This window comes from Lethenteron reissneri, unplaced genomic scaffold (genome assembly GCF_015708825.2).
Source record: "Lethenteron reissneri isolate LAM-NWPU_2019-01 unplaced genomic scaffold, ASM1570882v1 scaffold_115, whole genome shotgun sequence".
Taxonomy (NCBI): domain Eukaryota; kingdom Metazoa; phylum Chordata; class Hyperoartia; order Petromyzontiformes; family Petromyzontidae; genus Lethenteron; species Lethenteron reissneri.
Genome location: NW_026890838.1, coordinates 2,017 through 65,960, shown reverse-complemented (window position 1 = coordinate 65,960; position 63,944 = coordinate 2,017). Strand labels below are relative to the sequence as shown.

Below are 63,944 nucleotides of genomic sequence, written 5' to 3'. Positions count from 1 at the left end.
TGAAGACCAGCTAGGATAGGCCCCGGAACTCCCCTGGCTCGCTGTCCTTGTCAGGGCCGACCAGGGCAAGCCGGTGGCGTGGCCCCGAGAGCCCAGACTGACGTTCTTATAAGAGCCGGTCTGGAGACTCAGGGTGCCGGGATCCCAGCTTGACCAGGGCTGGGATAGGTAGCCTCCCCTAGCTCCATAGTGGAGGACTCGGGCGTAGGTTAGCGGGTTAGATGTTGTGTCTCCCTGGTAGACAAGTGAAGGGGACGATACCCCTTTAAGTACTGTGTGTACCCGTTACTGTGCACAAGTTGGTGAAATTAGCATGTTTATCAGTTATTCAGAGCCACCAGAGAACACACCGAAAAAATTGCCCTTCAAGTGCAGTGTGGCAAAGCATTTTCAGTTTCATCTTAGACGTGGTTTAGTTGTAATTTATTGAAGGTGGAGGAGTTACCAGCCCCTCACACCCATCCAGAGCCCCCATTTAGCTGATGTGGTAGCTACGAATGCCACGAGGGGAAAGGCTAATCGGAATTGGCCCTCCCCCCACAGCACTGTCCACAGTTACAAGAACAACAACCGCCATTCGCCACTAAGTGGCGGTGACGTCACCATGGCGTTTGTGCCAGGCCATGTGCACGGGATAGACCCAGGTGCCATGGGTCGACTGACTCCGTTGACTGGCCAATGCATCACCTGTACCCCCGACTGTGCCAACCCACAGTGTACACGCACACACACAGTTTGTACACACACAGTTCGTACACACACAGTTTGTACACACACAGTGTACACACAGTGTACACACAGTGTGTACACATACACATTGTATACACAGTGTACACACACACAGTGTACACACACACACAGTTTGTACACACAGTGTACACAAACACATAGTTTGTACACACAGTGTACACACACAGTGTACACACACACAGTTTGTACACACAGTGTACACACACACAGTTTGTACACACACCGTGTACACACACACAGTGTACACACACACACAGTTTGTACACACACAATTTGTACACACAGTGTACACACATAGTGTACACACACAATAATGTTCACGTTGTTGTTGAACTCACACACCCAAGGGGTCTCTGTTCAAGAGAGGTAACAATAGAAATGTAATCTAAATTAACTTAAACTCTAACCCTGATCTCGCTCTCTGACGTCACCACTCATTAACCTGTCGGCGTGAGACGCCAGGGAGAGCTGTACCCCGCTAGTGACGTCATGTCACCAAGGTATTCAACCCCCCAACCCCCCCCTCGACCGCGCTTTTGAGCGTGACGTCACGTCTAGTTGGTCACTGTCGATTTCCGTTCCAGTAAAAATCCTTTTTTGGGAAAAGCTACGCCCAGTCACTGGCGAGTTATTAACATAATTTATTCATGAAAACCGTCGCTCGTTCATTGCAACAGGTTTACCAGCCAAGCCCAAACTCCCCACACGGACCCGACTTATTAACATAATTTATTCAAAAACAGCTGCTCGTTGGGGGAGGGGATTGTGTAATGAACCCCGCTAGTGACGTCATGTCACCTCCTGCTGCCGCGTGACGTCACGACATATCCGAAAGCAGCTGCACCGCGCGCGCGCTCACTCAGATCCGAGGTGAGAAGTTCACATCGTGGTGGTTGTTGTTGTTGTGGTGGTTGTTGTGGTGGTTGTTGTTGTTTACCCAGGTAGAGCCTCGCTCCGTCTCTCGTAGGGATATCAATTGAGTAGCAGCGAGTCTGGAATCCATGTCCAGGTTGGAACATTACAACGCGGGGCCTAGCCATGCGGGGCCTTGCCTCCTGCCCTCGCCTGATTGCATTTGCTTTAATTCTCTGCTTAAGTTTAATTTGTCTTCATCTGGCTCACTACTTTGAAACTTTGTTTCTTTTAATTATTTCTACAGTTTATTTTTTATCCTACCAGGTCAAGCCCACTTCAGCTGCTATACCGCACTTGTTTTCAGAAGCGACCAGCTCACAAGAAAGTGGCTTATCCAAGGTTTCACTGTAATTTATATTCTTAGTCTTCTTGGTTCTTTCGGTAAAGTCACGTAGAAGGGAAGTAATAAAATAATAAAAATAAAACATAATAAAACAATTCTCACGACGTTTCGGCCACAACGCAAGCAGCCGTCCTCAGGTGAAAACCAGGTCCGTCGAGGCGACAGAGTCTGAATGAAACAGCACACGAGCTTGGAGCATATATATAAGCTGGGCGCATTGACAAAGTAATTTGCATATCAAAAGGAATTTAGCATATTTATGGGAAATGCAGGAATGTGATTAGTCCTGCATATGCATGTGCATTATGCAGGATTAACAGCATCAAAGGGAGCTGCAGTTACTGCTGCTGCTGAAATTACTGCTGCTGCTGCAGTTTCTGCTGCTGCTGCAGTTGCTGCTGCTGCTGCACTTGCTGCTGCTGCACTTGCTGCTGCTGCTGCACTTGCTGCTGCTGCTGCACTTGCTGCTGCTGCACTTGCTGCTGCTGCTGCACTTGCTGCTGCTGCTGCACTTGCTGCTGCTGCTGCTGCACTTGCTGCTGCTGCTGCACTTGCTGCTGCTGCTGCACTTGCTGCTGCTGCAGTTGCTGCCTTATCCATTTTAATATAACACTATGTATTATTCTACCCACCCTAATGTGTATCACACTGCTATATGTTTACTATACAATTACGACACCATACATTACTCTGCACACTGCACCATGCCAGTGAGTGGAACGCGGTCTGAAAGTCACCGTAAACGTGAACACAATCAGTTAAGATCCGAAATGGTTTATTACGTCCTTCCAATGATTGCTAAGCCAGAATCCATCTTCTCGGTTGAAATTGTCTCTGTGTTTGTATATGTGGATCGCCTCATGAACGAATCTCTCATGATAGCCAGATGGCTTGCAGAGAACCTCTGTCTTGGAGAAGTCAATGTCATGTGAGCCCACTGAATTGTAACAGTGATCTGCCACGGCTGAGGTGTTTGTCCTACCGTGTTTCAGGTCTGCCTTATGTTCACAGATGCGGTCCGAGACATGTCGTTTGGTTTCTCCAATGTAACTGCTACCACAGAGGCAACTTAGTTTGTAGACGCCAGGGTACTGTATGTCTGGAACCACATCTGTGGTGACTTTACCGAAATAACCAAAGAATATGAATTCCCGCTATCACAAAAGTTTTAAGTCAAGATTTTCCCAGGGAGGTGATCTTTTTGTAGAACATATGCAAGGCCCCATTTCGTCATGGAATTCAACAGGTACAGAACAAGATTTTATAAGAATGGAAACAGTCAGGAAATTAACAATGCACATATGCAGCTTAAGTTAGATCTGTTCATCCTCGCATTCAAGCTCATCTGAGCCTGGCTTCAGACCTTTAAGTTGCAAATGAACATTAATTTATACATTTCTGCATAATACAAATAGTATCAACAGTCTTTGCTATGTTAGCTAATTTTTCTTAAATAAATATTCCTGTCATAGCTAGACAACCGAAATTGTGTGCTTGGAGTTTTTGGTAAATATTCATTTTGAAGACACTTGGGTGTCGAGTCATATTTATAACCATTTGCCCTCTCATTGTGTGCCTTAGCAGCCCGTGTGATGAATTAGGGAATCTCTTTCACTATTTCATGAAAATATGAATATGTATAGATGTGTAAGTCATGTGTGACTGTATATATGCATTCCTCTGTGCCTCAATACTCACGGAGATGGTGTGGATATGTTTTTCTGTCTGCAGCTGATGCTCGCTCTGCAGAGTTGGTCTGATGGAGCAAAGGCACTCAGCGCAGCTCGGTACAAGAAGGAAACAATGCGACCAGAATGCAAACAGCATGGATCGTACTGGAAACTTGACACAGCACCAGAGAACACACACAGGAGAGAAACCCTTCAAGTGCACTGTGTGTGGGAAGGCGTTTGCACAGTCATCAACTCTTCAGACCCACCAGAGAACACACACAGGAGAGAAACCTTTTAAGTGCAGTGTGTGTAAAAAGGTGTTTGCACGGTCATCCATTCTTAAATCACACCAGAGAACACACACAAGAGAGAAATATTTTAAGTGCACTCTGTGTGGGAAGGCGTTTGCATTGTCATCAAATCTTAAGATCCACCAGAGAACACACACAGGAGAGAAACCTTTTAAGTGCACTGTGTGTGAGAAGGCGTTTGCACAGTCATCAAATCTTAAGACCCACCAGAGAACACACACAGGAGATAAGCCCTTCAAGTGCAGTGTGTGTGGGAAGGCATTTTTTTATTCATCTACTCTTAAACAACACCAGAGATCACACACAGGAAAGAAACCTTTCAAGTGCACTGTGTGTGAGAAGGCGTTTGCACAGTCACCACATCTTCAAAGACACCAGAGAACACACACAGGAGAGAAACATTTCAAGTGCATTGTGTGTGGGAAGGTGTTTGCAGAGTCATCAAATCTTCAAAGACACCAGAGAACACACACAGGAGAGAAACCCTTCAAGTGCACTGTGTGTGAGAAGGCATTTTCAAGGTCGTCATATCTTCAGACCCACCAGAGAACACACACAGGAGATAACCCCTTCAAGTGCAGTGTGTGTGGGAAGGCATTTTTTTATTCATCTACTCTTAAACAACACCAGAGAACACACACAGGAGAGAAACCTTTTAAGTGCACTTTGTGTGGGAAGGTGTTTGCAATGTCATCAAATCTTAAGACCCACCAGAAAACACACACAGGAGAGAAACCTTTTAAGTGCACTCTGTGTGGGAAGGCGTTTGCACAGTCATCAACTCTTCAGACCCACCAGAGAATACACACAGGAGATAAACCCTTCAAGTGCAGTGTGTGTGAGAAGGCGTTTTCAGATTCATCTGCTCTTCGACGACACCAGAGAACACACACAGGAGATAAACCCTTCAAGTGCAGTGTGTGTGAGAAGGCGATTTCAGATTCATCTGCTATTCGACGACACCAGAGAACACACACAGGAGATAAACCCTTCAAGTGCAGTGTGTGTGGGAAGACATTTTTAGATTCATCTACTCTTAAACAACACCAGAGAACACACACAGAAGAGAAACTCTTCAAGTGCAGTGTTTGTGGGAAAGCGTTTGCACAGTCATCAAATCTTAAAAAACACCAGAGAACACACAAGCATCAGAAAATCCACAAGAAGTGTAATCTGAAATCAGCTTGTGAAAGTCAAAGTGCTGCAATGACCCCATTGTTCATGAAACAAGAACCAGAAGACAATCCCAGCCTGGACACTTTGAAAGGTATCAAGGTGAAATATGAAGAGGCGAAAGTGAAATGTGAAGAAGTAACAGTGAAGAGCGTAGAAGTGAAGGTTAAATTTGAAGATTATTCAACTCCAAAATCGGACCTTCACATAGATGGAGGCAGTGTGAAACAGGAACTAAATTCTGACTGTGAGGCAGAGCGAGGCAACTCCCATGAATTTGTGGATGTGGAGGTGTGGGTGGACTTCTTAGACAATACAAAGTCAAATGGAGACCAGGTAGATGTGCAAGCTTCAGACAATTAAGCTCCAATGGATGCACCTTTGTCACAGGCCTTTCTAATGAATATAATGTGAAGTTGAACACTCAATTTCTAGGTTCAAACTGCAGTGTAAGCGTGGCCAGTATTTGTGAACCTGTGGGTTGGGGCGATCTCTAACCAGGAGTGACTCAAGTGTTTTGTATCATATCTCATCTTAGACACTCGATGGGTGCCCATTATGGGCATCTGCCCCTGTGTGCCACGTGGATATGAGTTTGTAAGTCGGGGGAGATGATTGATATGCCAGTCGGATTTGAACCTTGAACCTCTGCAATAAATAGAGAATGTACTACTACTTGGCTTCCCTCTGAGAGTGCTGCACATATAGGCCTCATCTCGGCAGAGATCAACTTGTAAATACGTTGCAACGTGACGCAGTACATTTCAGTATAGTAATAAAATGTTGCCAATGTGCCCTTTGATTATTTTGAATCATAATTGAAAGAATACCCGTCTGATTTTGTACGTACATACAACATTTTGTGTATTAATGTCAAACATGGAATATGTGCTGTCAGGACAAAGTATCTGTTTTGGTGGTAACCTGTACAAAAACTCACGTGAGAGCTGTTATTTTTGTGATACGAGTCAAAGGGTATTTTTGTGAATCAGGACGCATCTGACTGGGGCAACTCATTGTCTTTGAAATCGGGAGCATAGTCGGATCATTCATCAGTTAAGGTATGCCACTTATAAGTTACGTATAGGAGATACATTCTCCACAAGAACACTAATTATCATTTTGTGTTACGTATACATTTTGTCGAACTGAGACTTGAAATGGACCTTGCCGATGAACATCAGTTGAAGCAAGCCGGACTGTTGAGACATTGTACACCAAAACCAGTCCACAGGTGGCTTGTACTGAACACATATGTAGTGCCATAAGAAAGGGGGGGCTGCTGGGGGCTCTAGGATCCTAGGCAGATAAGCCCTCGGCGCGAGGCGCTAGGATCCCAGGCACCCCAAACAGTTGAGCCCTTTGGCGCCACCAACGGGGGGGCTGTGCGTGCTCTGTGGGATATCTGGGGGCGCACACAACCCCACCCCTCGTTCGTTGGGGACGAGGCATAAAAGGGCAGCTCCCTGGCCGATCGGGGCCAGTTGCAGCTCAAGACCCAAGATCAGCCAGCTTAGTACCCTGGACCCCCTCGTCCCGCTTGTCCTTGTATGGGCCGGGACGTTGTGAGGGCCAGTGGTGGGACTCTGGGACTCCCGGCTCTACGTCCTTGTAAGGGCGAGTTCCGAGGAAGCCAGAGTCCAGACCCGCACCTTGGCTGGGTCGGGTCAATTAGCCTCCCCTAGGGTAATTGCAGCCGGAGGACCCCAGAGCGTAGCCAGAGTAGTGTATCTAGGCTGTAACAGAGTATCAGGACTGTTGGAGTGTTGTATTGTAATAAAGAAGATACCTCTACAAGTGTCTCCGGAACCCATTACACATGCATTCCTAAAAGGCCGTGGTATTTATAGTTTGTGTAAAACATTCCTTTGTTTCGTGTAGAGAACGTTGAATGAAAGATGTCTGCCGATCTGTTTTTTCTCAAGGAGGTACTTTAAAGAGCACATTTGAAGGCATCGTGGATTTTTGTTACAGATTTGTATTCTAGCCTAGGTTTTATTGAATTTTAAATTCTATTCAAATAAAACTTTAGATATATCTGTCTGCATTGCTATCCCACCTTGTTTACCACATGTTTACCTAAATATGTAGACGCTCCCTCTGAAGACGTCACCTCAAATTAACGAGTGGGTTACGTCAGGGCCTCCCCCTCTCTCTGGCTTGTGATGTCACCAAGAGCAGAACTCGTCTCCACGGAATCTAACGACTGCACTGTCTTGGAATGCATTTACACAGTAATCAAATCTTCACAACTGCCAGGGAACACACATTAAAAACCACTTAATGTACAATTGGAAGGCCTTTTGAATTGTCTTGAAACTGAAACACGTGTAAGGAGGTCTTCAAGGAGCAGAGTCTGAGATTGACGTGTGAAATTTGAAGTTCCATAAGCCGATCGTTTGTGATGCAAGGACCCAATAAAGAGGGCAGCTGGGAAACGTCACCATTCGTGAAGGTGACCTGTGAAGGCTCTAGGGTTTGACTTCCAGGTCACTAATGGAGCCCGAGACAAATCACATCCATTTGTGGATGTGGAGTTTTGGGAGGACTTTTCGGACAAGGTCGAGTAGAAGCAGACAGCATGTGTGACCATAAGTGTTGGGTAGGCCTGTAACCAAAAGCATGAGACACGGTTTCCCAATGTTTATTTCAATAGTTTAATTTTTAGTTGATTTGGAATACAGTACGTATTTCAATTGTGATGTAAATTTTAGTTGACGTTTACCTAACGCCATTACTTGGGTAAGGGTTAAGTATTGAATATCGCGTTTTTAGCTGTCGCGTGGCATTTTCCAAGAACGTAACCTACGATATTCAAGGGGCGGCTGTATTTTCTGTCGATCGAGTACAGCAGGCCTATGGTACCCTAAATAGGCTTGGTGCTTTGGGTTCCTTGATTTCGATGTCTCTGCCTCTGCTCACATTCGTTGAGGATTTTTATGATTTTGGGCAGGCCCATTTTAAGCTGCGTGACCAGGAGTTGGAACCATTTCCTGTTCAACTCGGCTTGTGACAGAAATTCACTCTGGCCCAATGCATTACATTTGTAATGTGAGGTTACACCTGGATAATAATGATGGGCTCTGCCGGCCTCAGCCCGCAACTAATGGGGAGTCGAGTTAGGGGCGTGGCCCTGGAGCCGTACATTAGCTTCGGGAAAGTTCCAGGGGTGTGGCTGAGGATTGGCTGCGGGGCATCACGTGGGCCAGGGATTTAAAGGAGCGGAGAAGCCACGTGGCTGGTGCCGTGGTCCGGAGCCTGCGACGTGGCGGGCCGCCGCAGTCTCTCTCTCACGCTGTCAGCCAACAGCGTGAAGGAGCAAGGGAACTGGAGGAACGAATGTGGTGGAAGCTGTGAACGAAACTGAATAAAGAATTCTCAATTGACGACGTCTCAACGGGGTTTATTACACATTACATAGCATGTTCAATAATTATGTAGTTTGAGGAGCTCACAATGGCCGTATAAATAAATTGCATTCGTCGCGGTTAAAAATAATATGCTTATCGATGACTGGTTATAGTTAAGGGATTATACTGGTAGGAACGAAGTGAACCAGCCTACAATAGATTATATCGTCCCTCCGTCCGATTACGTGTAGCAACATCGCCCCCTACTGCAAACACTTGGCAGGACCCTACAAAAACCTTTAGACTCAGTGAGGCTTTCCTGGCTAAACAAGTGTAACATTCCCTTATAATTACCTGAGATAGTTTAAAATTAACTCACAGCGGCCTAAAGCCTACAGCTAGGCCTAAAGCCTAGAACTAGGCCTCAAACTCTCCCTTCGTATCGTACCCCCGCCATTTCATTTTATTATAGCCATTCATTTGTTCGTTCCTACCAGCCCACCCCGCAGGGACCTGTTTCCCTGCTGGTCAGCCCTGTTGCATCTGCTGATGATCTGGTAATGGCTACTCAATGAGATGGCTGGCTGAGGTGCCATCTCTTGTTTTGCCGGACACACAGTAACAATAACAACAACCGCCATTCGCCACTAAGTGGCGGTCACGTCACCATGGCGCTTGTGCCAGGCTATGTGCACGGGGTAGACCCAGGTGCCATGGGTCGACTGACTCAGTTGGCTGGCCGATGCACCATCTGTACCCCCGACTGTGCCAACACACAGTGTACACACACGCACACAGTTTGTACACACACAGTGTACACACAGTGTACACACACACACAGTTTGTACACACAGTGTACACAAACACACAGTTTGTACACACAGTGTACACGCACAGGGTACACGCACACAGTTTGTACACACAGTGTACACACACACAGTTTGTACACACAGTGTACACACACACAGTGTACACACACACAGTTTGTACACACAGTGTACACACAGTGTACACACACAGTGTACACGCACACAGTGTATACACAGCGTACACGCACACAGTGTACACGCACAGAGTACACACACAGTGTACACACACACACAGTTTGTACACACACAGTTTGTACACACAGTGCACACACACAGTTTATACACACACAGTCACGTCACCACTCATTAACTCGTCGGCGTGAGACGCCAAGGAAAGCTGTTCCACGCTAGTGACGTCATGTCACCAAGATATTCAATCCCACCCCCTCCACCGCGCGTTTGACTGGCGGTTCATTAACATAATTTATTTCATTGCGACGGGTTCAGCAACCAAGCCCAATCACCCCACGTGGGCCCGGCTTGTTAACATAATTTATTCAATTACACCGCTGCTTGTTGTGGGAGGGGAGTGTGTGATGAACCCCGCTAGGGACGTCATGTCACCTCCTGCTGCCGCGTGACGTCACGATATATCCGGAAGCTGCTGCACCGCGCGCGCGCTCACTGAGATCCGAGGGGAGAAGTTGACATCGTGGTGGTTGTTGTTGTGGTGGTTGTTGTTGTTGTGGTGGTTTTTGTTGTTTACCCAGGTAGAGCCTCGCTCCGTCTCTCGTAGGGATATCAATTGAGTAGCAGCGAGTATGGAATCCATGTCCAGGTTGGAACATTACAACGCGGGGCCTAGCCATGCGGGGCCTTGCCTCCTGCCCTCGCCTGATTGCATTTGCTTTAATTCTCTGCTTAAGTTTAATTTGTCTTCATTTGGCTCACTACTTTGAAACTTTGTTTCTTTTAATTATTTCTACAGTTTATTTTTTTATCCTACCAGGTCAAGCCCACTTCAGCTGCTATACCGCACTTGTTTTCAGAAGCGACCAGCTCACAAAAAAGTGGCTTATCCAAGGTTTCACTGTAATTTATATTCTTAGGTTTTTTCGGTAAAGTCACGTAGGTAAAACATCAAAATTAATGAAAATAAAACAAAAATCACGACGTTTCGGAGGCAACACAAGTCTCCGTCATCAGGTGGGACCGTCACAGCCGAATTAGCTACATCAAGTGAGGCAATGATTCAAGATGTAATCCCTTATAAGCAAGTTGAAGAGGGGGGGAGCTCATCAGAATGTGGTAGCCAATGAATGGAAACGTATTGGGAGAGAGGGGGGCGGGGCTCAAAGACAGCACGGAGTGCTCAACACATTGGGCAGAGAGGGGGAGGGGAGGCCTGTTACATATGATAGACAAAAGAACGAAAATGCCCATGTTTATACCAATGCTGGCTGAACAATGAAGAGAGTACTGTTAAAAAATAACTGGGAATGTTAACACTCGGTAAAGTAAAGTAAAATAGTGCCTGTCAGATAAGATGGTCCAAAAAGGTGTAATTAAGTCTTTTTTGCGTGGTTGATAACATCTTTCCAATGATTACTAAGTTTGTACCCATCATCACGGTTGAAATTGTCTGTTTGTATATTTGTATGGCTTCGTGTACAAACCTTTGATGGTAGCCGGGAGGTTTGCAGAGAACCTTGGTCTCGGAAAAGACAATTTCATGAGAGCCCACCGAGTTGTAGCAATGATCGGCAACGGCAGAAGAATCAGTTCTGCCGTGTTTCAGATCTGACTTGTGCTTGCGGACACGATCAGAAACATGACGTTTCGTTTCTCCAATGTAGCAATCACCACAAATGCAACTCAATTTGTAGACTCCAGAATACTGTAAGTCAGGAACGACATCCTTCACAGATGGAATCAGATCACGGATTTTATGCACTGTACTGAATCGGACTTGGATCTTATGTTTGTTTAGAATTTTGGAGATCTTTTTGGTCACGCCTGCTATGTATGGTAACGTGATGGTTTTGGTCGGAGTTTCATGTGGCTGTTTCTGTGTGGTGGGAGAGACAGCTTGGCGGATAGTACGGTCAGAGTATCCGTTCATCCTGAGGGCCCGATGTACATGTCTTAATTCACCGGTCAGGTGGTGTTTGTCAGAAATGCCATGGGCTCTGTGGTATAGCGTTTTGATGAGAGAATTCTTTTGAGATGGGTGGTGATGGGAATCCGGTTTCAAGTAGGAATCTGTGTGGGTGGCTTTCCTGTAGACAGAATGTCCCAAGGATCCGTCAGGCCTCCTCTCAAACAGAATATCCAAGAATGGTAGTTTACCGTCTTTCTCCACTTCCATGGTGAATCTGATGGATGGGTGTCTAGAATTGATGTGGTCCAAGAAGTGGTTCAATGCTGGGAGGCCATGTGGCCAGATGACAAAAGTGTCATCCACATACCTCTTCCACATGGAAGGACGCAGGGTGGATGTCTGGATGGCGTCTGATTCAAACTTTTCCATGAACATGTTGGCTATAACTGGTGACAAAGGGGAGCCCATAGGGGTACCCTCATTCTGTTTGTAGAAGGTGCCATTCCAGGTAAAATAGGTGTTGGTGAGGCAATGCCTAACCAGCGCAGGTGCATCAGAATTCAATCCATGTTGGACTAAGTCCTCAATTATTGTTAGGGTGTCTGGTACTGGGACTTTGGTAAACAAAGATACTACATCAAAGCTGACGAGGATGTCATCAGGAGATAGTACCATGTCCTTAACCATAGAGACTAATTGGGTTGAGTTGAGTACTGCCGAAGAGGTCTTGCCTGTGAAGGGGAGCAGAGTATCTGATAGAAACGGGCTAGTTTGTACGTAGGAGAGTTTATCGTCGACACAATGGGTCGTAGCGGGGTGCCTTCCTTATGGATTTTGGGAAGACCATAGAGTCTGGGAGGTTTTGCCGCCGATGGTTTTAGAGAGGGACGTTTGCTTGGTTCGATTAGGGAAGTCGAACTCGTGATGATACTGTTGGTTTTTGTCGTTAGGCTTTTAGTGGGATCGTTTTTTATTTTGGAGTAACTCCCAAATCAGGTTAGCTGATTTCTAAATTCAACCTATCTAAGAAGAAATTAGAGCCACACATCGCAAAGCTGGATGTTAACAAGACCGTGATTAATCAGAGTAACATCCCAATTTCTGACACTCTAAAAACGGTATTGGCCAAAGGACTAAATTTCGCCGTCACCCCTAAATATATACCAGTAGAGGATATGATTTCTCAGATTGATGTAGCCCTCAGAGGCATAGGACACATCCATGTGGATGTAGCAAGAGCTGAAATAGCTACTATTCTTAAGAATGCTAAGAAACCCACTAGTAACATCAGCAAAAATGAACGCTCTGAACTCGCGGACCTAAAAAAGAGAGATGATATAGTCATCCTCTCGGCAGACAAGGGCAATGCCACGGTCATCATGGATAAAGATTCATACAACAACAAAATCCTGGACCTTCTTAATGATGGGAGTTACTCCAAAATTAAAAACGATCCCACTAAAAGCCTAACGACGAAAACCAACAGTATCATCACGAGTTCGACTTCCCTAATCGAACCAAGCAAACGTCCCTCTCTAAAACCATCGGCGGCAAGACCTCCCAGACTCTATGGTCTTCCCAAAATCCATAAGGAAGGCACCCCGCTACGACCCATTGTGTCGACGATAACTCTCCTACGTACAAACTAGCCCGTTTTCTATCAGATACTCTGCTCCCCTTCACAGGCAAGACCTCTTCGGCAGTACTCAACTCAACCCAATTAGTCTCTATGGTTAAGGACATGGTACTATCACCTGATGACATCCTCGTCAGCTTTGATGTAGTATCTTTGTTTACCAAAGTCCCAGTACCGGACACCTTAACAATAATTGAGGACTTAGTCCAACATGGATTGAATTCTGATGCACCTGCGCTGGTTAGACATTGCCTCACCAACACCTATTTTACCTGGAATGGCACCTTCTACAAACAGAATGAGGGTACCCCTATGGGCTCCCCTTTGTCACCAGTTATAGCCAACATGTTCATGGAAAAGTTTGAATCAGACGCCATCCAGACATCCACCCTGCGTCCTTCCCTGTGGAAGAGGTATGTGGATTACACTTTTGTCATCTGGCCACATGGCCTCCCAGCATTGAACCACTTCTTGGACCACATCAATTCTAGACACCCATCCATCAGATTCACCATGGAAGTGGAGAAAGACGGTAAACTACCATTCTTGGATATTCTGTTTGAGAGGAGGCCTGACGGATCCTTGGGACATTCTGTCTACAGGAAAGCCACCCACACAGATTCCTACTTGAAACCGGATTCCCACCACCACCCATCTCAAAAGAATTCTCTCATCAAAACGCTATACCACAGAGCCCATGGCATTTCTGACAAACACCACCTGACCGGTGAATTAAGACATGTACATCGGGCCCTCAGGATGAACGGATACTCTGACCGTACTATCCGCCAAGCTGTCTCTCCCACCACACAGAAACAGCCGCATGAAACTCCGACCAAAACCATCACGTTACCATACATAGCAGGCGTGACCAAAAAGATCTCCAAAATTCTAAACAAACATAAGATCCAAGTCCGATTCAGTACAGTGCATAAAATCCGTGATCTGATTCCATCTGTGAAGGATGTTGTTCCTGACTTACAGTATTCTGGAGTCTACAAATTGAGTTACATTTGTGGTGATTGCTACATTGGAGAAACGAAACGTCATGTTTCTGATCGTGTCCGCAAGCACAAGTCAGATCTGAAAGACGGCAGAACTGATTCTTCTGCCGTTGCCGATCATTGCTACAACTCGGTGGGCTCTCATGAAATTGTCTTTTCCGAGACCAAGGTTCTCTGCAAACCTCCCGGCTACCATCAAAGGTTTGTACACAAAGCCATACAAATATACAAACAGACATAATTTCAACCGTGATGATGGGTACAAACTTAGTAATCATTGGAAAGATGTTATCAACCACGCAAAAAAGACTTAATTACACCTTTTTGGACCATCTTATCTGACAGGCACTATTTTACTTTACTTTACCGAGTGTTAACATTCCCAGTTATTTTTTAACAGTACTCTCTTCATTGTTCAGCCCGCATTGGTATAAACATGGGCATTTTCGTTCTTTTGTCTATCATGTGTATCAGGCCTCCCCTCCCCCTCTCTGCCCAATGTGTTGAGCACTCCGTGCTGTCTTTGAGCCCCGCCCCCCTCCCTCTCGATACGTTTCCATTCATTGGCTACCACATTCTGATGAGCTCCCCCCCTCTCCCCCACCCCTTCAACTTGCTTATAAGGGATTACATCTTGAATCATTGCCTCACTTGATGCAGCTAATTCGGCTGTGACGGTCCCACCTGATGACGGAGACTTGTGTTGCCTCCGAAACGTCGTGATTTTTGTTTTATTTTCATTAATTTTGATGTTTTACCTACGTGACTTTACCGAAAAAACCTAAGAATATGAATCCTTGCAGTCACGAAAACTTCAAATCTAGAATTCTCTGTAATGTGTTTGTGTGTGATATATTGTACTAGGGTGGCAAGATGTCAACTACCTCACATGGTATTCAGAATGTCGTGGGTTCGATTCCAACCCTGACGCATTTATAATTGCAGTTTACATGTTTTATTTTTTCTCTCTCTCCCTGTTGTGCCATTGATTTTTCTCCACATTTTAGAAACATTCATTTTGAGAATTTTGCTGCAATACATTTCCATATTTTAACCCACTAAGTTGAGCTATCATTTGTGTCCAGGTCGATTCTGAAAAAGAGCTATGCAGCTCAGATGGCCTCACCTGGTAAAATAAAAATAGTGTACTGTGTTTGAGGGTTTTCCAATTTAATTTCTTACTTAGCAGTTAAAGATTATGTTTCAGGAGGGTCCTGCATTGGACTGTTTGACCACCACCAACTATATTTTGAGTTTAGGTTTGGGAGAAAAACGGAAAACCCAGTGGAACACCAATGCCGACGGTGACGGCTGACGCCAGGATAGCGGCCACGGGCTCGAAGCGAGGGCAACCCGGCTCTTGTCCCAAGAAAGGAATCCGCTCCCCGCTGCCCTCCACGGTGGCGCATCGCCGGCGGGGCTGCACGTTGAGCCCCAACTTTTCCAGGCGGTCGGTACCAGCAATACACTCGTGACATAACACGCTCGACACGTATAACTCCTGGTTACTCACCTGGTGTCCGAGGCGACCCTTAAGGGTGACCCTCCCCAGCAGTCCCATCCCACTTCCACTTGCAGTGTGCAGCGCACGATCCGGGGCCTGTCGGCGGCCCACTTCAACCCCGACCACGCTGCAATGTGTTGCACTCATGAGTGACATTACCGCCCCACGCGTCCAGCAGAATCCGGGTTTGCCGCCTGTTCACCTGCCCTTCCACGAGCCACGTGGCCCCCATTATTCCTGCCACCAGCTCCCGCAGCCAGTCACCCGCAGTCGCCGCATTCTGGGGTGTTGTTGTCAATATCTGCGTGGGGGTCATTCGTTACCATTATCATGACAGTTTATTTGTGTTGGGACCACGTGGATTGCACCCCTCTGTGGTCCCCTCTTTAGGGAGGCCTTGGTGTTTAACCCTGGTGCTTCTCTCGCGCGGGCGATCTTGGGACTGTCTCTCACGAGATGCCCCCATTGGTCGCATAGATAGCACGTACGGGGAAGGGCAGTGGCTCCATAAGAGGCCCCTTGCCCACTCCCCCTTACCTTCCCAGTGCGCATTTGTTCGAGTTCTGCCTCTTATTGAGATACTCGCCTGGTTAGCCCCCCGACCATGGAGCGTAGCCCTCCCACCTCGGACTGGACTATCTCCGCTGTAGACTGCAGCTTGGTAACATTCAGGTGTACTTGGGTCACCTCCCCACATACTTGGGTTACCTCCTCACGTACTTGGGTTACATGGCCTGTGATCTCCTATGCCGGTCTGTATCCCTGCCACCCATCCTGGGATTGTCTCACGGGGTCCTGGAGGCTCCCTCGTCCCCCCCCCCCTCACCGTTCTCGCGAGCTTCTCCTCTGGAAGAAGACTTGCAATGGTGTGCTCCTGTTCCAGCCGTCAGAACTGCGCACGCTCGCGAGCAAATCTCTCACACACGTGCGCGTGCTCGGCAAGGGTGTTACATGGGGGATATGGGCAGTTCGCATCTGGCTGCCACCAGGTTGTGCTTGTCAGATACTGCTGAACTTTCTCGGCGGCGAGGTCATCGATGATCTCGGCAGTGTATCCCAGGCGTACGCTCTGTGTTAGCAAGCGTGATTTATTTTAGTGTCCGCTCACTGAGATCTGAAGTGAGAAGTTCACATCGTGGTTATTGTTGTCGTGGTGGTAGTTGTTGTTTACCCAGGTAGAGCCTCGCTCCTTCTCTGTCTTGTAGGGAGGCCGCTTTGGATTGCACTACTCTTCGATTTCACATTAACATGCTAATTTATTACATTAACATCACTAGCCCCGGCCACTTCCTTATGATCCTTGGGCTACACCCATTTCAAACCTTTTACAACGGTCTGCCTCAGCAGCAGACCATGCATTTTCTAGCAGAGTGTTTTTGTTTGCTTTCTGACCACAAGTATTGTGGGTAATGCACACATGATTCCTTATTTGGAATACAGTACAGTACTTATTTCAATTGTGATGTTTATTTTAGTTGCCGTTTACCTAACCCCATTATTTAGGTAATGCTTAAGTATAATTATGTATTTTGAGAAGCTCACAATGGCCCTATACAAAATTGCATTTCATACAGTAACAATGATACGCTAATCGATGCCTGGTTATAGTCAAGGGATCGTCCGCTGCTGGTCAACCATGTTACGCATGTTGATGATCTGGCCATGGCTACTCAATGATATTGAGTTGGAGAATCGTGTTCTATACCTGGAGAATTCCATGACGAAATGGGGCCCTGCATATGTTCTACAAAAAGATCACCTCCCTGGGAAAATCTTGACTTAAAGCTTTCGTAACTGCAGGAATTCATATTCTTTGGGTCTTTCGGTTAAGTGACGTGACTTTACCGAAAGACCCAAAGAATACCTCCCTGGGAATTTAATGTCATACAACACTGCACCTGCTCAGCTCTCCATGAATAATCAGGTCGTTCTACACGTGGTGGAGGAGCTCCTATACCTGGTTAATGTGTTCATGACCTTATTTGGCATCCAAAGTGTCACTTCAAATTAGTCTAGCAGCATTTTTTCATTAGACTCTGTAACACTATGTGGAAGCTGCCTGGACTTTTTTACATACAAAGCTGTGAGTGTCCATCGCCAAGGTCTAGTCCATTGCAAAGGTCTTGTCAATAAAACAGGCAATAGTCTACATTATAGACTGCCAATACACTCACTGAGGTTAAGAACCAGGCTACATTTTCTACATTATAGACTGCCAGTATGCTCACCGAGGTTAAGAACCAGGCTACAGTCTACATTAGTCGTTTTTTTTCTTCTATTCACTTTATTTGTATTATTATTTTATATCTACGTGACTTTACCGAAATAACCAAAGAATATGAATTCCCACTATCACAAAAGTTTTAAGTCAAGATTTTCCCAGGGAGGTGATCTTTTTGTAGAACATATGCAAGGCCCCATTTCGTCATGGAATTCAACAGGTACAGAACAAGATTTTATAAGAATGGAAACAGTCAGGAAATTAACAATGCACATATGCAGCTTAAGTTAGATCTGTTCATCCTCGCATTCAAGCTCATCTGAGCCTGGCTTCAGACCTTTAAGTTGCAAATGAACATTAATTTATACATTTCTGCATAATACAAATAGTATCAACAGCCTTTGCTATGTTAGCTAATTTTTCTTAAATAAATATTCCTGTCATAGCTAGACAACCGAAATTGTGTGCTTGGAGTTTTTGGTAAATATTCATTTTGAAGACACTTGGGTGTCGAGTCATATTTATGACCATTTGCCCTCTCATTGTGTGCCTTAGCAGCCCGTGTGATGAATTAGGGAATCTCTTTCACTATTTCATGAAAATATGAATATGTATAGATGTGTAAGTCATGTGTGACTGTATATATGCATTCCTCTGTGCCTCAATACTCACGGAGATGGTGTGGATATGTTTTTCTGTCTGCAGATGATGCTCGCTCTGCAGAGTTGGTCTGATGGAGCAAAGGCACTCAGCGCAGCTCGGTACAAGAAAGAAACAATGCGACCAGAATGCAAACAGCATGGATCGTACTGGAAACTTGACACAGCACCAGAGAACACACACAGGAGAGAAACCTTTTAAGTGCAGTGTGTGTAAAAAGGTGTTTGCACGGTCATCCATTCTTAAATCACACCAGAGAACACACACAAGAGAGAAATCTTTTAAGTGCACTCTGTGTGGGAAGGCGTTTGCATTGTCATCAAATCTTAAGATCCACCAGAGAACACACACAGGAGAGAAACCTTTTAAGTGCACTGTGTGTGAGAAGGCGTTTGCACAGTCATCAAATCTTAAGACCCACCAGAGAACACACACAGGAGATAAGCCCTTCAAGTGCAGTGTGTGTGGGAAGGCATTTTTTTATTCATCTACTCTTAAACAACACCAGAGAACACACACAGGAAAGAAACCTTTCAAGTGCACTGTGTGTGAGAAGGCGTTTGCACAGTCACCACATCTTCAAAGACACCAGAGAACACACACAGGAGAGAAACATTTCAAGTGCATTGTGTGTGGGAAGGTGTTTGCAGAGTCATCACATCTTCAAAGACACCAGAGAACACACACAGGAGAGAAACCCTTCAAGTGCACTGTGTGTGAGAAGGCATTTTCAAAGTCATCAACTCTTCAGACCCACCAGAGAATACACACAGGAGATAAACCCTTCAAGTGCAGTGTGTGTGAGAAGGCGTTTTCAGATTCATCTGCTCTTCGACGACACCAGAGAACACACACAGGAGATAAACCCTTCAAGTGCAGTGTGTGTGAGAAGGCGTTTTCAGATTCATCTGCTCTTCGACGACACCAGAGAACACACACAGGAGATAAACCCTTCAAGTGCAGTGTGTGTGGGAAGACATTTTTAGATTCATCTACTCTTAAACAACACCAGAGAACACACACAGGAGAGAAACTCTTCAAGTGCAGTGTTTGTGGGAAAGCGTTTGCACAGTCATCAAATCTTAAAAAACACCAGAGAACACACAAGCATCAGAAAATCCACAAGGAGTGTAATCTGAAATCAGCTTGTGAAAGTCAAAGTGCTGCAATGACCCCATTGTTCATGAAACAAGAACCAGAAGACAATCCCAGCCTGGACACTTTGAAAGGTATCAAGGTGAAATATGAAGAGGCGAAAGTGAAATGTGAAGAAGTAACAGTGAAGAGCGTAGAAGTGAAGGTTAAATTTGAAGATTATTCAACTCCAAAATCGGACCTTCACATAGATGGAGGCAGTGTGAAACAGGAACTAAATTCTGACTGTGAGGCAGAGCGAGGCAACTCCCATGAGTTTGTGGATGTGGAGGTGTGGGTGGACTTCTTAGACAATACAAAGTCAAATGGAGACCAGGTAGATGTGCAAGCTTCAGACAATTAAGCTCCAATGGATGCACCTTTGTCACAGGCCTTTCTAATGAATATAATGTGAAGTTGAACACTCAATTTCTAGGTTCAAACTGCAGTGTAAGCGTGGCCAGTATTTGTGAACCTGTGGGTTGGGGCGATCTCTAACCAGGAGTGACTCAAGTGTTTTGTATCATATCTCATCTTAGACACTCGATGGGTGCCCATTATGGGCATCTGCCCCTGTGTGCCACGTGGATATGAGTTTGTAAGTCGGGGGAGATGATTGATATGCCAGTCGGATTTGAACCTTGAACCTCTGCAATAAATAGAGAATGTTCTACTACTTGGCTTCCCTCTGAGAGTGCTGCACATATAGGCCTCATCTCGGCAGAGATCAACTTGTAAATACGTTGCAACGTGACGCAGTACATTTCAGTATAGTAATACAATGTTGCCAATGTGCCCTTTGATTATTTTGAATCATAATTGAAAGAATACCCGTCTGATTTTGTACGTACATACAACATTTTGTGTATTAATGTCAAACATGGAATATGTGCTGTCAGGACAAAGTATCTGTTTTGGTGGTAACCTGTACAAAAACTCACGTGAGAGCTGTTATTTTTGTGATACGAGTCAAAGGGTATTTTTGTGAATCAGGACGCATCTGACTGGGGCAACTCATTGTCTTTGAAATCGGGAGCATAGTCGGATCATTCATCAGTTAAGGTATGCCACTTATAAGTTACGTATAGGAGATACATTCTCCACAAGAACACTAATTATCATTTTGTGTTACGTATACATTTTGTCGAACTGAGACTTGAAATGGACCTTGCCGATGAACATCAGTTGAAGCAAGCCGGACTGTTGAGACATTGTACACCAAAACCAGTCCACAGGTGGCTTGTACTGAACACATATGTAGTGCCATAAGAAAGGGGGGCTGCTGGGGGCTCTAGGATCCTAGGCAGATAAGCCCTCGGCGCGAGGCGCTAGGATCCCAGGCACCCCAAACAGTTGAGCCCTTTGGCGCCACCAACGGGGGGGGGGTTGTGCGTGCTCTGTGGGATATCTGGGGGCGCACACAACCCCACCCCTCGTTCGTTGGGGACGAGGCATAAAAGGGCAGCTCCCTGGCCGATCGGGGCCAGTTGCAGCTCAAGACCCAAGATCAGCCAGCTTAGTACCCTGGACCCCCTCGTCCCGCTTGTCCTTGTATGGGCCGGGACGTTGTGAGGGCCAGTGGTGGGACTCTGGGACTCCCGGCTTTACGTCCTTGTAAGGGCGAGTTCCGAGGAAGCCAGAGTCCAGACCCGCACCTTGGCTGGGTCGGGTCAATTAGCCTCCCCTAGGGTAATTGCAGCCGGAGGACCCCAGAGCGTAGCCAGAGTAGTGTATCTAGGCTGTAACAGAGTATCAGGACTGTTGGAGTGTTGTATTGTAATAAAGAAGATACCTCTACAAGTGTCTCCGGAACCCATTACACATGCATTCCTAAAAGGCCGTGGTATTTATAGTTTGTGTAAAACATTCCTTTGTTTCGTGTAGAGAACGTTGAATGAAAGATGTCTGCCGATCTGTTTTTTCTCAAGGAGGTACTTTAAAGAGCACATTTGAAGGCATCGTGGATTTTTGTTACAGATTTGTATTCTAGCCTAGGTTTTATTGAATTTTAAATTCTATTTAAATAAAACTTTAGATATATCTGTCTGCATTGATATCCCACCTTGTTTACCACATGTTTACCTAAATATGTAGACGCTCCTTCTGAAGACGTCACCTCAAATTAACGAGTGGGTTACTTCAGGGCCTCCCCCTCTCTCTGGCTTGTGATGTCACCAAGAGCAGAACTCGTCTCCACGGAATCTAACGACTGCACTGTCTTGGAATGCATTTACACAGTAATCAAATCTTCACAACTGCCAGGGAACACACATTAAAAACCACTTAATGTACAATTGGAAGGCCTTTTGAATTGTCTTGAAACTGAAACACGTGTAAGGAGGTCTACAAGGAGCAGAGTCTGAGATTGACGTGTGAAATTTGAAGTTCCATAAGCCCATCGTTTGTGATGCAAGGACCCAATAAAGAGGGCAGCTGGGAAACGTCACCATTCGTGAAGGTGACCTGTGAAGGCTCTAGGGTTTGACTTCCAGGTCACTAATGGAGCCCGAGACAAATCACATCCATTTGTGGATGTGGAGTTTTGGGAGGACTTTTCGGACAAGGTCGAGTAGAAGCAGACAGCATGTGTGACCATAAGTGTTGGGTAGGCCTGTAACCAAAAGCATGAGACACGGTTTCCCAATGTTTATTTCAATAGTTTAATTTTTAGTTGATTTGGAATACAGTACGTATTTCAATTGTGATGTAAATTTTAGTTGACGTTTACCTAACGCCATTACTTGGGTAAGGGTTAAGTATTGAATATCGCGTTTTTAGCTGTCGCGTGGCATTTTCCAAGAACGTAACCTACGATATTCAAGGGGCGGCTGTATTTTCTGTCGATCGAGTACAGCAGGCCTATGGTACCCTAAATAGGCTTGGTGCTTTGGGTTCCTTGATTTCGATGTCTCTGCCTCTGCTCACATTCGTTGAGGATTTTTATGATTTTGGGCAGGCCCATCTAAAGCTGCGTGACCAGGAGTTGGAACCATTTCCTGTTCAACTCGGCTTGTGACAGAAATTCACTCTGGCCCAATGCATTACATTTTTAATGTGAGGTTACACCTGGATGATGATGATTGGCTCTGCTGGCTTCAGCCCGCAACCAATGGGGAGTCGAGTTAGGGGTGTGGCCCTGGAGCCGTACATTAGCTTCGGGAAAGTTCCAGGGGTGTGGCTGAGGATTGGCTGCGGGGCATCACGTGGGCCAGGGATTAAAAGGGGCGGAGAAGCCACGTGGCTGGTGCCGCGGTCTGGAGCCTGCCATGTGGCAGGCCGCGGGAATCTCTCACGCTGTCAGCCAACAGCGTGAAGGAGCAAGGGAACTGGAGGAACGAATGTGGTGGAAGCTGTGAACGAAACTGAATAAAGAATGCTCAATTCACGACGTCGTCTTAATGGGGTTTATTACACATCACATAGCATCTTCAATAATTATGTAGTTTGAGAAGCTCACAATGGCCGTATAAATAAATTGGATTCGTCGCAGTTAAAAATAATACGCTTATCGATGACTGGTTATAGTTAAGGGATTATACTGGTAGGAACGAAGTGAACCAGCCTACAATAGATTATATCGTCCATCCGTCCGATGTCCGATTACGTGTAGCAACATCGCCCCCTACTGCAAACACTTGGCAGGACCCTACAAAAACCTTTAGACTCAGTGAGGCTTTCCTGGCTAAACAAGTGTAACATTCCCTTATAATTCTCTGAGATAGTTTAAAATTAACTCACAGCGGCCTAAAGCCTACAGCTAGGCCTAAAGCCTAGAACTAGGCCTCAAACTCTCCCTTTTACCAGGTAGAGCCTCGCTCCCTCTCTCTCGTAGGGATATCAATTGAGTAGCAGCGAGTATGGAATCCATGTCCAGGTTGGAACATTACAACGCGGGGCCTTGCCTCCTGCCCTCGCCTGATTGCATTTGCTTTAATTCTCTGCTCAAGTTTAATTTGTCTTCATCTGGCTCACTACTTTGAAACTTTGTTTCTTTTAATTATTTCTACAGTTATTTTTATATCTTACCAAGGGCAAGCCCACTTCAGCTGCTATACCGCTCTTGTTTTCAGAAGCGACCAGCCCAGAACAAAGTGGCTTATCAACGTGTGGAATGTTTGTCGGTCAAATACTCTAAACGCGTGGTGATGTTAACTCTAAATGTGGAGGGGAAAACCCTGAGGATCCGGAGGAAAATCCACGCGACCACGGGGAGAGAGAGAGACACGCAAACTTCAAATATACAGGAGGGGTCGGGATCGAACCCACCACCTCCTGTAATCCATGAGAGGCAGTAAACATCTCCCAGCCACCATGGTGCACACTCGAGTACATGGCCACAATGAGTCTCAGCACTCTAATTCGGGAGCGTTCTGCCGAGTTGGTTTTGCTGATGCACCCTTTAGACCGATGAACAACTATTTTTATGATAATAGTTTTTTTACCCTTTTATCTGGCAACAAAACTGACACCTTCTTTACGAGGAGTCATGTTTGTATAGACCACAATACCTGCAGTCATAATGAAAAAAAACATAACTCTGATAATGTATGCACTGTCCTTGAAGTTGATTGGTCCACACCCGAGACAGCGTTCCTTAGAGCCTAGTCTCTCTCTCTCTCTCTGATGGTGCATTGTCTTTGAGTTGTGCGCCTTTTGGCGTCATCTGGTCCAACACCATGTGAGACTAGGCTCTAAGGAAAGCTGTCTCGGGTGTGGACCAATCTACTTTAAGGACAGTGCATACATTATCAGAGTTATGTTTTTTGTTTGCATTATCACTGCAGGTATTGTGGTCTATGCAAACATGATTCCTCGTAAAAAAACGAGTCAGTTTTGTTGCCAGATAAAAGGGTAAAAAAATACAATTATATTTTTTTATGGCAAATGAGATTCCAATGGTGTCAACTATTTTTATATTACCAATCAAGGCTCACAGAGCTGTTAGATCTTTTGTCAGAAGCCACCTGGCCATAGATGATAGCTCAACGAAATGGCTTTTCACGTGGAAGATTGTAGCAGCCAAATAATCTAAATGCATGTTACTAAATGTGGAGGGGAAAATCGAAGGACCCAGAGAAAAAATAATCCGAGTGAGCGAGTGTACTCATTTGTGTTAGTGTACTCCTTGAGCGTGCTCTGCGTGCGTGGGTTCGATTCCAACCCTGACGCATTTATAATTGGAGTTTACATTTTTTAAATTTTTATTTCTCTCCCTGTAGTGGCATTGATTTTTCTCCACATTTAGAAACATGCGTTTTGAGAATTTTGCTGCAATACATTTCCATATTATAACCCACTAAGTTGAGCTATCATTTGTGTCCAGGTCGATTCTGAAAAAGAGCTATGCAGCTCAGATGGCCTCACCTGGTAAAATAAAAAATATTGTACTGTGTTTGAGGGTTTTTCAATTTAATTTCTCATTTAGCAGTTAAAGATTATGTTTCAGGAGGGTCCTGCATTCGACTGTTTGACCACCACCAAATATATCTTGAGTTTAGGTTTGGAAGAAAAACGGAAAACCCAGTGGAACACCAATGCCGACGGTGACGGCCGACGCCAGGATAGCGGCCACGGGCTTGAAGCGAGGGCAACCCGGCTCTTGTCCCAAGAAAGGAATCCGCTCCCCGCTTCCCTCCACGGTGGCTGCACGCTGAGCCCCAACTTTCCCAGGAGGTCGGTACCTGCAATACACTCGTGGCATAACACGCTCGACACGTATAACTCCTGGTTACACACCTGGTGTCCGAGGCGACCCTTAAGGGTGACCCTCCCCAGCAGTCCCATCCCACTTCCACTTGCAGTGTGCAGCGCACGATCCGGGGCCTGTAGGCGGCCCACGTCAACCCCGACCACGCTGCCGTGTGTTGCACTCACGAGTGACGTTACTGCCCCCGTGTCCAGCAGAATCTGGGTACGCCGCCTGTTCACCTGCCCTTCCACGAGCGACGTGGCCCCCATTATTCCTGCCACCAGCTCCCACAGCCAGTCACCCGCAGTCGCCGCATTCTGGGGTGTTGTTGTCGGCATCTGCGTGGGGGTCATTCGCTCACCATTATCACGTCAGTTTATTTGTGTTGGGGCCACGTCAATTGCACCCCTCCGTGGTCAACCTCTTTCGGGAGGCCTTGGTTTCGATTTAAAGCTTTCGTGACTGCAGGGATTCATCTTCTTGGTTCTTTCGGTAAAGTCACGTAGAAGGGAAGTAATAAAATAATAAAAATAAAACATAATAAAATAATTCTCACGACGTTTCGGCCACAACGCAAGCAGCCGTCCTCAGGTGAAGAACATGTCTGTCGATAAGACAGAGTCTAAATGACACGTCTTAGGCTTGGAGTGTCTATTTAAGCTGTGAGGGAGGAGGAAGAGAGCCTTGACAAAAGAATTTGCATTTGAAGAGGAATTTAGCATATTTATGGGAAATGCAGGAATGCGAATAGTGCTAATTGTGAAATGCGTGGGAGGTGGGCGGGGGGTAATACAGTATATAATTTAATGTTGGGTTTGTCTATGGCACCATATAGTACGGGTTAGACCTGTTTGATGTAAGGAAAAAAGTTTAGCTGGAAGCATATTATATTTTTTGCGACATCGAATTGTAATGTATTACTTACTGTTAGTAGCTCAGCTTATTAGAGAGTATATTTAGTATACTGATGATACTATGAAGTTTATACTTTAGTTTTTTACGTGGTTGTTTGGTTGCTGCAGCTGCATACTATTCACATTCCTTCCCTTTGTTGGTGCTGCCCCTGCCCCCTCCCTTTGATGCTGTTAATCCTGCATAATGCATGGGCATAATATGACTTTGAAAACCCCCCGCACACCTCCCACGCATTTCACAATTAGCACTTCGCATTCCTGAATTTCCCATAAATATGCTAAATTCCTCTTCAAATGCAAATTCTTTTGTCAAGGCTCTCTTCCTCCTCCTTCACAGCTTAAATAGACACTCCAAGCCTAAGACGTGTCATTTAGACTCTGTCTTATCGACAGACATGTTCTTCACCTGAGGACGGCTGCTTGCGTTGTGGCCGAAACGTCGTGAGAATTATTTTATTATGTTTTATTTTTATTATTTTATTACTTCCCTTCTACGTGACTTTACCGAAAGAACCAAGAAGAGGAGGCCTTGGTGTTTAACCCTGGTGCTTCTCTCGCACGGGCGATCTGGTGACAGTCTCTCACGAGATGCCCCCATTGGTCGCATAGATAGCACGCACGGGGAAGGGTGGTGGCTCCATAAGACGCCCCTTGCCCACTCCCCCTTACCCTCCCAGTGCGCATTTGTTCGAGTTCTGCCTCTTATTGAGATACTCGCCTGGTTAGCCCCCCGACCATGGAGCGTAGCCCTCCCACCTCGGACTGGACTATCTCCGCTGTGGACTGCAGCTTGGTCACATTCAGGTGTACTTGGGTTACCTTCCCGCATACTTGGGTTACCTCCTCGCGTACTTGGGTCTCATGGCCTGTGATATCTCCTATGCCGGTCTGTATCCCTGCCACCCATCCTGGGGTTGTCTCACGGGATCCCGGAGGCTCCCTCGTCCCCCCCCTCACCTCCTCCTCTGGAAGAAGACTTGCAATGGTGCTATCCCGTTCCAGCCGTCGGAATTCCGCACGCTCGCGAGCAAATCTCTCACACGCACACGTGCGCGTGCTCGGCAACGGTGTTAGATGGGGGGTATGGGCAGTTCGCATCTGGCTGCCACCCCGTTGTGCTTGTCAGATACTGCTGAACTTTCTCGGTGGCGAGGTCATCGATGATCTCGGCAGTGTATCCCGGGCGTGCGCTCTGTGTTCGCAAGCGTGATTTATTTTCGTGTGCGCTCACTGAGATCTGAAGTGAGAAGTTCACATCGTGGTTATTGTTGTCGTGGTGGTAGTTGTTGTTTACCCAGTTAGAGCCTCGCTCCTTCTCTGTCTTGTAGGGAGGCCGCTTTGGATTGCACCACTATTCGATTTCACATTAACATGCTAATTTATTACATTAACATCACTAGCCCCCGGCCACTTCTTTATGACCCTTGGGCTACACCCATTTCAAACCTTTTACAACAGTCTGCCTCAGCAGCAGACCATGCATTTTCTATCAGAGTGTTTTTGTTTGCATTCTGACCACAAGTATTGTGGTTAATGCACACATGATTCCTTGTAAAAGGTTTCAGTTTGGTGTTTTAACATCTTAACACCTGTTTCGTTGCCAGAAAAATGGGGAAAACCTATTCTCATATTTTGGTACTGGCAAAGGTCCCATGATAAAATATTGCAGTATATTAGAGGTGAGCCGTGCGTGTGTAGAAAGGACAGTAAGGAGCCGGAAGTTAATGAATTTTGTGGCAAAAATGCAGGCCTGATAATATGTAAGGATAATGTGGTAAATGAGAAAAATATAGCAGCAGCGGGGTGTTGGAGTATACAGGTGTTACAGGTGTTGAAGGTGAACAGGTAAGCTAAAAATTGTGTGAAAAACATAATAACTTTCCCTTGAGTACGCATGGAATTTTTGATGTGTGTATGTTTCAAATTGTTGGCGCAATTTGGTTCTCAAAAAAACACACAGAGTGCTTCATTTATATACATTTATACTCATCTTGGAATGTTTTGTATACGGTTTCTCCACATTTATTTCAGTAATTTAGTTTATTGGGAATACAGTACAGTACTTATTTAAATTGTGATGTATATTTTAGTTGCCGTTAACCTCACCCCATTATTTAGGTAAGGCTTTAGTATTGGACATCGGCATTTTAGCTTTCGCACGGCACTTTTCAAGAATGTAACCTCCGCGCTATTCAAGAGGCTGCTGTATTTTCTGTCCATCAGCTATAGCACAGGAGTACGGATTTCAGCAGAAACTAGATTTCTGCTTTCTTGGTGTAATTACGGCCTATAATACCATAAAGAGGCTTGGGGTTTTGGATTGTTTTTTGTTTTCGATATCTCCGCCTCTGCTCACATTCGTTGAGGATTTTTATGATTTTTGGATGGCCCATCTAAAGCTGCGTGACCAGGAGTCGGATCCCTTTCCTGTTCAATTTGGCTTGTGGCTGAAATTCCCTCTGGCCCCATGCATTACATTACGTAGCATTTTCAAATAATTGTGTTTTGAGAAGCTCGCAATGGCCTTATAAAAAATGCATTTCATACAGTAACAATGATACGCTAATCGATGCCTGGTTATAGTCAAAGGATTGTCCCCTGCTGGTCAACCATGTTACGCATGTTGATGATCTGGTCATGGCTACTCAATGATATTGAGTTGGAGAATCGTGTTCTGTACCTGGAGAATTCCATGACGAAATGGGGCCTTGCATATGTTCTACAAAAGATCACCTCCCTGGGAAAATCTTGACCTAAAGCTTTCGTAACTGCAGGAATTCATATTATTTGGGTCTTTCGGTTAAGTGACGTGACTTTACCGAAAGACCCAAAGAATACCTCCCTGGGAATTTAATGTCATACAACACTGCACCTGCTCAGCTCTCCATGAATAATCAGGTCGTTCTACACGTGGTGGAGGAGCGCCTATACCAGGTCAATGTGTTCATGACCTTATTTGGCATCCAAAGTGTCACTTCAAATTAGTCTAGCAGCATTTTTTCATTAGGCTCTGTAACACTATGTGGAAGCTGCCTGGACTTTTTTACATACAAAGCTGTGAGTGTCCATCGCCAAGGTCTAGTCCATTGCAAAGGTCTTGTCAATAAAACAGGCAATAGTCTACATTATAGACTGCCAATACACTCACCGAGGTTAAGAACCAGGCTACATTCTACATTATAGACTGCCAGTATGCTCACCGAGGTTAAGAACCAGGCTACAGTCTACATTAGTCGTTTTTTTTCTTCTATTCACTTTATTTGTATTATTATTTTATATCTACGTGACTTTACCGAAATAACCAAAGAATATGAATTCCCGCTATCACAAAAGTTTTAAGTCAAGACTTTCCCAGGGAGGTGATCTTTTTGTAGAACATATGCAAGGCCCCATTTCGTCATGGAATTTAACAGGTACAGAACAAGATTTTATAAGAATGGAAACAGTCAGGAAATTAACAATGCACATATGCAGCTTAAGTTAGATCTGTTCATCCTCGCATTCAAGCTCATCTGAGCCTGGCTTCAGACCTTTAAGTTGCAAATGAACATTAATTTATGCATTTCTGCATAATACAAATAGTATCAATAGCCTTTGCTATGTTAGCTAATTTTTCTTAAATAAATATTCCTGTCATAGCTAGACAACCGAAGTTGTGTGCTTGGAGTTTTTGGTAAATATTCATTTTGAAGACACTTGGGTGTCGAGTCATATTTATGACCATTTGCCCTCTCATTGTGTGCCTTAGCAGCCCGTGTGATGAATTAGGGAATCTCTTTCACTATTTCATGAAAATATGAATATGTATAGATGTGTAAGTCATGTGTGACTGTATATATGCATTCCTCTGTGCCTCAATACTCACGGAGATGGTGTGGATATGTTTTTCTGTCTGCAGCTGATGCTCGCTCTGCAGAGTTGGTCTGATGGAGCAAAGGCACTCAGCGCAGCTCGGTACAAGAAGGAAACAATGCGACCAGAATGCAAACAGCATGGATCGTACTGGAAACTTGACACAGCACCAGAGAACACACACAGGAGAGAAACCCTTCAAGTGCACTGTGTGTGGGAAGGCGTTTGCACAGTCATCAACTCTTCAGACCCACCAGAGAACACACAGGAGAGAAACCTTTTAAGTGCAGTGTGTGTAAAAAGGTGTTTGCACGGTCATCCATTCTTAAATCACACCAGAGAACAGACACAAGAGAGAAATCTTTTAAGTGCACTCTGTGTGGGAAGGCGTTTGCATTGTCATCAAATCTTAAGATCCACCAGAGAACACACACAGGAGAGAAACCTTTTAAGTGCACTGTGTGTGAGAAGGCGTTTGCACAGTCATCAAATCTTAAGACCCACCAGAGAACACACACAGGAGATAAGCCCTTCAAGTGCAGTGTGTGTGGGAAGGCATTTTTTTATTCATCTACTCTTAAACAACACCAGAGAACACACACAGGAAAGAAACCTTTCAAGTGCACTGTGTGTGAGAAGGCGTTTGCACAGTCACCACATCTTCAAAGACACCAGAGAACACACACAGGAGAGAAACATTTCAAGTGCATTGTGTGTGGGAAGGTGTTTGCACAGTCATCACATCTTCAAAGACACCAGAGAACACACACAGGAGAGAAACCCTTCAAGTGCACTGTGTGTGAGAAGGCATTTTCAAGGTCGTGATATCTTCAGACCCACCAGAGAACACACACAGGAGATAACCCCTTCAAGTGCAGTGTGTGTGGGAAGGCATTTTTTTATTCATCTACTCTTAAACAACAACAGAGAACACACACAGGAGAGAAACCTTTTAAGTGCACTTTGTGTGGGAAGGTGTTTGCAATGTCATCAAATCTTAAGACCCACCAGAAAACACACACAGGAGAGAAACCTTTTAAGTGCACTCTGTGTGGGAAGGCGTTTGCAAAGTCATCAACTCTTCAGACCCACCAGAGAATACACACAGGAGATAAACCCTTCAAGTGCAGTGTGTGTGAGAAGGCGTTTTCAGATTCATCTGCTCTTCGACGACACCAGAGAACACACACAGGAGATAAACCCTTCAAGTGCAGTGTGTGTGAGAAGGCGTTTTCAGATTCATCTGCTCTTCGACGACACCAGAGAACACACACAGGAGATACACCCTTCAAGTGCAGTGTGTGTGGGAAGACATTTTTAGATTCATCTACTCTTAAACAACACCAGAGAACACACAGGAGAGAAACTCTTCAAGTGCAGTGTTTGTGGGAAAGCGTTTGCACATTCATCAAATCTTAAAAAACACCAGAGAACACACAAGCATCAGAAAATCCACAAGAAGTGTAATCTGAAATCAGCTTGTGAAAGTCAAAGTGCTGCAATGACCCCATTGTTCATGAAACAAGAACCAGAAGACAATCCCAGCCTGGACACTTTGAAAGGTATCAAGGTGAAATATGAAGAGGCGAAAGTGAAATGTGAAGAAGTAACAGTGAAGAGCGTAGAAGTGAAGGTTAAATTTGAAGATTATTCAACTCCAAAATCGGACCTTCACATAGATGGAGGCAGTGTGAAACAGGAACTAAATTCTGACTGTGAGGCAGAGCGAGGCAACTCCCATGAGTTTGTGGATGTGGAGGTGTGGGTGGACTTCTTACACAATACAAAGTCAAATGGAGACCAGGTAGATGTGCAAGCTTCAGACAATTAAGCTCCAATGGATGCACCTTTGTCACAGGCATTTCTAATGAATATAATGTGAAGTTGAACACTCCATTTCTAGGTTCAAACTGCAGTGTAAGCGTGGCCAGTATTTGTGAACCTGTGGGTTGGGGCGATCTCTAACCAGGAGTGACTCAAGTGTTTTGTATCATATCTCATCTTAGACACTCGATGGGTGCCCATTATGGGCATCTGCCCCTGTGTGCCACGTGGATATGAGTTTGTAAGTCGGGGGAGATGATTGATATGCCAGTCGGATTTGAACCTTGAACCTCTGCAATAAATAGAGAATGTACTACTACTTGGCTTCCCTCTGAGAGTGCTGCACATATAGGCCTCATCTCGGCAGAGATCAACTTGTAAATACGTTGCAACGTGACGCAGTACATTTCAGTATAGTAATAAAATGTTGCCAATGTGCCCTTTGATTATTTTGAATCATAATTGAAAGAATACCCGTCTGATTTTGTACGTACATACAACATTTTGTGTATTAATGTCAAACATGGAATATGTGCTGTCAGGACAAAGTATCTGTTTTGGTGGTAACCTGTACAAAAACTCACGTGAGAGGTGTTATTTTTGTGATACGAGTCAAAGGGTATTTTTGTGAATCAGGACGCATCTGACTGGGGCAACTCATTGTCTTTGAAATCGGGAGCATAGTCGGATCATTCATCAGTTAAGGTATGCCACTTATAAGTTACGTATAGGAGATACATTCTCCACAAGAACACTAATTATCATTTTGTGTTACGTATACATTTTGTCGAACTGAGACTTGAAATGGACCTTGCCGATGAACATCAGTTGAAGCAAGCCGGACTGTTGAGACATTGTACACCAAAACCAGTCCACAGGTGGCTTGTACTGAACACATATGTAGTGCCATAAGAAAGAGGGGGCTGCTGGGGGCTCTAGGATCCTAGGCAGATAAGCCCTCGGCGCGAGGCCCTAGGATCCCAGGCACCCCAAACAGTTGAGCCCTTTGGCGCCACCAACGGGGGGGGCTGTGCGTGCTCTGTGGGATATCTGGGGGCGCACACAACCCCACCCCTCGTTCGTTGGGGACGAGGCATAAAAGGGCAGCTCCCTGGCCGATCGGGGCCAGTTGCAGCTCAAGACCCAAGATCAGCCAGCTTAGTACCCTGGACCCCCTCGTCCCGCTTGTCCTTGTATGGGCCGGGACGTTGTGAGGGCCAGTGGTGGGACTCTGGGACTCCCGGCTTTACGTCCTTGTAAGGGCGAGTTCCGAGGAAGCCAGAGTCCAGACCCGCACCTTGGCTGGGTTGGGTCAATTAGCCTCCCCTAGGGTAATTGCAGCCGGAGGACCCCAGAGCGTAGCCAGAGTAGTGTATCTAGGCTGTAACAGAGTATCAGGACTGTTGGAGTGTTGTATTGTAATAAAGAAGATACCTCTACAAGTGTCTCCGGAACCCATTACACATGCATTCCTAAAAGGCCGTGGTATTTATAGTTTGTGTAAAACATTCCTTTGTTTCGTGTAGAGAACGTTGAATGAAAGATGTCTGCCGATCTGTCTTTTCTCAAGGAGGTACTTTAAAGAGCACATTTGAAGGCATCGTGGATTTTTGTTACAGATTTGTATTCTAGCCTAGGTTTTATTGAATTTTAAATTCTATTTAAATAAAACTTTAGATATATCTGTCTGCATTGATATCCCACCTTGTTTACCACATGTTTACCTAAATATGTAGACGCTCCTTCTGAAGACGTCACCTCAAATTAACGAGTGGGTTACGTCAGGGCCTCCCCCTCTCTCTGGCTTGTGATGTCACCAAGAGCAGAACTCGTCTCCACGGAATCTAACGACTGCACTGTCTTGGAATGCATTTACACAGTAATCAAATCTTCACAACTGCCAGGGAACACACATTAAAAACCACTTAATGTACAATTGGAAGGCCTTTTGAATTGTCTTGAAACTGAAACACGTGTAAGGAGGTCTACAAGGAGCAGAGTCTGAGATTGACGTGTGAAATTTGAAGTTCCATAAGCCCATCGTTTGTGATGCAAGGACCCAATAAAGAGGGCAGCTGGGAAACGTCACCATTCGTGAAGGTGACCTGTGAAGGCTCTAGGGTTTGACTTCCAGGTCACTAATGGAGCCCGAGACAAATCACATCCATTTGTGGATGTGGAGTTTTGGGAGGACTTTTCGGACAAGGTCGAGTAGAAGCAGACAGCATGTGTGACCATAAGTGTTGGGTAGGCCTGTAACCAAAAGCATGAGACACGGTTTCCCAATGTTTATTTCAATAGTTTAATTTTTAGTTGATTTGGAATACAGTACGTATTTCAATTGTGATGTAAATTTTAGTTGACGTTTACCTAACGCCATTACTTGGGTAAGGGTTAAGTATTGAATATCGCGTTTTTAGCTGTCGCGTGGCATTTTCCAAGAACGTAACCTACGATATTCAAGGGGCGGCTGTATTTTCTGTCGATCGAGTACAGCAGGCCTATGGTACCCTAAATAGGCTTGGTGCTTTGGGTTCCTTGATTTCGATGTCTCTGCCTCTGCTCACATTCGTTGAGGATTTTTATGATTTTGGGCAGGCCCATCTAAAGCTGCGTGACCAGGAGTTGGAACCATTTCCTGTTCAACTCGGCTTGTGACAGAAATTCACTCTGGCCCAATGCATTACATTTTTAATGTGAGGTTACACCTGGATGATGATGATTGGCTCTGCTGGCTTCAGCCCGCAACCAATGGGGAGTCGAGTTAGGGGTGTGGCCCTGGAGCCGTACATTAGCTTCGGGAAAGTTCCAGGGGTGTGGCTGAGGATTGGCTGCGGGGCATCACGTGGGCCAGGGATTAAAAGGGGCGGAGAAGCCACGTGGCTGGTGCCGCGGTCTGGAGCCTGCCATGTGGCAGGCCGCGGGAATCTCTCACGCTGTCAGCCAACAGCGTGAAGGAGCAAGGGAACTGGAGGAACGAATGTGGTGGAAGCTGTGAACGAAACTGAATAAAGAATGCTCAATTCACGACGTCGTCTTAATGGGGTTTATTACACATCACATAGCATCTTCAATAATTATGTAGTTTGAGAAGCTCACAATGGCCGTATAAATAAATTGGATTCGTCGCAGTTAAAAATAATATGCTTATCGATGACTGGTTATAGTTAAGGGATTATACTGGTAGGAACGAAGTGAACCAGCCTACAATAGATTATATCGTCCGTCCGTCCAATGTCCGATTACGTGTAGCAACATCGCCCCCTACTGCAAACACTTGGCAGGACCCTACAAAAACCTTTAGACTCAGTGAGGCTTTCCTGGCTAAACAAGTGTAACATTCCCTTATAATTCTCTGAGATAGTTTAAAATTAACTCACAGCGGCCTAAAGCCTACAGCTAGGCCTAAAGCCTAGAACTAGGCCTCAAACTCTCCCTTTTACCAGGTAGAGCCTCGCTCCCTCTCTCTCGTAGGGATATTAATTGAGTAGCAGCGAGTATGGAATCCATGTCCAGGTTGGAACATTACAACGCGGGGCCTTGCCTCCTGCCCTCGCCTGATTGCATTTGCTTTAATTCTCTGCTCAAGTTTAATTTGTCTTCATCTGGCTCACTACTTTGAAACTTTGTTTCTTTTAATTATTTCTACAGTTATTTTTATATCTTACCAAGGGCAAGCCCACTTCAGCTGCTATACCGCTCTTGTTTTCAGAAGCGACCAGCCCAGAACAAAGTGGCTTATCAACGTGTGGAATGTTTGTCGGTCAAATACTCTAAACGCGTGGTGATGTTAACTCTAAATGTGGAGGGGAAAACCCTGAGGATCCGGAGGAAAATCCACGCGACCACGGGGAGAGAGAGAGACACGCAAACTTCAAATATACAGGAGGGGTCGGGATCGAACCCACCACCTCCTGTAATCCATGAGAGGCAGTAAACATCTCCCAGCCACCATGGTGCACACTCGAGTACATGGCCACAATGAGTCTCAGCACTCTAATTCGGGAGCGTTCTGCCGAGTTGGTTTTGCTGATGCACCCTTTAGACCGATGAACAACTATTTTTATGATAATAGTTTTTTTACCCTTTTATCTGGCAACAAAACTGACACCTTCTTTACGAGGAGTCATGTTTGTATAGACCACAATACCTGCAGTCATAATGAAAAAAAACATAACTCTGATAATGTATGCACTGTCCTTGAAGTTGATTGGTCCACACCCGAGACAGCGTTCCTTAGAGCCTAGTCTCTCTCTCTCTCTCTGATGGTGCATTGTCTTTGAGTTGTGCGCCTTTTGGCGTCATCTGGTCCAACACCATGTGAGACTAGGCTCTAAGGAAAGCTGTCTCGGGTGTGGACCAATCTACTTTAAGGACAGTGCATACATTATCAGAATTATGTTTTTTGTTTGCATTATCACTGCAGGTATTGTGGTCTATGCAAACATGATTCCTCGTAAAAAAACGAGTCAGTTTTGTTGCCAGATAAAAGGGTAAAAAAATACAATTATATTTTTTTATGGCAAATGAGATTCCAATGGTGTCAACTATTTTTATATTACCAATCAAGGCTCACAGAGCTGTTAGATCTTTTGTCAGAAGCCACCTGGCCATAGATGATAGCTCAACGAAATGGCTTTTCACGTGGAAGATTGTAGCAGCCAAATAATCTAAATGCATGTTACTAAATGTGGAGGGGAAAATCGAAGGACCCAGAGAAAAAATAATCCGAGTGAGCGAGTGTACTCATTTGTGTTAGTGTACTCCTTGAGCGTGCTCTGCGTGCGTGGGTTCGATTCCAACCCTGACGCATTTATAATTGCAGTTTACATTTTTTATATTTTTATTTCTCTCCCTGTAGTGGCATTGATTTTTCTCCACATTTAGAAACATGCGTTTTGAGAATTTTGCTGCAATACATTTCCATATTATAACCCACTAAGTTGAGCTATCATTTGTGTCCAGGTCGATTCTGAAAAAGAGCTATGCAGCTCAGATGGCCTCACCTGGTAAAATAAAAAATATTGTACTGTGTTTGAGGGTTTTTCAATTTAATTTCTCATTTAGCAGTTAAAGATTATGTTTCAGGAGGGTCCTGCATTCGACTGTTTGACCACCACCAAATATATCTTGAGTTTAGGTTTGGAAGAAAAACGGAAAACCCAGTGGAACACCAATGCCGACGGTGACGGCCGACGCCAGGATAGCGGCCACGGGCTTGAAGCGAGGGCAACCCGGCTCTTGTCCCAAGAAAGGAATCCGCTCCCCGCTTCCCTCCACGGTGGCTGCACGCTGAGCCCCAACTTTCCCAGGAGGTCGGTACCTGCAATACACTCGTGGCATAACACGCTCGACACGTATAACTCCTGGTTACACACCTGGTGTCCGAGGCGACCCTTAAGGGTGACCCTTTCCAGCAGTCCCATCCCACTTCCACTTGCAGTGTGCAGCGCACGATCCGGGGCCTGTAGGCGGCCCACGTCAACCCCGACCACGCTGCCGTGTGTTGCACTCACGAGTGACGTTACTGCCCCCGTGTCCAGCAGAATCTGGGTACGCCGCCTGTTCACCTGCCCTTCCACGAGCGACGTGGCCCCCATTATTCCTGCCACCAGCTCCCACAGCCAGTCACCCGCAGTCGCCGCATTCTGGGGTGTTGTTGTCGGCATCTGCGTGGGGGTCATTCGCTCACCATTATCACGTCAGTTTATTTGTGTTGGGGCCACGTCAATTGCACCCCTCCGTGGTCAACCTCTTTAGGGAGGCCTTGGTTTCGATTTAAAGCTTTCGTGACTGCAGGGATTCATCTTCTTGGTTCTTTCGGTAAAGTCACGTAGAAGGGAAGTAATAAAATAATAAAAATAAAACATAATAAAATAATTCTCACGACGTTTCGGCCACAACGCAAGCAGCCGTCCTCAGGTGAAGAACATGTCTGTCGATAAGACAGAGTCTAAATGACACGTCTTAGGCTTGGAGTGTCTATTTAAGCTGTGAGGGAGGAGGAAGAGAGCCTTGACAAAAGAATTTGCATTTGAAGAGGAATTTAGCATATTTATGGGAAATGCAGGAATGCGAATAGTGCTAATTGTGAAATGCGTGGGAGGTGGGCGGGGGGTAATACAGTATATAATTTAATGTTGGGTTTGTCTATGGCACCATATAGTACGGGTTAGACCTGTTTGATGTAAGGAAAAAAGTTTAGCTGGAAGCATATTATATTTTTTGCGACATAGAATTGTAATGTATTACTTACTGTTAGTAGCTCAGCTTATTAGAGAGTATATTTAGTATACTGATGATACTATGAAGTTTATACTTTAGTTTTTTACGTGGTTGTTTGGTTGCTGCAGCTGCATACTATTCACATTCCTTCCCTTTGTTGGTGCTGCCCCTGCCCCCTCCCTTTGATGCTGTTAATCCTGCATAATGCATGGGCATAATATGACTTTGAAAACCCCCCGCACACCTCCCACGCATTTCACAATTAGCACTTCGCATTCCTGAATTTCCCATAAATATGCTAAATTCCTCTTCAAATGCAAATTCTTTTGTCAAGGCTCTCTTCCTCCTCCTTCACAGCTTAAATAGACACTCCAAGCCTAAGACGTGTCATTTAGACTCTGTCTTATCGACAGACATGTTCTTCACCTGAGGACGGCTGCTTGCGTTGTGGCCGAAACGTCGTGAGAATTATTTTATTATGTTTTATTTTTATTATTTTATTACTTCCCTTCTACGTGAGTTTACCGAAAGAACCAAGAAGAGGAGGCCTTGGTGTTTAACCCTGGTGCTTCTCTCGCACGGACGATCTGGTGACAGTCTCTCACGAGATGCCCCCATTGGTCGCATAGATAGCACGCACGGGGAAGGGTGGTGGCTCCATAAGACGCCCCTTGCCCACTCCCCCTTACCCTCCCAGTGCGCATTTGTTCGAGTTCTGCCTCTTATTGAGATACTCGCCTGGTTAGCCCCCCGACCATGGAGCGTAGCCCTTCCACCTCGGACTGGACTATCTCCGCTGTGGACTGCAGCTTGGTCACATTCAGGTGTACTTGGGTTACCTTCCCGCATACTTGGGTTACCTCCTCGCGTACTTGGGTCTCATGGCCTGTGATATCTCCTATGCCGGTCTGTATCCCTGCCACCCATCCTGGGGTTGTCTCACGGGATCCCGGAGGCTCCCTCGTCCCCCCCCCTCACCTCCTCCTCTGGAAGAAGACTTGCAATGGTGCTATCCCGTTCCAGCCGTCGGAATTCCGCACGCTCGCGAGCAAATCTCTCACACGCACACGTGCGCGTGCTCGGCAACGGTGTTAGATGGGGGATATGGGCAGTTCGCATCTGGCTGCCACCCCGTTGTGCTTGTCAGATACTGCTGAACTTTCTCGGTGGCGAGGTCATCGATGATCTCGGCAGTGTATCCCGGGCGTGCGCTCTGTGTTCGCAAGCGTGATTTATTTTCGTGTGCGCTCACTGAGATCTGAAGTGAGAAGTTCACATCGTGGTTATTGTTGTCGTGGTGGTAGTTGTTGTTTACCCAGGTAGAGCCTCGCTCCTTCTCTGTCCTGTAGGGAGGCCGCTTTGGATTGCACCACTATTCGATTTCACATTAACATGCTAATTTATTACATTAACATCACTAGCCCCCGGCCACTTCTTTATGACCCTTGGGCTACACCCATTTCAAACCTTTTACAACAGTCTGCCTCAGCAGCAGACCATGCATTTTCTATCAGAGTGTTTTTGTTTGCATTCTGACCACAAGTATTGTGGTTAATGCACACATGATTCCTTGTAAAAGGTTTCAGTTTGGTGTTTTAACATCTTAACACCTGTTTCGTTGCCAGAAAAATGGGGAAAACCTATTCTCATATTTTGGTACTGGCAAAGGTCCCATGATAAAATATTGCAGTATATTAGAGGTGAGCCGTGCGTGTGTAGAAAGGACAGTAAGGAGCCGGAAGTTAATGAATTTTGTGGCAAAAATGCAGGCCTGATAATATGTAAGGATAATGTGGTAAATGAGAAAAATATAGCAGCAGCGGGGTGTTGGAGTATACAGGTGTTACAGGTGTTGAAGGTGAACAGGTAAGCTAAAAATTGTGTGAAAAACATAATAACTTTCCCTTGAGTACGCATGGAATTTTTGATGTGTGTATGTTTCAAATTGTTGGCGCAATTTGGTTCTCAAAAAAACACACAGAGTGCTTCATTTATATACATTTATACTCATCTTGGAATGTTTTGTATACGGTTTCTCCACATTTATTTCAGTAATTTAGTTTATTGGGAATACAGTACAGTACTTATTTAAATTGTGATGTATATTTTAGTTGCCGTTAACCTCACCCCATTATTTAGGTAAGGCTTTAGTATTGGACATCGGCATTTTAGCTTTCGCACGGCACTTTTCAAGAATGTAACCTCCGCGCTATTCAAGGGGCTGCTGTATTTTCTGTCCATCAGCTATAGCACAGGAGTACGGATTTCAGCAGAAACTAGATTTCTGCTTTCTTGGTGTAATTACGGCCTATAATACCATAAAGAGGCTTGGGGTTTTGGATTGTTTTTTGTTTTCGATATCTCCGCCTCTGCTCACATTCGTTGAGGATTTTTTATGATTTTTGGATGGCCCATCTAAAGCTGCGTGACCAGGAGTCGGATCCCTTTCCTGTTCAATTTGGCTTGTGGCTGAAATTCCCTCTGGCCCCATGCATTACATTACGTAGCATTTTCAAATAATTGTGTTTTGAGAAGCTCGCAATGGCCTTATAAAAAATGCATTTCATACAGTAACAATGATACGCTAATCGATGCCTGGTTATAGTCAAAGGATTGTCCCCTGCTGGTCAACCATGTTACGCATGTTGATGATCTGGTCATGGCTACTCAATGATATTGAGTTGGAGAATCGTGTTCTGTACCTGGAGAATTCCATGACGAAATGGGGCCTTGCATATGTTCTACAAAAGATCACCTCCCTGGGAAAATCTTGACCTAAAGCTTTCGTAACTGCAGGAATTCATATTATTTGGGTCTTTCGGTTAAGTGACGTGACTTTACCGAAAGACCCAAAGAACACCTCCCTGGGAATTTAATGTCATTCAACACTGCACCTGCTCAGCTCTCCATGAATAATCAGGTCGTTCTACACGTGGTGGAGGAGCTCCTATAACTGGTTAATGTGTTCACGACCAGCTCTGGTTTGGCATCTAAAGTCTCACTTCAAATTAGTCTAGCAGCATTCTTTCATTAGGTTCTGGAACACTATGTGGAAGCTGCCTGGACTTTTTTACATACAAAGCTGTGAGTGTCCATTGCAAAGGTCTAGTCCATTGCAAAGGTCTCGTCAAAAAAACAGGCAATAGTCTACATTATAGACTGCCAATACACTCACCGAGGTTAAGAACCAGGCTACATTCTACATTATAGACTGCCAGTATGCTCACCGAGGTTAAGAACCAGGCTACAGTCTACATTAGTCGTTTTTTTTCTTTTATTCACTTTATTTGTATTATTATTTTCTATCTACGTGACTTTACCGAAATAACCAAAGAATATTAATTCCTGCAGTCACGAAAGTTTTAAGTCAAAATGTAACCACCTTTTTACCATGCAAGTGTATGAACATGTAAAATTTGTATTTGCTGTCAAGTATATTGACTCGATTGAACATCGAGGTTAAATCATAATAATAGTTTATTTTAGTTTTGCTTTGGAAATTTTCATAAGAATGGAAACAGTCAGGAAATTAACACAGTACATATGCAGCTGAAGTTAAATCTGTTCATCCTCGCATTCAAGCTCATCTGAGCCTGGCTTCACACCTCTTAAGTCGCAAATGAACATTAATTTATACATTTCTGCATAATACAAATAGTATTATTTTCAACAGCCTTTGCTATGTTAACAAATTTTTCTTAAATATTCCTGTCGTAGCTAGACAACCGAAATTGTGTGCTTGGAGTTTTTGGTAAACATTAATTTTGAAGACACGAGGGTGTCCAGGCATATTAATGACCATTTGCCCTCGCATTGTGTGCCTTAACAGCCCGTGTGATGAATTGGGGAATCTCTTTCACTATATCATGAAAATATGAATATGTATAGATGTGTAAGTCATGTGTGACTGTGTATATATGCATTCCTCTGTGCCTCAATACTCACATAGATGGTGCGGACATGCTTTTCTGTTTGCAGCTGACGCTCTGCAGAATTGGCCTGATGGAGCAAAGGCACTCAGCGCAGCTCAGTACAAGAAGGAAACAATGCGACCAGCATGCAAACAGCACGGATTGTACTGGAAAATTGACACAGCACCAGAGAACACACACAGGAGAGAAACCCTTAGAGTGCTGTGTGTGTGGGAAGGCATTTTCAGATGCATCTACTCTTAAACAACACCACAGAACACACACAGGAGATAAACCTTTTAAGTGCACTCTGTGTGGGAAGGCGTTTGCAAAGTCATAAAATCTTAAGACCCACCAGAGAACACACACAGGAAAGAAACCTTTCAAGTGCACTGTGTGTGAGAAGGCGTTTGCACAGTCATCACATCTTCAAAGACACCAGAGAACACACACAGGAGAGAAACCCTTCAAGTGCACTGTGTGTGAGAAGGCATTTTCATGGTCGTCATATCTTCAGACCCACCAAAGAACACACACAGGAGAGAAACCTTTTAAGTTCAGTGTGTGTGGGAAGGCGTTTGCAAAGTCATCAACTCTTCAGACCCACCAGAGAACACACACAGGAGATAACCCCTTCAAGTGCAGTGTGTGTGGAAAGGCATTTTTTGATTCATCTACTCTTAAACAACACCAGAGAACACACACAGGAGAGAAACCTTTTAAGTGCAGTGTGTGTGGGAAGGCGTTTGCAAAGTCATCAATTCTTAAATCACACCAGAGAACACACACAGGAGAGAAACCTTTCAAGTGCACTGTGTGTGAGAAGGCGTTTGCACAGGCATCCATTCTTAAATCACACCAGAGAACACACACAGGAGATAAACCTTTTAAGTGCACTCTGTGTGGGAAGGCGTTTGCAAAGTCATCAAATCTTAAGACCCACCAGAGAACACACACAGGAGAGAAACCTTTTAAGTGCAGTGTGTGTAAAAAGGTGTTTGCACAGTCATCCATTCTTAAATAACACCAGAGAACACACACAGGAGAGAAACCTTTTAAGTGCACTCTGTGTGGGAAGGCGTTTGCAATGTCATCAAATCTTAAGATCCACCAGAAAACACACACAGGAGAGAAACCTTTTAAGTGCACTCTGTGTGGGAAGGCGTTTGCAAAGTCATCAAATCTTCAAACCCACCAGAGAACACACACAGGAGATAAGCCCTTCAAGTGCAATGTGTGTGGGAAAGCATTTTTTGATTAATCTACTTTTAAACAACACCAGAGAACACACACAGGAAAGAAACCTTTCAAGTGCACTGTGTGTGAGAAGGCGTTTGCACGGTCACCAGATCTTCAAAGACACCAGAGAACACACACAGGAAAGAAACCTTTCAAGTGCACTGTGTGTGAGAAGGCGTTTGCACAGTCATCACATCTTCAAAGACACCAGAGAACACACACAGGAGAGAAACCCTTCAAGTGCACTGTGTGTGAGAAGGCATTTTCATGGTCGTCATATCTTCAGACCCACCAAAGAACACACACAGGAGAGAACCCTTTTAAGTGCAGTGTGTGTGGGAAGGCGTTTGCAAAGTCATCAATTCTTAAATCACACCAGAGAACACACACAGGAGAGAAACCTTTCAAGTGCACTGTGTGTGAGAAGGCGTTTGCATGGTCGTTTATTCTTAAATCACACCAGAGAACACACACAGGAGAGAAACCCTTCAAGTGCACTGTGTGTGAGAAGGCATTTTCATTGTCATCATATCTTCAGACCCACCAGAGAACACACACAGGAGAGAAACCTTTTAAGTGCATTCTGTGTGGGAAGGCGTATGCAAAGTCATCAAATCTTCAGTCCCACCAGAGAATACACACAGGAGATAAACCCTTCAAGTGCAGTGTGTGTGAGAAGGCATTTTCAGATTCATCTACTCTTAGAAGACATCAGACAACACACACAGGAGAGAAACTCTTCAAGTGCAGTGTTTGTGGGAAAGCGTTTGCACATTCATCAAATCTTAAAAAACACCAGAGATCACACACGCATCAGAAAATCCACAAGAAGTGTAATCTGAAATCAGCTTGTGAAAGTCAAAGTGCTGCAATGACCCCATTGTTCATGAAACAAGAACCAGTAGACAATCCCAGCCTGGACACTTTGAAAGTTATCAAGGTGAAATATGAAGAGGCGAAAGTGAAATGTGAAGAAGTAACATTGAAGAGCGTAGAAGTGAAGGTTAAATTTGAAGATTCAACTCCAAAATCGGACCTTCACATAGATGGAGGCAGTGTGAAGCAGGAACTATATTCTGACTGTGAGGCAGTGCGAGGCAACTCCCAGGAGTTTGTGGATGTGGAGGTGTGGGTGGACTTCTTAGACAATACAAAGTCAAATGGAGACCAGGTAGATGTGCAAGCTTCAGACAATTAAGCTCCAATGGATGCACCTTTGTCACAGGCCTTTCTAATGAATATAATGTGAAGTTGAACACTCAATTTCTAGGTTCAAACTGCAGTGTAAGAGTGGCCAGTATTTGTGGATCTGTGGGTTGGGTCGTTCTCGAATCCGGGAGCGACTCATGTGTTTTCTAACATATCTCATCTTAGACACTCGAAGGGTGCCCATAATGGGCATCTGCCCCTGTGTGCCACAAGGTGACCGTTCACTGTCTTGCATGTGGATATGAGTTTGTAAGTCGGGGGCGATGATTGATATACCAGTCGGATTTGAACCTTGAACCTCTGCAACAAATAGAGAATGTACTACTACTTGGCTTCCCTCTATGAGAGTGCTGCACATATAGGCCTCATCTCGTCAGATCAACTTGTAAATACGTTGCAACGTGACGCAGTACATTTCAGTATAGTAATAAAATGTTGCCAATGTGCCCTTTGATTATTTTGAATCATAATTGAAAGAATACCCGTCTGATTTTGTACGTACATACAACATTTTGTGTATTAATGTCAAACATGGAATATGTGCTGTCAGGACAAAGTATCTGTTTTGGTGGTAACCTGTACAAAAACTCACGTGAGAGCTGTTATTTTTGTGATACGAGTCAAAGGGTATTTTTGTGAATCAGGACGCATCTGACTGGGGCAACTCATTGTCTTTGAAATCGGGAGCATAGTCGGATCATTCATCAGTTAAGGTATGCCACTTATAAGTTACGTATAGAAGATACATTCTCAACAACACTAATTATCATTTTGTACTACGTATATAAATTTTGTCGAACTGAGACTTGAAATGGACCTTGCTGATGAACATCAGTTGAAGCAAAGCCCGACTGTTGTTGAGACATTGTACACCAAAACCAGTCCACAGGTGGCTTGTACTGAACACATGCATTCCTAGAAGGCCATGGTATTTATAGTTTGTGTAAGACATTCCTTTGTTTCGTGTAGAGAACGTTGAATGAAAGATGTCTGCCGATCTGTTTTTTTCGCAAGGAGGTACTTTAAAGAGCACATTTGATGGCATCGTGGATTTTTGTTACTGATTTGTATTCTAGCCTAGGTTTTATTAAATTTTTACTTTCATTTAAATAAAACTTTATATATGTGTCCATTGATATCCCACCTTGTTTTTCACATATTTAAATATGTAGAAGCTCTCTCTTTAGACGTCACCTCAAATTAACGAGTGGGTTACGTCAGGGCCTCCCCCTCTCTCTGGCTTGTGATGTCACCAAGAGCAGAACTCGCCTCCACGGAATCTAACGACTGCACTGTCTTGGAATGCATTTGTAACGGGTTCCGGAGACACCTGTAGATGTAACTTCTTTATTACAATACAACACTCCAACAGTCCTGATACTCTGTTACAGCCTAGGTACACAGCCTAGCTACACAGCCTAGATACTCTACTCTGGCTACGCTCTGGACTCGCCCTCACAAGGTCGTAGCGTCGGGAGTTCCAGAGTCCCAGCGCTGGCTCTCACAGCATCCCAGGGTCTTCAGATGGCTGGTCGTGGGTCTTGGGTCTTGAGTTACAACTGGGCCCCGATCGTCCAGGGAGCTCTCCTTTTATGCCTGGTCCGACGAGGGGTGGGGCCGTGTGCGCCACCAGACATCCCACAGAGCACACACAGCCCCCCCCCCCGTTGGCGGCGCCAAAAAGGCTTAAGCGCCTGGGAACCCAACGCCTGGCGCCCAAAGGCTTAAAAGCGTCTGGACCCCCTGGGAACACCCGGATGTGTTTGTGTTGGAGCCGGCGGGATGGCGCGGTCGCTGCGCCGCCTCTCTCCCTCCTGCCTCCGCCTGTGAGCGACGCATCTCGCCCAGGATGGAGACGGTGGCGTGGAGCAGCTCGGTGAGGCGAAGCAGCGTTTCCTCCATTGCTGCTCCCGACGCTGGAGGAGGATCGGCAGGTGTGGTGGACGCCTGCTCAGCCGGCGGTGCGGCGTCGTTGTCGGCCCGAGTTGGCTGCCCCGTCGCTGCTTGCTCCTCAACATCGCCGTCAGGACTGAAGGTACGTGGCTTACTTCTTGTCTCCATTGCCACCTCTGACGCCAAATGTAACGGGTTCCGGAGACACTTGTAGATGTAACTTCTTTATTACAATACAACACTCCAACAGTCCTGATACTCTGTTACAGCCTAGGTACACAGCCTAGCTACACAACCTAGATACTCTACTCTGGCTACGCTCTGGACTCGCCCTCACAAGGTCGTAGCGTCGGGAGTTCCAGAGTCCCAGCGCTGGCTCTCACAGCATCCCAGGGTCTTCAGATGGCTGGTCGTGGGTCTTGGGTCTTGAGTTACAACTGGGCCCCGATCGTCCAGGGAGCTCTCCTTTTATGCCTGGTCCGACGAGGGGTGGGGCCGTGTGCGCCACCAGACATCCCACAGAGCACACACAGCCCCCCCCCCCGTTGGCGGCGCCAAAAAGGCTTAAGCGCCTGGGAACCCAACGCCTGGCGCCCAAAGGCTTAAAAGCGTCTGGACCCCCTGGGAACCCAGTGCCTGGCGCCCAGAGGCTTACGCGTCTGGACCCACCTGGGAACCCAGAGCCTACAGCAGCCCCTCCCTTCTTATGTCACTACACATTTACACAGTAATCAAATCTTCACAACTGCCAGGGAACACACATTAAAAACCACTTAATGTACAATTGGAAGGCCTTTTGAATTGTCTTGAAACTGAAACACGTGTAAGGAGGTCTACAAGGAGCAGAGTCTGAGATTGACGTGTGAAATTTGAAGTTCCATAAGCCCATCGTTTGTGATGCAAGGACCCAATAAAGATGGCAGCTGGGAAACGTCACCATTCGTGAAGGTGACCTGTGAAGGCTCTAGGGTTTGACTTCCAGGTCACTAATGGAGCCCGAGACAAATCACATCCATTTGTGGATGTGGAGTTTTGGGAGGACTTTTCGGACAAGGTCGAGTAGAAGCAGACAGCACGTGTGACCATAAGTGTTGGGTAGACCTGTAACCAAAAGCATGAGACACGGTTTCCCAATGTTTATTTCAATTGTTTAATTTTTAGTTGATTTGGAATACAGTACGTATTTCAATTGTGATGTAAATTTTAGTTGACGTTTACCTAACGCCATTACTTGGGTAAGGCTTAAGTATTGAATATCGCGTTTTTAGCTGTCGCGCGGCATTTTCCAAGAACGTAACCTACGATATTCAAGGGGCGGCTGTATTTTCTGTCGATCGAGTACAGCAGGCATATGGTACCCTAAATAGGCTTGGTGCTTTGGGTTCCTTGATTTCGATGTCTCTGCCTCTGCTCACATTCGTTGAGGATTTTTATGATTTTGGGCAGGCCTATCTAAAGGTGCGTGACCAGGAGTTGGAACCATTTCCTGTTCAACTCGGCTTGTGACAGAAATTCACTCTGCCCCAATGCATTTCATTTGTAATGTGAGGTTACACCTGGATGATGATGATTGGCTCTGCTGGCTTCAGCCCGCAACCAATGGGGAGTCGAGTTAGGGGCGTGGCCCTGGAGCCGTACATTAGCTTCGAGAAAGTTCCAGGGGTGTGGCTGAGGATTGGCTGCGGGGCATCACGTGGGCCAGGGATTAAAAGGGGCGGAGAAGCCACGTGGCTGGTGCCGTGGTCCGGAGCCTGCCACGTGGCGGGCCGCGGAAATCTCACGCTGTCAGCCAACAGCGTGAAGGAGCAAGGGAACTGGAGGAACGAATGTGGTGGAAGCTGTGAACGAAACTGAATAAAGAATTCTCAATTCACGATGTCGTCTCAATGGGGTTTATTACACATCACATAGCATCTTCAATAATTATGTAGTTTGAGAAGCTCACAATGGCCGTATAAATAAATTGGATTCGTCGCAGTTAAAAATAATACGCTTATCGATGACTGGTTATCGTTAAGGGATTATACTGGTAGGAACGAAGTGAACCAGCCTACAATAGATTATATCGTCCGATGTCCGATTACGTGTAGCAACATCGCCCCCTACTGCAAACACTTGGCAGGACCCTACAAAAACCTTTAGACTCAGTGAGGCTTTCCTGGCTAAACAAGTGTAACATTCCCTTATAATTCCCTGAGATAGTTTTAAATTAAAACATTTAAATTAAAAATTAAACTCACAGCGGCCTAAAGCCTACAGCTAGGCCTAAAACCTAGAACTAGGCCTCAAACTCTCCCTTCGTATCGTACCCCCGCCATTTCATTTTATTATAGCCATTCATTTGTTCGTTCCTACCAGCCCACCCCGCAGAGACCTGTTTCCCTGCTGGTCAGCCCTGTTGCATCTGCTGATGATCTGGTAATGGCTACTCAATGAGATGGCTGGCTGAGGTGCCATCTCTTGTTTTGCCGGACACACAGTAACAAGAACAACAACCGCCATTCGCCACTAAGTGGCGGTCACGTCACCATGGCGCTTGTGCCAGGCTATGTGCACGGGGTAGACCCCCAGGTGCCATGGGTCGACTAACTCAGTTGACTGGCCGATGCACCATCTGTACCCCCGACTGTGCCAACACACAGTGTACACACACACACACAGTGTACACACACAGTTTGTACACACAGTGTACACACACACAGTGTACACGCACAGGGTACACACACACAGTGTACACACACACAGTGTACACGCACAGGGTACACACAGTTTGTACACACTGTACACACACACAGTGTACACACACACAGTTTGTACACACAGTGTACACACACAGAGTGTACACACACACAGTGTACACACACAGAGTGTACACACACACAGTGTACACGCACAGGGTACACACACACAGTTTGAACACACAGTGTACACACACACAGTGTACACACACACAGTGTACACACACACAGTGTACACGCACAGGGTACACACACACAGTTTGTACACACAGTGTACACACACACAGTTTGTACACACAGTGTACACACACAGAGTGTACACGCACAGGGTACACACACACAGTTTGTACACACACACACAGTTTGTACACACACAGTTTGTACACACAGTGTACACACACAGTGTACACACACACACAGTTTGTACACACACACAGTTTGTACACACAGTGTACACACACAGTGTACACACACACACAGTTTGTACACACACAGTGTACACACACACACAGTTTGTACACACACAGTGTACACACACAGTGTACACACACACACAGTTTGTACACACACAGTGTACACACACACAGTGACGTCACCACTCATTAACAACAGCAGCAGCTGCAGCAACAACAGCAGCAGCTGCAGCTGCAGCAACAACAGCAGCAGCTGCAGCAGCAACAGCAGCAGCTGCAGCAACAACAGCAGCAGCTGCAGCAACAACAGCAGCAGCTGCAGCAACAACAGCAGCAGCTGCAGCAACAACAGCAGCAGCTGCAGCAACAACAGCAGCTGCAGCAACAACAGCAGCAGCTGCAGCAGCAACAGCAGCAGCTGCAACAACAACAGCAGCAGCAGCTGCAGCAACAACAGCAGCTGCAACAACAACAGCAGCTGCAACAACAACAGCAGCAAGATGGCGGCGGCGTGTGCGGCCACGTGTGCGTTGTGCTGCATGGGTGTGGGCTGTGCGTGAGAGTGGGTGAGGGTGAGCTGCGTGTGAGTGAGCTGTGTGTGTGTTTAAATTTAGTGTTTTAAAGATGTCAATTCACCTGCTGTGTATCTTACTACTGTCCCTCCCGGCCATATCTAGTGCCACACTCAACTCTACAAATGGCTACCCGCGTTACTTCGCGTCAATACTTATTGCTAAATTTGCAACTACACCTGCTAATGAAACAACTTATAGACACTTCTACACTCCATCATTATATCCTTTTAAACCCTATCTTTGTCCCATTACTTCACCAGCACTCCTTCCAAACTTCATTCTGCTCTTAAAAATAACACCATCTGCGAGCTGCTGCTATTCGTCCAAGGTTCGTCGCTCTTCATCCTTTCACAGAAAATACCTGTGCAAACTATTAATTCTACTTTTCTTATTTCTGGGTGGTATTGAGCTTCATCCTGGACCAAATGTAAAGAACTCATATAATTCTGTAGATTTTTCTGGCAGAAAAGGTGTTGGTGTTCTACATGTCAACATCAGAGGGCTTTTGATTAAATTAAGTCAACTAAAACTAGAAGTAGCAAATCTTGACCCGGACATATTTTGCCTAACAGAAACATTTCTCACTCCTGCCGTCAATGACTTGCAGATTACGATTGACAACTACAATATTTTCCGGCTTGACCGAGGATCTAAAGGAGGTGGAATTGCCATCTATGTTCGTAATACTATTGCATGTTCACCAGCTCACTCCTTGTTTAAAAAATGTTGCTTTGAAGGTCTGGCTCTCAGAATAACTCTCCCTAATAATCAACACATATTGGTAGTGTGCTGCTATAGACCGCCTAGTGGGAAGGATGTTGAAGCTGCATCTGCACTGAGAGAGCTTCTTGGGGGCCTCCCTAAAGGTGAAATAGTTTTAGTGGGTGATCTAAATTGGAATTGGCTAAACCCGCCGGCCGTGGCCACAAATTTTGCAGATGAATTTAACCTGTTTCAATTAATAAATGTCCCCACAAGACCCAACCTAAAAAATCCGGGACAGTCATCTCTGCTTGACGTCCTATTGACAAATGCCCCTCACAATTTCGCACTGACTGGTGTTCTAGGTAATAACCTTAGTGATCACTCCTTCATTTTTGGGGTGAGATCATCAGCCAGACCCAAAGCCCCCCCTAAATTGGTTGAGAAGCACTCCATGAGACACTTCAGCACTCAGGCATTTACTAATGATGTGCTTCACTCGGATATTGACAAGGTCTGTGATATTCCAAACCTGACTACGGCTTGGGAGACCTTCAGGTACACGTTTCTCCAAATTCTTAACAAACATGCTCCGTTGGTTAAATTTAAAACTAAAGGCAACCGTCCACCATGGTTTGATCCTGTGATTACAAAGCTCATGAAAACTAGGGACAAGGCTTGGGCATGTGCTCAGAAAAGTAATTTGGTCAATGACTGGCTAGAATACAGGATTTTAAGGAATAGATGCGTCAAAAAAATACGGCATGCAAAAAATAACTACTTCTCTTCCACTCTCCTTGAATCTCATGGAAATGCCAGGATTTTCTGGAAAACAATCAAATGTATCGAAAAGGCATCCAAAACAGATCATCTGCCCGTTCAGCTTAACCGAAATGGGGAATATTTTTCAGATCCCCAAAAAATAGTTGACAATTTTAACCTTCATTTTTCTGAAGCTGGTACCCTATTTGATAATGTATTGGGAGTCACCCCTGCTCATGCAAATTCCTACACTCCTGTCCAAACATTAAGCGAATTTAGTTTTCAGCCAATCCACGAAAGTAATGTTCTGAAACAACTGTCCTACCTCAAAGGGTCCTCCTCTACCGGAGCAGATAGTATTCCCGTCTTTGCTCTACTAACTGTTGGTCATCTAATATACAAACCTATAGCCCATATTTTCAACCTGTCCATCAAAGAAGCATCAGTTCCTCTAGAATGGAAACATTCCTATGTTCGTCCACTTCACAAAGGGGGCCCTAAAGATGATCCAAATAACTACCGACCTATCTCAATTTTGTCCCCGTTGATGAAAATTTTTGAAAAATTATTGACCTACCAAATTAGCAGTTTCCTGTCCGCCAACAATCTATTACATCTAAAACAATCTGGGTTCCGAAAAAAATACAGCACCACATCTGCTGCATTAGACTCTCTGAATCACATTTACAGTAGCCTTGATAATAAGCAGTACTGCGCCTGTCTTTTTCTTGACTTGTCCAAAGCTTTTGATACAGTAGACCACAACATCCTGCTTAGTAAAATAAGTTGCCTCGGTTTTTCCGAAAACACAGTAAAATGGTTAAAAAATTACCTCTTTTCTCGCACCCAAACTGTATTCACAGATGGTTGGAGGTCAAACAGTGTTAAGATAACAAAAGGGGTTCCACAGGGTTCCATTCTCGGCCCCCTCTTGTTCTCTCTTTATGTAAATGACTTGGGCACTGAACTGGATTATTCCAGGGTAAATCTTTTTGCAGATGACACGGTACTAATTACTGCTGGCCGCTCTCCGGATGACGTGATTGCTAAGCTCCAGAGTGATTTCAACAAACTACAACATCAGCTAGTTGCTCTTAAACTAGTCCTAAATCCTGCCAAAACCAAGGTGCTATGCTTCTCACCAGGACTAAAGCGGGAAGTTATTTTTCCCCAATTACATACCTTAAATAATGATCAAATAGAGCAAGTCAAGATCTATAAGTATCTTGGGGTCATCCTGGATTCAAAACTGAATTTTGAAGATCACATTGATTATATTGGGAAAAAGACAAAAATTAAAATTGGTTTTCTATATCGACACAAGCACTGCTTCCCTCCTATGTTCCGTTTGAAATTGATTAAAGCTACCGTACTGCCTCTACTTGATTACTGTGACATTGTGTATAAATCAGCCCCAAGTACTGTACTGAAGAAGCTTGACTCAATGTATCACTCGGCCTTAAGATTTGCATTGAACTGCCCATATAGGACTCACCACTGTGATCTCTACATTGGGTCAAACTTAACATCTCTGAATGTTCGACGGCTTGTGCACCAGATCTTATTTATTCATGATGTACTTGCAAAAAAATCTGCAGATTACCTGCTGGATCTCGTCTCTGTTTCAAAGAACAAATTTGACCTAAGGTCTACACTCATTTACCAGCTTAATATTCCCTATTGCCGTACATATACTGGAGGAAGGGCCTTTGCTATTGATGCCCCCAGGGTCTGGAATGCTGTTGCAAATAAATTGAAACTTGAGTCACTACCTATGAGATCTTCACTCAAAACTGCTTTAGAGGAGTTGTACACCCCTAGCTGCCAGTGCTATTCAGTGACCTAAAATAAAATGTTTCGCTCCGGATGATCGCTACAAAGTATGACCTGTGTTTTGATTTAGTGTGCTGATCTTAAAGGTGCATTGAAAAATTACAATACTCCGATTGATGCTCCTGCTGTTGTGGAGTGACTCATGCAGCCAGCTATGGCTGCAGGGTTTTGGTAGTACATGTTGTTTATGCCATTTATTGTGAAAATTCCGTCAGTTCCTATGATTGCTTTTTCATTGCCTTCATGGCTTTATTTTGGTGATTTCGAAAAGTGTATTGGTTTAGCCATGTTTGTGTTGTTGTAGTACAGAGTTAGACTGATGGCCTTAATCTAAGTTGTCTTGTGGTTGTTGTTGTTGTTTGACTTGCATCCCACTGGCATTTTTGCACACAGCGTTGGTGTACGGTGTTTTTTCTGCAATATTTTTGCTGTCTTTTCTTGGATTTTCTGTTTGCACTTAGTCACATATTCACTTTAAGATGTTTTTTTGTTCATGTTTTTGTTTTTTGTTTGTTGCGGTTGCACCCGATTCAAGAGCTGAATGGCTCACAGGGCTATACCTAATAAATGAACTTGAAACTTGAACTTGAGCGTGAGACGCCAGTGAAAGCTGTTCCCCGTTAGTGACGTCATGTCACCAAGATATTCAATCCGACCCCATCCACCGCGATTTTGACTGGCGGTTCATTAACATAATTTATTCATAAAAACCGTCGCTATTTCATTGCGACGGGTTCAGTAGCCAAGCCCAATCACCCCACGTGGGCCCGGTTCATTAACATAATTTATTCAATTACACAGCTGCTTGTTGGGGGAGGGGATTGTGTGATGAACTCCGCTAGTGACGTCATGTCACCTCTTGCTGCCGCGTGACGTCACGATATATCCGGAAGCTGTTGCACTGCGCGCGCGCTCACTGAGATCCGAGGTGAGAAGTTGACATCGTGGTTGTTGTTGTTGTGGTGGTTGTTGTTGTTGTTTACTCAGGCAGAGCCTCGCTCCTCTCGTAGGGATATCAATTGAGTAGCAGCGATGTCCAGGTTGGAACATTACAACGCGGGGCCTACCCATGCGGGGCCTTGCCTCCTGCCCTCGCCTGATTGCATTTGCTTTAATTCTCTGCTTAAGTTTAATTTGTCTTCATCTGGCTCACTACTTTGAAACTTTGTTTCTTTTAATTATTTCTACAGTTTTTTTTATCCTACCAGGCCAAGTCCACTTCAGCTGCTATACCGCTCTTGTTTTCAGAAGCGACCTACCGACAACAAAGTGGCTTATCAACGTGTGGAAATGTATGTCGGTCAAATACTCTAAACGTGTGGTGATGTTTACTCTAAATGTGGAGGGGAAAACCCTGAGGATCCGGAGGAAAATCCACGCGACCACGGGGAGAGAGAGAGACACGCAAACTCCAAATATACAGGAGGGGTCGCGATCGAACCCACCACCTCCTGTAATCCATGAGAGGCAGTAAACATCTCCCAGCCACCATGGTGCACACTCGAGTACATGACCACAATGAGTCTCAGCACTCTAATTCAGGAGCCTTCTGCCGAGTTGGTTTTGCTGATGCACCCTTTAGACCGATGAACAACTATTTTTATAATTGTTTTTTTACCCTTTTATCTGGCAACAAAACTGACACCTTCTTTACGAGGAGTCATGTTTGCATAGACCACAATACCTGCAGTCATAATGCAAACAAAAAACATAACTCTGATAATGTATGCACTGTCCTTGAAGTTGATTGGTCCACACCCGAGACAGTTTTCCTTAGAGCCTAGTCTCTCTCTCGGATGGTGCATTGTCTTTGAGTTGTGCGCCTTTTGGCGTCATCTGGTCCAACACCATGTGAGACTAGGCTCTAAGGAAAGCTGTCTCGGGTGTGGACCAATCTACTTTAAGGACAGTGCATACATTATCAGAGTTATGTTTTTTGTTTGCATTATGACTGCAGGTATTGTGGTCTATGCAAACATGATTCCTCGTAAAAAACGAGTCAGTTTTGTTGCCAGATAAAAGGGTAAAAAAACAATTATATTTTTTAATGGCAAATGAGATTCCAATGGTGTAAACTATTTTTATATTACCAACCAAGGCTCACAGAGCTGTTAGATTATTTGTCAGAAGCCACCTGGCCATAGATGATAGCTCAACGAAATGGCTTTTCACGTGGAAGATTGTAGCAGCCAAATAATCTAAATGCATGTTACTAAATGTGGAGGGAAAAATCGAAGGACCCGGAGAAAAAATAATCCGAGTGAGCGAGTGTACTCATTTGTGTTAGTGTACTCCGTGAGCGTACTCTGCGTGCGTGGGTTCGATTCCAACCCTGACGCATTTATAATTGCAGTTTACATTTTTTTTTTCTCTCCCTGTAGTGGCATTGATTTTTCTCAACATTTAGAAACATGCATTTTGAGAATTTGGCTGCAAAACATTTCCATATTATAACCCACAAAGTTGAGCTATCATTTGTGTCCAGGTCAATTCTGAAATAGAGCTATGCAGCTCAGATGGCCTCACCTGGTAAAATAAAAATAGTGTACTGTGTTTGAGGGTTTTCCAATTTAATTTCTTACTTAGCAGTTAAAGATTATGTTTCAGGAGGGTCCTGCATTGGACTGTTTGACCACCACCAAATATATTTTGAGTTTAGGTTTGGGAGAAAAACGGAAAACCCAGTGGAACACCAATGCCGACGGTGACGGCCGACGCCAGGATAGCGGCCACGGGCTCGAAACGAGGGCAACCCGGCTCTTGTCCCAAGAAAGGAATCCGCTCCCCGCTGCCCTCCACGGCGGGGCTGCACGTTGAGCCCCAACTTTTCTAGGAGGTTGGTACCTGCAATACAATACACTCGTGGCATAACACGCTCGACACGTATAACTCCTGGTTACACACCTGGTGTCCGAGGCGACCCTTAAGGGTGACCCTCCCCAGCAGTCCCATCCCACTTCCACTTGCAGTGTGCAGCGCACGATCTGGGGCCTGTAGGCGGCTCACATCAACCCCGACCACGCTGCAGTGTGTTGCACTCACGAGTGACGTTACCGCCCCCCGTGTCCAGCAGAATCTGGGTACGCCGCCTGTTCACCTGCCCTTCCACGAGCAACGTGGCCCCCATTATTCCCTCCACAAGCTCCCGCAGCCAGTCACCCGCAGTCACCGCATTCTGGGGTGTTGTTGTCTGCATCTGCCTGGGGGTCACTCGCTCACCATTATCACGACAGTTTATTTGTGTTGGGACCACGTCGATTGCACCCCTCTGTGGTCCCCTCTTTAGGGAGGCCTTGGTGTTTAACCCTGGTGCTTCTCTCGCGCGGGCGATCTGGGGACTGTCTCTCACGAGATGCCCCCATTGGTCGCATAGATAGCACGCACGGGGAAGGGCGGTGGCTCCATAGGAGGCCCCTTGTCCACTCCCCCTTACCCTCCCAGTGCGCATTTGTTCGAGTTCTGCCTCCTATTGAGATACTCGCCTGGTTAGCCTCCCGACCATGGAGCGTAGCCCTCCCACCTCGGACTGGACTATCTCCGCTGTGGACTGCAGCTTGGTCACATTCAGGTGTACTTGGGTCACCTCCCCACATACTTGGGTTACCTCCTCACGTACTTGGGTCTCATGGCCTGTGATCTCCTATGCCGGTCTGTATCCTTGCCACCCATCCTGGGGTTGTCTTACGGGGTCCCGGAGGCTTCCTCCTTCCATCCCCCCCCCCCTCACCTCCTCCTCTGGAAGAATACTTGCAATGGTGCTATCCTGTCCCAGCCGTCGGAATTCCGCACGCAAATCTCTCACACACACGCGTGCTCGACAAGGGTGTTAGATGGGGGATTAGGGCAGATCGCATCTGGCTGCCACCCCGTGGTGCTTGTCAGATACTGCTGAACTTTCGCGGTGGTGAGGTCATCGATGATCTCGGCAGTGTATCCCAGGCGTGCGCTCTGTGTTCGCAAGCGTGATTTATTTTCGTGCGCGCTCACTGAGATCCGAAGTGAGAAGTTCACATCGTGGTTATTGTTGTCGTGGTGGTAGTTGTTGTTTACCCAGGTAGAGCCTCGCTCCTTCTCTGTCTTGTAGGGAGGCCGCTTTGGATTGCACTACTCTTCGATTTCACATTAACATGCTAATTTATTACATTAACATCACTAGCCCCGGCCACTTCTTTATGACCCTTGGGCTACACCCATTTCAAACCTTTTACAACAGTCTGCCTCAGCAGCAGACCATGCATTTTCTATCAGTGTTTTTGTTTGCATTCTGACCACAAGTATTGTGGTTAATGCACACATGATTCCTTGTAAAAGGTTTCAGTTTGGTGTTTTAACATCTTAACACCTGTTTCGTTGCCAGAAAAATGGGGAAAACCTATTCTCATATTTTGGTACTGGCAAAGGTCCCATGATAAAATATTGCAGTATATTAGAGGTGAGCCGTGCGTGTGTAGAAAGGACAGTAAGGAGCCGGAAGTTAATGAATTTTGTGGCAAAAATGCAGGCCTGATAATATGTAAGGATAATGTGGTAAATGAGAAAAATATAGCAGCAGCGGGGTGTTGGAGTATGCAGGTGTTACAGGTGTTGAAGGTGAACAGGTAAGCAAAAAATTGTGTGAAAAACATAATAACTTTCCCTTGAGTACGCATGGAATGTTTGATGTGTGTATGTTTCAAAGTGTTGGCGCAATTTGGTTCTCAAAAAAACACACAGAGTGCTTAATTTATATACATTTATACTCATCTTGGAATGTTTTGTATACGGTTTCTCCACATTTATTTCAGTAATTTAGTTTATTGGGAATACAGTACAGTACTTATTTAAATTGTGATGTATATTTTAGTTGCCGTTAACCTCACCCCATTATTTAGGTAAGGCTTTAGTATTGGACATCGGCATTTTAGCTTTCGCACGGCACTTTTCAAGAATGTAACCTCCGCGCTATTCAAGAGGCTGCTGTATTTTCTGTCCATCAGCTATAGCACAGGAGTACGGATTTCAGCAGAAACTAGATTTCTGCTTTCTTGGTGTAATTACGGCCTATAATACCATAAAGAGGCTTGGGGTTTTGGATTGTTTTTTGTTTTCGATATCTCTGCCTCTGCTCACATTCGTTGAGGATTTTTATGATTTTTGGATGGCCCATCTAAAGCTGCGTGACCAGGAGTCGGATCCCTTTCCTGTTCAATTTGGCTTGTGGCTGAAATTCCCTCTGGCCCCATGCATTACATTACGTAGCATTTTCAAATAATTTTGTTTTGAGAAGCTCGCAATGGCCTTATAAAAAATGCATTTCATACAGTAACAATGATACGCTAATCGATGCCTGGTTATAGTCAAAGGATTGTCCCCTGCTGGTCAACCATGTTACGCATGTTGATGATCTGGTCATGGCTACTCAATGATATTGAGTTGGAGAATCGTGTTCTGTACCTGGAGAATTCCATGACGAAATGGGGCCTTGCATATTTTCTACAAAAGATCACCTCCCTGGGAAAATCTTGACCTAAAGCTTTCGTAACTGCAGGAATTCATATTCTTTGGGTCTTTCGGTTAAGTGACGTGACTTTACCGAAAGACCCAAAGAACACCTCCCTGGGAATTTAATGTCATTCAACACTGCACCTGCTCAGCTCTCCATGAATAATCAGGTCGTTCTACACGTGGTGGAGGAGCTCCTATAACTGGTTAATGTGTTCACGACCAGCTCTGGTTTGGCATCTAAAGTCTCACTTCAAATTAGTCTAGCAGCATTCTTTCATTAGGCTCTGGAACACTATGTGGAAGCTGCCTGGACTTTTTTACATACAAAGCTGTGAGTGTCCATTGCAAAGGTCTAGTCCATTGCAAAGGTCTCGTCAAAAAAACAGGCAATAGTCTACATTATAGACTGCCAATACACTCACCGAGGTTAAGAACCAGGCTACAGTCTACATTATAGACTGCCAGTATGCTCACCGAGGTTAAGAACCAGGCTACAGTCTACATTAGTCGTTTTTTTTCTTTTATTCACTTTATTTGTGTTATTATTTTCTATATATGTGACTTTACCGAAATAACCAAAGAATATTAATTCCTGCAGTCACGAAAGTTTTAAGTCAAAATGTAACCACCTTTTTACCATGCAAGTGTATGAACATGTAAAGTTTGTATTTGCTGTCAAGTATATTGACTCGATTGAACATGGAGGTTAAATCATAATAATAGTTTATTTTAGTTTTGCTTTGGAAATTTTCATAAGAATGGAAACAGTCTGGAAATTAACACAGTACATATGCAGCTGAAGTTAAATCTGTTCATCCTCGCATTCAAGCTCATCTGAGCCTGGCTTCACACCTCTTAAGTCGCAAATGAACATTAATTTATACATTTCTGCATAATACAAATAGTATTATTTTCAACAGCCTTTGCTATGTTAACAAATTTTTCTTAAATATTCCTGTCGTAGCTAGACAACCGAAATTGTGTGCTTGGAGTTTTTGGTAAACATTAATTTTGAAGACACGAGGGTGTCCAGGCATATTTATGACCATTTGCCCTCGCATTGTGTGCCTTAACAGCCCGTGTGATGAATTGGGGAATCTCTTTCACTATATCATGAAAATATGAATATGTATAGATGTGTAAGTCATGTGTGACTGTGTATATATGCATTCCTCTGTGCCTCAATACTCACATAGATGGTGTGGACATGCTTTTCTGTTTGCAGCTGACGCTCTGCAGAATTGGCCTGATGGAGCAAAGGCACTCAGCGCAGTTCAGTACAAGAAGGAAACAATGCGACCAGCATGCAAACAGCACGGATCGTACTGGAAACTTGACACAGCACCAGAGAACACACACAGGAGAGAAACCCTTAGAGTGCTGTGTGTGTGGGAAGGCATTTTCAGATGCATCTACTCTTAAACAACACCACAGAACACACACAGGAGATAAACCTTTTAAGTGCACTCTGTGTGGGAAGGCGTTTGCAAAGTCATCAAATCTTAAGACCCACCAGAGAACACACACAGGAAAGAAACCTTTCAAGTGCACTGTGTGTGAGAAGGCGTTTGCACAGTCATCACATCTTCAAAGACACCAGAGAACACACAGGAGAGAAACCCTTCAAGTGCACTGTGTGTGAGAAGGCATTTTCATGGTCGTCATATCTTCAGACCCACCAGAGAACACACACAGGAGAGAAACCTTTTAAGTGCAGTGTGTGTGGGAAGGCGTTTGCAAAGTCATCAATTCTTAAATCACACCAGAGAACACACACAGGAGAGAAACCTTTCAAGTGCACTGTGTGTGAGAAGGCGTTTGCACGGTCATCCATTCTTAAATCACACCAGAGAACACACACAGGAGATAAACCTTTTAAGTGCACTCTGTGTGGGAAGGCGTTTGCAAAGTCATCAAATCTTAAGACCCACCAGAGAACACACACAGGAGAGAAACCTTTTAAGTGCAGTGTGTGTAAAAAGGTGTTTGCACAGTCATCCATTCTTAAATCACACCAGAGAACACACACAGGAGAGAAACCTTTTAAGTGCACTCTGTGTGGGAAGGCGTTTGCAATGTCATCAAATCTTAAGATCCACCAGAAAACACACACAGGAGAGAAACCTTTTAAGTGCACTCTGTGTGGGAAGGCGTTTGCAAAGTCATCAAATCTTCAAACCCACCAGAGAACACACACAGGAGATAAGCCCTTCAAGTGCAATGTGTGTGGGAAGGCATTTTTTGATTCATCTACTTTTAAACAACACCAGAGAACACACACAGGAAAGAAACCTTTCAAGTGCACTGTGTGTGAGAAGGCGTTTGCACGGTCACCAGATCTTCAAAGACACCAGAGAACACACACAGGAAAGAAACCTTTCAAGTGCACTGTGTGTGAGAAGGCGTTTGCACAGTCATCACATCTTCAAAGACACCAGAGAACACACACGAGAGAAACCCTTCAAGTGCACTGTGTGTGAGAAGGCATTTTCATGGTCGTCATATCTTCAGACCCACCAAAGAACACACACAGGAGAGAAACCTTTTAAGTGCAGTGTGTGTGGGAAGGCGTTTGCAAAGTCATCAATTCTTAAATCACACCAGAGAACACACACAGGAGAGAAACCTTTCAAGTGCACTGTGTGTGAGAAGGCGTTTGCATGGTCGTTTATTCTTAAATCACACCAGAGAACACACACAGGAGAGAAACCCTTCAAGTGCACTGTGTGTGAGAAGGCATTTTCATTGTCATCATATCTTCAGACCCACCAGAGAACACACACAGGAGATAAACCCTTCAAGTGCAGTGTGTGTGGGAAGACATTTTTAGATTCATCTGCTCTTAAACAACACCAGAGAACACACACAGGAGAGAAACCTTTTAAGTGCATTCTGTGTGGGAAGGCGTATGCAAAGTCATCAAATCTTCAGTCCCACCAGAGAATACACACAGGAGATAAACCCTTCAAGTGCAGTGTGTGTGAGAAGGCATTTTCAGATTCATCTACTCTTGGAAGACATCAGACAACACACACAGGAGAGAAACTCTTCAAGTGCAGTGTTTGTGAGAAAGCGTTTGCACATTCATCAAATCTTAAAAAACACCAGAGAACACACACGCATCAGAAAATCCACAAGAAGTGTAATCTGATATCAGCTTGTGAAAGTCAAAGTGCTGCAATGACCCCATTGTTCATGAAACAAGAACCAGTAGACAATCCCAGCCTGGACACTTTGAAAGGTATCAAGGTGAAATATGAAGAGGCGAAAGTGAAATGTGAAGAAGTAACATTGAAGAGCGTAGAAGTGAAGGTTAAATTTGAAGATTCAACTCCAAAATCGGACCTTCACATAGATGGAGGCAGTGTGAAGCAGGAACTAAATTCTGACTGTGAGGCAGTGCGAGGCAACTCCCAGGAGTTTGTGGATGTGGAGGTGTGGGTGGACTTCGTAGACAATACAAAGTCAAATGGAGACCAGGTAGATGTGCAAGCTTCAGACAATTAAGCTCCAATGGATGCACCTTTGTCACAGGCCTTTCTAATGAATATAATGTGAAGTTGAACACTCAATTTCTAGGTTCAAACTGCAGTGTAAGAGTGGCCAGTATTCGTGGATCTGTGGGTTGGGTCGTTCTCGAATTCGGGAGCGACTCATGTGTTTTCTAACATATCTCATCTTAGACACTCGAAGGGTGCCCATAATGGGCATCTGCCCCTGTGTGCCACAAGGTGACCGTTCACTGGCCTGCATGTGGATAGGAGTTTGTAAGTCGGGGGCGATGATTGATATGCCAGTCGGATTTGAACCTTGAACTTCTGCAACAAATAGAGAATGTACTACTACTTGACTTCCCTCTATGAGAGTGCTGCACATATAGGCCCCATCTCGTCAGATCAACTTGTAAATACGTTGCAACGTGACGCAGTACATTTCAGTATAGTAATAAAATGTTGCCAATGTGCCCTTTGATTATTTTGAATCATAATTGAAAGAATACCCGTCTGATTTTGTACGTACATACAACATTTTGTGTATTAATGTCAAACATGGAATATGTGCTGTCAGGACAAAGTATCTGTTTTGGTGGTAACCTGTACAAAAACTCACGTGAGAGCTGTTATTTTTGTGATACGAGTCAAAGGGTATTTTTGTGAATCAGGACGCATCTGACTGGGGCAACTCATTGTCTTTGAAATCGGGAGCATAGTCGGATCATTCATCAGTTAAGGTATGCCACTTATAAGTTACGTATAGGAGATACATTCTCAACAACACTAATTATCATTTTGTACTACGTATATACATTTTGTCGAACTGAGACTTGAAATGGACCTTGCTGATGAACATCAGTTGAAGCAAAGCCCAACTGTTGAGACATTGTACACCAAAACCAGTCCACAGGTGGCTTGTACTGAACACATGCATTCCTAGAAGGCCATGGTATTTATAGTTTGTGTAAGACATTCCTTTGTTTCGTGTAGAGAACGTTGAATGAAAGATGTCTGCCGATCTGTTTTTTTCGCAAGGAGGTACTTTAAAGAGCACATTTGATGGCATCGTGGATTTTTGTTACTGATTTGTATTCTAGCCTAGGTTTTATTAAATTTTTACTTTCATTTAAATAAAACTTTATATATGTGTCCATTGATATCCCACCTTGTTTTTCACATGTTTACTTAAATATGTAGAAGCTCCCTCTGAAGACGTCACCTCAAATTAACGAGTGGGTTACGTCAGGGCCTGCCCCTCTCTGGCTTGTGATGTCACCAAGAGCAGAACTCGCCTCCACGGAATCTAACGACTGCACTGTCTTGGAATGCATTTACACAGTAATCAAATCTTCACAACTGCCAGGGAACACATTAAAAACCACTTAATGTACAATTGGAAGGCCTTATGAATTGTCTTGAAACTGAAACACGTGTAAGGAGGTCTACAAGGAGCAGAGTCTGAGATTGACGTGTGAAATTTGAAGTTCCATAAGCCCATCGTTTGTGATGCAAGGACCCAATAAAGATGGCAGCTGGGAAACGTCACCATTCGTGAAGGTGACCTGTGAAGGCTCTAGGGTTTGACTTCCAGGTCACTAATGGA

General features: G+C 45.0%; 2 pseudogenes; both read left to right on the top strand.

Moving 5' to 3' along the window:
* Positions 1-3,618: 3,618 nt before the first annotated feature.
* LOC133361577 (zinc finger protein 91-like) lies at positions 3,619-34,871 on the top strand (annotated as a pseudogene).
* A 7,432-nt stretch (positions 34,872-42,303) lies between these two features.
* Positions 42,304-63,590, top strand: LOC133361576 (zinc finger protein 208-like; annotated as a pseudogene).
* Positions 63,591-63,944: the final 354 nt, after the last annotated feature.